Source organism: Miscanthus floridulus, chromosome 17 (assembly GCF_019320115.1).
Source record: "Miscanthus floridulus cultivar M001 chromosome 17, ASM1932011v1, whole genome shotgun sequence".
Taxonomy (NCBI): Eukaryota; Viridiplantae; Streptophyta; class Magnoliopsida; order Poales; family Poaceae; genus Miscanthus; species Miscanthus floridulus.
In genome coordinates, this window is record NC_089596.1 from 8,617,790 (window position 1) to 8,688,107 (window position 70,318).

General features: G+C 45.8%; 5 protein-coding genes and 2 pseudogenes across 8 annotated transcripts; 5 read left to right on the forward strand and 2 right to left on the reverse strand.

Annotated features, from left to right (window-relative positions):
* The first annotated feature begins 5,388 nt into the window (after positions 1–5,388).
* LOC136517474 (uncharacterized) lies at positions 5,389–20,662 on the forward strand (annotated as a pseudogene).
* A 3,421-nt stretch (positions 20,663–24,083) lies between these two features.
* Positions 24,084–26,046, forward strand: LOC136518131 (uncharacterized). Its single transcript, XM_066511797.1, has 4 exons — positions 24,084–24,392; positions 24,481–24,584; positions 25,495–25,624; positions 25,709–26,046. The coding sequence occupies exons 1-4, from the start codon at positions 24,252–24,254 to the stop codon at positions 25,745–25,747; spliced, it is 414 nt and encodes a 137-aa protein (XP_066367894.1). The 5' UTR covers positions 24,084–24,251; the 3' UTR covers positions 25,748–26,046.
* Positions 26,047–35,301: 9,255 nt separating this feature from the next.
* LOC136516506 (scarecrow-like protein 9) lies at positions 35,302–36,543 on the forward strand. Its single transcript, XM_066509909.1, has one exon. The coding sequence runs from the start codon at positions 35,302–35,304 to the stop codon at positions 36,541–36,543; it is 1,242 nt and encodes a 413-aa protein (XP_066366006.1).
* A 6,467-nt stretch (positions 36,544–43,010) lies between these two features.
* On the reverse strand, positions 43,011–54,506 carry LOC136514859 (uncharacterized protein At2g37660, chloroplastic-like). Of its 4 annotated transcripts, XR_010773867.1 has the most exons (5): positions 54,308–54,506; positions 53,882–54,153; positions 53,745–53,781; positions 43,285–43,536; positions 43,011–43,196 (listed from the first exon to the last, which is right to left on the reverse strand). XR_010773867.1 is itself a non-coding variant. In XM_066508566.1 (4 exons), the coding sequence occupies exons 1-4, from the start codon at positions 54,477–54,479 to the stop codon at positions 43,517–43,519; spliced, it is 501 nt and encodes a 166-aa protein (XP_066364663.1). In that variant the 5' UTR covers positions 54,480–54,506; the 3' UTR covers positions 43,011–43,516. The 4 variants fall into 4 exon arrangements, 3 of the variants coding, with proteins under 3 accessions (XP_066364663.1, XP_066364662.1, XP_066364661.1); XM_066508566.1 differs by having other exon boundaries at positions 43,011–43,536; XM_066508565.1 differs by lacking the exons at positions 43,011–43,196; positions 43,285–43,536 and adding an exon at positions 48,534–48,620.
* LOC136514857 (scarecrow-like protein 9) lies at positions 52,897–53,762 on the forward strand (annotated as a pseudogene).
* Positions 54,507–60,978: 6,472 nt separating the features above from the next.
* On the forward strand, positions 60,979–61,437 carry LOC136515171 (small polypeptide ROTUNDIFOLIA LIKE 3-like). The gene has a single exon (XM_066508841.1). The coding sequence runs from the start codon at positions 60,979–60,981 to the stop codon at positions 61,435–61,437; it is 459 nt and encodes a 152-aa protein (XP_066364938.1).
* A 7,585-nt stretch (positions 61,438–69,022) lies between these two features.
* Positions 69,023–70,046, reverse strand: LOC136518612 (uncharacterized). Its single transcript, XM_066512284.1, has 2 exons — positions 69,684–70,046; positions 69,023–69,544 (listed from the first exon to the last, which is right to left on the reverse strand). Exons 1-2 carry the CDS (start codon positions 69,941–69,943, stop codon positions 69,406–69,408), a joined length of 399 nt encoding a protein of 132 aa, XP_066368381.1. The 5' UTR covers positions 69,944–70,046; the 3' UTR covers positions 69,023–69,405.
* Between the last annotated feature and the right edge of the window lie 272 nt (positions 70,047–70,318).

A 70,318-nucleotide genomic window follows, 5' to 3' on the forward strand; every position in this document is an offset into this window, starting at 1 on the left:
TTGTGGATAAAGAAGCAAGAGTAGAGAAGGTTTGGATCTTTAACCTTTTCGCTATGGAAGCTCTCAGATCTCAGAGCTAAGGCTTTTATCTTAATCTCATGGTTCATTCTCTAGTTCTTGTATCTCTAAGTTTGATCCTTAACCTATAGCCACACTAAGTAAAACAAGCTTCAAACCAAGCTATCTTGAGCCTAGTAAACCACCTAAACTATCCTAGAGATATCTTGCACATGCATAGATCATAGCTGAGCACATCTAGGCTTGGAACCCAAGATAACCAAAGAACATAGGTTCTGTCGATAGTTTGACGAAGTGTCTGATATCTCCAAAAAATCAGTCACTAGAATCTTATATTCTGTCAACATGAACCAGTGAAGCATCTGCGGTATCCCGTGGAGTGTCCGTTGAATTATAAGGACTTATAGCCAGTGAACCCGAAAGCACCAAGCCTATACCAGAGCGTTAGTCACCCATGGCGGAGCATCCGATGATTTATAGAGGACAACAACCCAACAACCCGAGGCCTTTTAGTTCCTACCGGAGTGTCCATTACCTCTAACGGAGTGTCCATCAACCCAAGCAGAGTTCAACCAAAGCCAAGTCACCCCAAAACCCTAACCCTATGGAGCGTCCACCACCTAGGTCGAAGTGTTCGTCAAGTTAACAGTAAGGATAAAGTTGTGTAGCAAGCTTACCCAAGAGGTCAACAATACTAAGTTAAGCATAATTTTAGGAAGGGCAATAGTAGAGCCATTGGTAGAAGCCTATATCCTAAGTCCTAAGCCAAGTCTTGTTCCTAAGCCTTCCTCGGTTATCTTCAGCCTCGATCCTTGTTTTCTTTCAGGACCCGAGTAGCGTAAGGGATGTGTGTGAGTTGTTGTCTACAACTTCGAATTCGTTTGAGCGGCAAAACTAGGTAGGCACCCCACTACTATAAACCCTATTTTGGATACTTATGAAGTCCCATTATGAGTTATGCATTTCATGTAGGTTTCGATAGTAATCTTGTTCACTCTACACTTAGAGTCACTCATTAATCTATTAGAATCCTCTCATCTAAACAATGGGAATAGAAACGCTTAATCGCTTATTGCTTAGTTGCTTAACAATGGTAGAAGATGAGCATGAGAAGAGAACTCATTCTCGCACGTGTAGGATGCTACACTTGGATAATTAATTACTAAAAACAATGGGGGTACAACTTGACTTACTTTACTAATCTGGCTAAGGAATAATATCACTAAAGGTTATGAACTTTAACACCACCTTGATAACTTCGCTCATGCGAGGGGCAGATCACTATGAGTGTGGGATCTCAAGTGACATAGCTCGTGGAGCAGTTAAGGACCGTTTATTAGGATACATGAGTCTAAGTAACCACCCGTATAGACCACATGTCGTGGATGGGGTCGACAAGCCAAGTAACTAATTGTGACCAGTTTATCCGTGAAACTGGCAAGGGGGTGGCGCTGGTCGGGAATGTCCGAAACATTGACCGGGCACTAGTCGAACCTTTCATAGGATACCCGGGCCAATTTAGGGAAAGTTTGGAAGATGTGAGGCAATGCATATCTTGTGCACAAGGTATGGTGGTTAGTCTCGTTCTTTCGTGTGGGTACAGTTGTACACCTCTGTAGAGTTTGAAAGCCTAAACTCCTTCGAGATGGAACCATTCCGTTGTTGGTAGTGTAAAGAAGGAACATGGTGATGTTGCAACTTATATGTGCTAATCACTCTTTGGATATCATACCTGGTTAATGCTAATGCCTTAAAATGAATCATGAGCATGTCATCTAAGAAACGCCATGTACTCTTCGCAAATGTACAAGTACCTAATAATATTCTTTAGGGTTAATTGGATCCGTGCCATTATAATTGTCACGTTTTTGAAGCACGCCATTACTATTCATCTAATGATGTCAGTGCCATTATAATTCCTCAGTTGTTTGAGACACGCCACTATGTACGTCCAACACCGTCTTGGACCCACTATCAGGCGTACAGGAGGGAGCCATATTTCTGTATGGACCATTTTGCCCTCCCGTGAAAGGATAAGGGTACCGACGCCCACCTTGTCTGTCCATTCTCTGTCCCCATTCCCTGCTCCCTTTCCCAATCCCTAACCCTAGAACTGAGCGTCAGCAATCTTCTTCACCGGCGGTGGTGCACTTGATCTCGATGAAGTGGGCATCCTCGATCCATGAAGGTTGACGTTGTTGCGGCCCCGGTCCAGTAGGGTTGCAGCAGCCATGAAGAGCGGCGACATGCCACCTACGCCAGTGGCGGCGACGCTAGAAGACACCAACCCTAGATCTAGGTATGTTCTCGCGATGTGGAACACTAACTCATGGTTGACTGTGGTGTGGGCTAACTTGGGACGATTATGCGCTATAAGTAGATTTCAAAGTAGTCTTTTTTGCTGTTCACTGTAGCTTAGACTGTTATCGTTCTCATTTATGTTGTGCTAGGATTTCTATGTTTTCGTTAGAGATCAAAGTTGAAGCCTTTATGATGAAAGACAGTGATGGGAAAAATTGTACTGTAAGGGAAAGGTTGTTAAATGGGCTGTGGAGGTAGGCATGATTACATTTGATTTGCTACTTTCTAACCTATCTAGTGAGGTCAGTTGGAGCTCTAACCAGAAGGCCACAATTTGGTTTTTTGACAAGACTATGGGTGAGGATGTAATGATTGTGAATGACGTGTAGTTCCAAAACTTGTTTGAAATGTGTCGACACAGAATTTTCGTCCTGTGCCGAGGACACACGTAGCAAGCCAGAAGGGTCTGCTCGATGGAGCTGTAGATCCGCCTAGCTTCAACGTAGGGATGGTCGATCTTGCGCACTCCTCCTGAGATGTGCTAGTCAATTTGACCCTATAATTGACAAGGAGAGAAAGTTCATCAGTAATTAAGGCGGAACTTGCTGGTGTTGCCAGATAGTCCCGAATGTGCGGCTCTGAGAGCCGATATAAAAGGAGATCGACTAAATAGTCGATTCTAGCATATTCATGAGAATAAATCAGTTAAAGCTTATTAGGTTATATAAGAAGAATCAGTTATCATTTAGGGTAAATGTTGTTATTTGAACAAATATTAATCAATGACAATAAGATGTCAATAATGATTGGTTTATGCTAAGCCAATGATTATAAGTAACTGAACCCCTTTTTATATAAAGAAACAATTCAATATCACTTAACCGTTTAATAAAGATAAATCTAATGAACATGTTAGATCTCATCTATCGCTATGACCAGTGGGGCATAAGGTAGAATCATGTAGGCCATAGAAATAACAATAGACTTGACGACTCTAACTCATTACCAATATCAGTGGGGGCATGAGGCAGAATCATGCAGGCTGTAATACAATAATAAGATCATGGGGCTAACATATCTTTCAACCTATCTTTACTTCAATAGTCTCGGGATACGAACTATTCATGAAAGCATTCGATATCGGCTAAAATAACCGATTCAGGAATAGCGCATAGTTAAAATCATGCCTTATCAGGAATAAATCTATCAAATAACGATCCCCACTCCACGGTGCTAACAGTGGGGTGTGAGGCAGAATCACACAGGCCGTGATAACGGGCCATGAAACTATTTTCGCTAGCCAATAAATCTACTCAAGACGCAACATCCTTTAACCGCATGCTATACACGATCAAGATTGACGTAAAATAGCCGATAAAACATAACTCATCGTTTAAATAAATTAGATTAGTTTTAGATTAACAAATGATGGGCTAAACAAGATATAAGGCCGATCTAGATTAATCCCAATCAGACAGAGTGATATTGCTATAATTTAGATAAATAATGAAAGCAATAAGCAATATCAGTAACTTAATGAATCTACCAAAGACTGCCATTCTAAGGTAGAGCCGATAACTTGACCTTGATCTAGTTCATGCAGTGGGGGTCGACCGGATCGATGCAGCCATACTTGAACTAGGCAAGAATCGATAACTAACTTATACCAGAGTCACAGTGGAGGTCAACCGGATCGATGCAGCCATACAAACAGAGGTATAAGCCATGACGATACTTACAACAAGTAGTGGAGGTCAACCGAATCGATCCAGCCGTACTTGCGGAAGAACTCACCGAGATCTACTCTACTCCTACTCCTAAGGGGTGGCCAGAGCCGAAAAAAGTAAATAACTTGTATATTGGATTGATTGTTGTCCTCTACAATAGCTGGGGTTTGGTATTTATACCTAGAGTCTAAACATGAATCCTACTCGAACACAATTCATTACAATTTTTCGGCATGAAAGAAAACATTCCTAATTTAAGATAACTTGGACTCTAATCTTTCCCTTTTTGGAGAGTCCATCATGTTTCGTCTTGGCGCCGATCATAGCCTTTGTCATTGTCTGCCAGCGCTGCCTAAAGAAAGCCAACTCTGGTGCTACATTTGAATCAGCTAATTCCAATCTACATGCAATTGCTTCCTTGGTGACATGATCTTAGGAGGTTCTAAGTCTCTGTGAGACTCCTTCTAAATTTTGGTGTAAACAAAATGTATAAGTTAGAGATGCATTGCCTAGTCATCTTAGTTGTGGTGGAAAAAACTGTGTTGGAACAGCATGAGTTTGATGATTTAGAACCCTTGTGTGTTATTCCACCTAACTTAGATCCACACCTACCACATCCCACTGGTCTAGAACCATAGCCTGATCCACCAATGCAACCTGAACCACAACAACATAATCATCCAGAACCACAAGCTGATCCATCAATGCAGCCTGATCCATCAATGTAGCCCACTACTACAGAGCCTAAACATTCCAAAGGTGTTGCTGATGAAGTGCCTGACATCTTTCATAATGAAGAAGAGTATGTTGGTGTCAATGATGAGCATATGTATATTTCAATTGCACTTGCACAACCATCTATGAATGCTACTATTGATTCATTTGTGCCTACTAATGATGCCAATGAATATGTTGTTGCTGAAGGAGCTATACCTCCTAAGGCAGAGATTACTGATGTAGATCCTAATGAGATAAGGGTCCTCCATGATCTAGAGAACCCAATAATAGAGAAGGGTGCCTTATTTCCAGACATAACAACCTTCAGGAAAGTAGTGAGGCACTATGCAGTGAAGATAGGTTTTGAGTTTGCTCATGGCATCAAGACTAACCCTACCAGGTTTATTGCAAGGTGTAAACACCCTGGTTGTCCTTAGCGTATTCATGCTTCAAGGATTCATGATTAGAAAACTATTCAGGTACATACTAAGTCATTCAGTTTGCTCCTATACCCTTGTATTCATTCAGTTTGCTCTTGTACCCTTGTATTGATGGTTGCCTATTTCAGATTAAGGTTCTACCAACACAGCACAATTGTCCAACCACAAAGCTTGTTAAAGGTAAAATGGCTTCTCAAAGCTGGATGGCAGATAGACTGACAGACTAGTTGAAAAAGAATCCAAGCAAGGGGCCTAAGGCAACAAAGGAGAAGGTTGAGGGAGATTATGGAATAAAGCTCAAGTACAACAAGGCATATTCAGGCATGCAACTAGCACTATAGAAAATTCATGGTAAATATGAAGAGTCATTCAAAATTCTATTTAATTAGAAAGCTCAGATGGAGATAACTTGTCCTGGTAGCATTGTAGAGATAGATGTGCAGAAAGTAGGCAAGAAAAGAAGGTTTAAGAGGATATTTGTAGCTCTCAAACCATGTGTAGATGGGTTCTTAGCTGGTTGTAGGCCATTCATTGGTGTTGATGCCTCTAGTCTAACTGGTAAATACACTGGACAGTTGGCATCTGCTACAAGAGTTGATGGACATAATTGGTTGTATTACATTGCATATGCTATTTTTTACTATGAAAATGAGGACAACTGGAAGTGGTTTATGCAGCAGTTGAGAAGGGATGTTGGGAGCCCTCAAGGACTAGTGATTTGTACTAATGCATGTAAGGGCTTGGAGAAGGCAGTTGGTGTTGTGTTTCCTGAGGCTGAGTACAGGGAGTGCACGAGACATCTATATTCCAACTTCATGAAGCATTACATAGGAGATGTTTTCACAACTCATCTCTATCCAACTGCTAGGAGCTACACTAAAGGGCTATTTAGGTGGCACATGCAGAAGATATATGAGTTTACTCCTGATGCAATTCAGTACTTACAGGATCACCACAACCAAATCTGGTATAGGTGTGTGTCGATGTTTTACCACCGATAGCCTGCCACGGGGGTACCCGGGGCAGTATGTTCGGGCTTCGGCGTATGCTGAACTCGATGGTTAACGCAAGACACAGTCGATTTATCCTGGTTCAGGCCCTCGATCGTAGATCGAGTAATAACCTTACGTCCAGTCGGCCTTAGCCTTTGCGTTGGATTGATTGTCCAGTGTTGTACAATTGTCGTTGTCTTAGGAGCCCTGCCCTCCTTTATATAGTCAGGAGGCCAGAGTCCTAGTCGGTTTATAATGAGATATCCTAGTAGGATTGCTTAATAGTTATACTACTAAGATTACAGGGGAAGAATCCTAGTTGGACTAGATCTTCTCTGTCCTTTGCGGGGTATCCTATGGGTCCCGCATCGACAAGCCCCCGAGCACTTCATGGTTGAGCTCTGAAAGTCTCGCTCTGCTCCTTCAAGTCTTGTTGAGTAGGAACAAAATGTCATCCGAGTGCTTTCTGGAGTGAAACCTTGTAGCGCTTCTTGGGATCTTTGAATCGCGAGTGCTTTTTGAAGAAAAAATACATCCATCTAGTTGTAGCCCCCGAGCCTCTTGCTATTTGGAACAAGGAGCTGGAGGATCTTGTCTTGAAGTTGCTCTGATTGTTCGCTGAAGTTTTAAAAAGAACTCGAATATGGATCGTTCCGGGTTCTTTTTGTCGTAATGTCTTGAAGTGGTCTGTGTTGAGGAAATCTTTTGGTGACGTGCGCTTTTTCGAGGAAAAAGTGCACTCACTGAGTGTAGCCCCCGATCCTCTTGCTGTTTGGAACAAAAAGTTGGAGGGTCTTGATCTTTTATGTTGTTTGAAGAATTTGTGTTCCGAAGTAGTCCCCGAGACTTGGATTATTTCGTTATCCGAGTAGTTTCGTGGCATGTAGCCTCTGAGCTTATATCCGGGTTCTTTTTGTTTCAGGAAGAACTCGGATGTGAGGTCTTGGCGTATTCTTTGATAGTCTGCCGTTGCCAGATGTAGTTGTATTGTGGTGGTTGAGCGTAAGTGCCTTTTTTTTCACGGGTTGTACTGTGCTAGTATATTCTTCCGAATATGCCCGTCTTCGAGTACTATTTCTTCTCGTCTGAGTCATCCATTATTGAGTCCTGTCTCTTCACTATGTCCTTTGTTGGGCTTATTTCGTTGGTGCTCCTGGTCCATGTGCGCCGATCCTTTGGCCTATAAATACCGTCCCGGAGTGCTTGTTTTCATCCATTGGACATTCTGTTGAAACCTTCCTGGTTGTGAACATGGTAGTTTGTGAAGTTGAGCAGCCCCCGGGCGTATTTTGTAGTTCCTGTGTGTCTTGTCGTAGTTGGAGGAAGTCTTGTGATAGGGATTAGAGGTAGGCTAGTCCCGCGGCAGCATTGTGCCAGGATGTACGTGGTGGTAGTTGGAGGAAGTCTTGTGATGTGGGCTTCGTTCCTTCATCCGGCAGCTCTGGGTTGATCCTCATCGCCTGTCTTGAGACCGTCCGGTGCAGATCAACACCATATCCAGCATCACATCGATCTTGGGTAGACAGATGCCCGCCGGCCTTCTCTGCTCCATGTTGCCCTGCCGTGCTGCCGATTTCCGCCTTGGATGCACTGCGTTCGTCCTTTGAAGAAAACAGTGTAGCTGATGGCGGTCTGTCCTTCCGAGTAGTAATTTGGGACACGTAGTCGTTCCAGAGCCTAGTCGTGTCCGTGTTCCTCTTTGCTACTTTGCTTTTCGTGGTGCCGAGTTCGTTGGGTCTTGTAGGGTTTGTAATCTTCTATTTTTGAAGTTGCTTGTAATGTAATGAATCTTGTATTTTGAGTTGTCTTTGACTCTTCTGTTGTGATCCCTGTCGTTCATGAGACTACCGAGTTCTTTCTTACATAACCGGGTTCTTTTGTTACTCGTGAGGTAGCCCTTTCTTTCTTCTTGGTTCAACGAGTTGTTCCTGTGGTTATCTGATAACCCTGCTGTGTTGCTGCGCGGATAAGTCTGAAATCTGCCCGTTGATTCGTACCGTTGTGTGGATTCGTGCCCTCCGTCGTTTTAGCTGCGTCGGTAAATGGACCGTTGTTCTCCCATGATGTGCTTTAACGGGCCTTATGGGCCGTTTGTATCACTGAGAAATCTATTTAAAGACCCTTTATCTTCTTTCCCTTGTCACCCAGCTTTTTCCTTTAAACCCTAGTTCTCAGAAAACCGCCGCCGTCATTGTCGTTATCGCCCGAGCACCACCATTCTTGCTCCATCCTTCTTAGCGCCTTTGTTGCTTCCGCCAATTCATGGGAAAGAAGAAAACCGCAAGCAAATCTCAGGCGACCTTTGTGGACGAGGAGTCGTCGCTTTCTTTGATCGAAAACCAGGAGTTCGTGGCCATGAGGGCAGCTCAGAAGGTTTGGCCGGCTCCAACAACTAGCGAAGACCAGCTGCGCGAGCTCGTTAGTGATGGCTTGATCCAGGACAAAGTCATCGCTGAATGGAGAGTTCCGGGCGAGCATCGGGTTCCGGCCCTGGGTCCTGGTGAGATTGTCCTTTTTGTCTCTTTTGTCCGCGCTGGCCTCTGTCTCCCTGCTTCTGCCTTCCTTCATCAGTTTCTTGGGTATTTCGGGGTTAGTTTGAATCATCTAACCCCCAATGCCGTTCTCCATCTTTCTGTTTTTGTCCATCTTTGTGAAGCTTTCCTTGGGATTCCTCCTTCTCTATCTCTTTTTCGTTTTTTCTTTCGCCTAAAACCTCAACCCCGCTGCGAGGAAACCAGTGTCCTTGGCGGTTGCGGGATTCAGTTTCGCCAGGGTCTCAAAATCAAGTTTTTTGATTATGACCTGGTCGATTCTGTCAAGGATTGGCGCGCCGAGTGGTTCTATGCTGCCAATTTGATCCCTTCTCTTGTTGTCCACTCTGGATCCGGTCCTGTGGCGAACGACCGGTGGGACAAAAAGCTTGAGTCTCCTGCTGAAATTCAGGCGATCCAACCTCTCCTTGATAGGATTAGTACGCTGAAACAGCAAGGATTGACCGGCTTTGGTATTGTCTCAAGCTTTCTTCGTCGTCGGGTTCAACCCTTGAAAGAGCGGGGACATCTCGGCTTTGAGTATTCTGGGGCTGAGGATTCTTCGCGCATGGTCCCAGCTCTTGAGCTGACCGGTGAGGAGGTACTCGAGCGTCTCCAGAAAATGCTGAAAGGAGTGAGCGTCATTCCTCCTGCCGTCCTTGAGTACTCGGCCAACAACCCGCCACCAGCTGTGAGTTGTCTATCCTCCTTTTTTCTTTTTATTTGAGTTCTTTGTGTACTCTTTCTGCGTCCGTTCTTGCTTAGTTCTTCTTTGTCTTGGTGTTTTGCCTTTTCTTTGTAGGTGCTTGGTCGGAACTTTGTCGATCCGATCCGCCTTGATGTTCTCCCTGCTGTGGCGGAGGCTGGGGATCATCCAGCCGGTACTTCTGTAATTAGTAAGTCTCAAACTTTTACAGCCCTTCCTGGGGTATCTTTCGGGTCTGATGATTTATATGAAGAGTATGTTCCTCGTCTAGTCCCTCGCGGACCTCGCAGCGTCCCGAAGAGGGGGCGGATGGACGGGTCTTCATCTGGCTTGCCTGTCTCCAAGAAGCCTCGTAAACCAAGTACTCCTTCAGGTACTCCAGTTGTTGCTAGCATGCTCTTAGGTGAGCACATTTAGTACTTCTTTGTTCTTTTATTTTCATGTCTCTCTCTTGAACCGAGTACTTTTCATCTCTTTTTCAGCGGGTGTTCTGGTTTTGCTGGCTGAGGAAGAAGAGGATGATGAAGTTCCTCTTATCACGCGGCGGTGAGTTGTTTTTCATATTCTTGTCACATTGAATTTTTCCTCTTTGTTTTTAATCTTAGTCTTGAACTTTTTTGAAGTAATCGGAGGTCGGGTGTGAGTTTTTCCGATGCTCTCACGCCGACTTCTTCCGAAGCTCCGGGGTCGAGTTCTTTAGTTTCTTCCGCCCCGAGCCGTATTGCTCCTCTGGTGCGGAGTTCTTCCACGGCTCCGGCTCCGGCTTCTTCTGTGGCTCCGTTGTCGGCTGTCCCGCTCCCGTCGTTGGATGACGGGGACGTCTTTGCCGTCGTGGTTCCCCCTGCGAGGCCTTCTCTTGGCTTCGCAAGGAAAAAAGTAGTCGGGTGAGTAGATTCTTGCTTCGTCTTTTTGTCTTTTATCTTCCTTCCTCTGGTTCTTATTGGTGCTTCTTTTTATCACTTTTCAGCGCTTCGTCTTCTCTAACTTCTCCACCGACTTCTTCTCTGCTTCCTGCTGTGCCAACGAGTTCTGAGCCTCGAGACTCACATCATTCTGTTGATGAAGTCGTGGTGGGGGCTTCAGAGCTTCCTGGCGGAGTTGCGGGCTTGGTCGCTCTGGAGGTAACTGTGGCCGTCGCGCCGGGTTCTTCTGGGGATTTGGCTCCGGCTTCCCTGGAGGTTGCTCTGGTCGCTCCTGCTTCGCCCCAGCCGGCTTCTCTTTCCCCTTCTTTTGCCCCCGGCGGCCCTTCTCTGTCCGATGATGTGGTGCAACAATTCGATGCCACTCATCGGTTATCAGAGCTGACCGCAGCCTGGGGGAGCTTGTCGACCCTCGCGACTTCTTTTGGTGAAAAGCTCCAGGTAAATTTTTCTGCCACCTTTCTTTTGCATGCTTGTTTTTCTTCTATCCTTACGCCCCGTTTCTCTTTGCCTCTTTCTGCTCAGTCTTTTTCTCGTGATCATTCTGGCTTCTTTTTCTCATCTGAAAATGAGAGGAAGTTGTCTTCGGAGGTAGACGCTCTGAAAGCCGATCTTGATCTTCTCCGGGCTGAGTTGGAGACGGAGCGCCAGTTGCACCAAAAGGAGGAGAAAGCCCTTCGCGCCCGGGTTGTGGAGACGGAGAAACAGAGAGATGCTGCGGTGGAGTCTGCGAAGAATGAAAGCAAAGGTGCCTCGGGTTCTGTCTGTTTCTTCTTGTATTTTGACTTCTTTTTCTGCTGACTTGTTCTTTGGTGTTTTGTTCTAGCTCTCCGAGTTGAGAAACAAAAGCTCTCGGAGAGTATTGATGAAATGAAGGCCCTTGTCCGTTCTAGTCATAATAGAGCTGAGGAGGTAAATGCTCATGCTGAGGAAGAACTCGCCCTTGCTAGGCTGATTAGGCGTGGAGCTGACAGAGATCTTGTGCAGGCCCAAAAAACTATTGAAGGCCTATCTGGGAAGCTGGTGACGGCTACCGAGAATTGGAATGCCCTGTGGAAATCTTTTCGTTCGGTAGCCGACGCCCTCCGGACTTCGGTGGATGACGGGCAATCTTGGGCGCAGTTCATTCCTCGGATTCCGACTCGTTTCCAAGAGTTCGCGAAGAGGTGCGCCCAAGTATGTACCAAAAATGTGCTGGCCCAGGTTCGGGTCCTTGCTCCGGAGGCGCCTCTCTCCAAGATAGCGGAAGAAGCTGAAAGCCAAGAATATCTTGACGCCGTTGAAAAGATGGAGCCTGAGGTCGAAGATCTAGCCAGTAGGATTGTAGATGGTCTAAATATTGACCTTTCCCTCTCTGATGACAATGCCTGACTCGCTTGAGCATCCCCTTGTAATATTACACTCCTTTTTTAAATGAAGATTCTTTATTCTTGTTGATGTATTCTTTGTTTGGGTGCGGTTGAAGTTATTTGACTTGTTGAGTACCTTGTTCTGTTTCCGTCTCTGCTCCGCGAAACGGCTCTATGTGTTATTCTTACGGGGCCCCTTGATTTGTCGGGTACTTTTCTTTTATCGTTCCTCTGTGATTCGTTGAGTGCTTTGTCCGTGTGATGACTTTGTTAGATGTAGATCTTCGCGTTAGCAACCTTTCGCCCGCACTATGTAAAACGACTCGGTATAGAATGCAGCTTTGATAAACTTCGGCGTCCGAGTGCTTTCTTGAATGGTGCTTGTGCTCTTTTGAAGAAGAAGTACATCCATCTGGTTGTATCCCCCGAGCCTCTTGCTTTTCGGAACGAAGTGCTGGAGGGTCTTTTGAAGATAGATTTCGGTTGACTTGGTTGATTTGCTTTTTGTTTCAGGTGTTAGCTTTTTAGCTACCTTCATCGGCGAGCTCAAGCGTCTTTTCGGCTATTTTGCTTTCGGCCGGAATGCTCAGGCATGTTTTCAGCCATTTTGCTTTTTGTTTCGGGTGTTAGCTTTTAGCTACCCTCATCGGCGAGCTCAAGCGTCTTTTTAGCTATTTTGCTCTCGGCCGGAATGCTCAGGCATGTTTTCAGCCATTTTGCTTTTTGTTTCGGGTGTTAGCTTTTAGCTACCCTCATCGGCGGGCTCAAGCGTCTTTTCAGCTATTTTGCTCTCGGCCGGGATGCTCAGGCATGTTTTCAGCCATTTTGCTTTTTGTTTCGGGTGTTAGCTTTTAGCTACCCTCATCGGCGGGCTCAAGCATCTTTTCAGCTATTTTGCTCTCGGCCGGGATGCTCAGGCATGTTTTCAGCCATTTTGCTTTTTGTTTTGGGTGTTAGCTTTTGGCTACCCTCATCGGCGGGCTCAAGCATCTTTTCAGCTATTTTGCTCTCGGCCGGGATGCTCAGGCATGTTTTCAGCCATTTTGCTTTTTGTTTCGGGTGTTAGCTTTTGGCTACCCTCATCGGCGGGCTCAAGCGTCTTTTCAGCTATTTTGCTCTCGGCCGGGATGCTCAGGCATGTTTTCAGCCATTTTGCTTTTTGTTTCGGGAGAACAACTCGTTGGAAGTCATGACAAGACATGCTGTGGATGAATATCATCTTTATTGATCATGAGTATAAACTAATACATATGTTTTTGAATAGTATTGTCTTTCGTTGATTATGAACGTAGGTCCTTTGTGGCTTGCATGTCTGCTTTTCCCTGAGTTGTTTTTACGCATGGAATTTTCTTAGCTGGCTGATGTGCCATGTATTGCTGACTTCTTTTCCATCTTCGGTCATTAACTTGTATGTGCCGGGTCCGGTGATTTTTGTGACAATGAACGGGCCTTCCCAAGGACTGAGTAGCTTATGTCGTCCATCAGTCTTTTGTATCCTTCTTAGCACTAAGTCTCCAACTTGTAGTGATCGAGGTTGGGTACTCTTGTTGTAGTGCCGTCTTAAACCTTGTAGGTATCTAGCTGATTGGAGGGTAGCGTTTATTCTGATTTCTTCTGAACTGTCGAGTTCTAATCTCCTTGTGTGTTCTGCTTCTCCTTCATCATATTGTTCTATTTTTGGGGATGTCCAGATCAAATCGGCGGGTAGTACGACCTCTGACCCGTAAACTAGGAAAAAAGGTGAGTGGCCTGTTGCTCTGCTTATTTGAGTTCGTAGCCCCCATACTACTTTCGGTAGTTCTTCAATCCATTTGGACCCATAGTCCATTAGTTCTTCGTATAACCTTGGTTTTAATCCGGCTAGTATGAGTCCATTAGCTCTTTCTACTTGTCCGTTGGCTTCTGGATGTGCAACAGACGCATAGTCTATGCTGAAACCACAGTCTCGTGCCCAGCTTTTAAATTCTGTAGCTGTGAAGGGGGAGCCTAGATCTGTGATGATTCGATTTGGCATGCCGAAACGGTGCATAATGTCTTGGATGAACTCGACTGCTTTGGTTGCGCTGTATTTCGCGAGTGGTTTGTATTCAATCCACTTAGTAAACTTGTCAACTGCCACAAAGATGTACTCGAAACCGCCTTTTGCCTTTTTCAAGGGTCCTACTTGATCTAGCCCCCAGCAGGAAAAAGGCCAAGCGGGTGGTATGCAGATAAGATTGTGAGCTGGTACATGGGCTTGTCTTGCAAACATTTGGCAACCTTTGCATTTTCTGACAAGCTCTTCTGCGTCTTTTAAAGCGGTTGGCCAGTAGAATCCGGTGCGAAATGCTTTGCCAACCAGTGTCCTTGAAGCGGCATGATTTCCACAGCAACCTGAGTGTATTTCGTCTAGGATCTCTTTTCCTTCTTGAAACGAAACACATTTTAGGAGTACTCCTGATGATGCTGCTCTTCTGTAAAGTTTATCTCCTACTAGAACGTAGTTTTTGCTTCTACGAACAACTTGGGTGGCTTCTACCTTATCTGCTGGTAATTTGTTTTCTTTGATATAGTCGATGAAAACTTGAGTCCATGAAGTGTTGATTATCAATATCTGAATGCCTTTAGCCTGAATTTCATGTGTTGTTTCACCGGGTTGTTTGATAGAGGGAACTGATAGCTCTTCTATGAACACGCCGGGTGGAACCTTTGCCCTGTCTGATCCGAGTTTGGCAAGGACATCCGCTGCAATGTTGGAATCGCGTAAAACGTGTAAAATTTCTAATCCTTGGAAGTGTTTTTCAAGTTTTCGTATTTCAGCACAATAAGCACCCATGTTTTCTTTGGTGCAGTCCCAATCTTTGTTGACTTGGTTGATGACCACTGCTGAGTCGCCGTATACGAGTAATCTTTTTATTCCGAGGGTAATCGCGACTCGTAGCCCGTGGATGAGGGCTTCATATTCTGCTTCGTTATTTGTAGCTTGCCATAATATCTGAAGGACGTACTTGAGTTGTTTTCCTTCTGGAGAAATGAGGAGAACGCCTGCACCGGCCCCGCCTAGTTTGAGTGATTCATCAAAGTACATCTTCCAATGGTCGAGGATGGTATCTGATAAGGGCTGTTGAATCTCTGTCCATTCAGCCACGAAATCGGCGAGGGTTTGAGATTTGATTGCTTTCCGTGGGGTGAAATTGATGTCCAGAGCTCCAATTTCAACTGCCCATTTGGATATGCGCCCTGTGGCGTCTTTATTGTGTAGGATATCTCCGAGTGGAAAATCTGTCGCTACGGTAATCTTGTGGCTTTCGAAATAGTGGCGAAGCTTCCGAGAGGTAATGAGTAAAGCGTAGAGTAGTTTTTGTACATGTGGGTACCGGATTTTGGATTCTGACAGTACTTCGCTGATGTAGTATACTGGACGTTGCACTTTATACGCGCGCCCTTGTTCTTCTCTTTCTATGACTATTGCTGTGCTGATTACGGTGGGAGTTGCCGCGATATATAGCATCATATCTTCATCTTTCTTTGGAGGTGTCAGGATAGGTGATGAAGTGAGGTATTCTTTAAGTTTTTTGAAAGCTTCGTCGGCTTCTGTTGTCCACTCGAACTTGTCTGTCTTCTTTAGTAGTTTAAAGAAAGGTAACCCCTTTTCGCCGAGTCTTGATATGAAACGGTTGAGGGCCGCCATGCATCCTGTTAGTTTCTGCACATCTTTGACACTTCTAGGTGGGCCCATTTCTGTTATAGCTCGAATTTGCTTAGTGCTGGCTTCAATCCCGCGCTGACTGACCAAGAATCCGAGTAGTTGTCCTGAGGGAACTCCAAATACACATTTGTTTGGATTCAATTTCCATCTCCATTTCTTCAAGTTTTCGAAAGTTTGCTTTAGATCTTCAATTAGAGTGTCTGGGTTTTTTGTTTTCACTACCACATCGTCCACGTATGCCTCCACATTTTCACCGATTTGATTCCCAAGGCAAGTCTGGATAGCTCTTTGGTACGTGGCGCCAGCGTTTTTTAGTCCAAATGACATGGTCTTGTAGCAGTAGGCACCAAACGGGGTGATGAAAGATGTCTTGCTCTGGTCTTCTTCTTTTAGTGCGATCTGGTGATATCCTGAATAGCAATCGAGAAAAGATAATAACGCAGATCCTGCTGTCGAGTCAACTATCTGGTCAATGCGTGGTAGCCCGAACGGATCTTTTGGGCAATGTTTGTTGAGATCTGTGTAATCGACGCACATACGCCACTCGTCCGTGTTTTTCTTCTGTACAAGGACCGGGTTTGCTAACCAGTCTGGATGTAGGATCTCCTTGATGAACCCGGCTGCCATCAGTTTTGTTATTTCCTTTTTAATTGCCGCCTTCTTGTCGGGTGAGAATCGTCGTAGCCGCTGTTTTACAGGTTTGGAGCTTTTGTTGACATCAATTCTGTGCTCAGCCAACTCTCTTGGGACTCCTGGCATGTCGGCTGGCTTCCAAGCGAAGATATCTTTGTTGTCCCGAAGAAAGTTGGTGAGCACGAGTTCCTATTTTTCTGAGAGGTGAGCACTGATGGTTGCTGTCTTGGAGGTGTCGCCCGTGCCTAAGTCGATTTGCTTGACGTCGGCTTCTTTTGGTGGTGCGATGATACTGGGTCTTTTAGCTGGTATTTCTAATTCTTCTTGGTTTGTTTCTGCCGCGATTGTGGCTATTTCTTTTCTTCCATTGTCAGCTTGTGCTTTGGCTGCAATTTGGATTGCCTGAACGTCGCAGTCAAAAGCGCGCTTTAAATCGCTTCGAAGAGAAAGGATACCGTGGGGTCCTAGCATCTTAAGTAGTAAGTACGGATAATGTGGTATTGCCATGAATTTGGCCAGTGCCAGACGTCCTAGGATTGCATGATATGATGAATCGAAGTCGGCGACTTCGAATTTGATAAACTCTGTTCGGTAGTTTGAAGGAGTTCCGAAGGTAACAGGTAAAGTAATTTGTCCGAGTGGCATGGCTGCTTTGCCGGGTACTATTCCGTAAAAAGGTGTGCTTGTTGGTGTAATCATCCCGGCGAGTTGTAGTCCCATTTTTCTCAGTGTTTCTAAAAAGATGATGTTAAGCCTAGCTCCTCCATCGATTAGTACTTTGGTGACAGTCATACCAGCTATAGTTGGATCCAGAACCAATGGATAATGGCCTGCGTTTCCCACGCTAGTCCACTGGTCTTCCCTGGTGAATTGGATAGGATACTGTGACCAATTGAGGTATCTTGGTGTAGCCGGTTCTGCTGTCATAATGGTCCGTAGTGCTAGTTTTTCTTGATGTTTGCTTCTGCAATCCGGAGCCCCTGAGAAAATCACTGCTACCGTTCCCCTAGGTTTTTGGAATCCTTTGTCCTCGTGGTCGTCTCCTTCTCTTTTCTGATTGTCTTCTTTGGTGTCTTCCTTACTATTTTTTCTTGTGTATTGATCTTTGAAAGTATAGCAATTTCCAATGGTGTGTCTCCCATTAGGGTGCAATGGGCAACGTATGTTTTCAATGTCATCATATCTTCTGGGTTTGGTAAACTTCTTTGATTTGTCGGCCATTGCCACAGTATTGTCTGGTCTACGTTTTCTTTCTTGATGTCTGCTATTTCGATGATTTTGCCTGTCCGAGTTGTCCTGGTTGTTTCTGTCTGGGAATCTTTCTCGGGTTTTTTCTTCTGCGGTAATCATTTTTTCTACTGTTCGTCTGAATTCCTCATTGTTTCTCGGATTTTCTTTGCAGAAGTCTTGAAATTGCCACCTAGCCATGATTCCGTGAGAGAAAGCTTCAATTACTTCTCGTTCGGTTATGTCATGCACTTGGGCTCGTAGTTCGCCGAATCGTCGATAATAATTTCTGAGACTTTCACCTCCCTTTTGCTTGAGTCCTTTTAATTCCGCATGGGTGATTGGATGTGTAATGATTCCTGCAAAATTCTCACAAAAAGCTCTTTGCAAATCCTCCCAATTTCTGATAGATCCTGGGTTCAGTTTGTCGAACCATTGGAGAGGCATGGCTTCCAGTGCCATGGGAAAGAACAGGGTTTTGATATCGTCATCTCCTCCGGCTAGTTCGATTGATTGTGAATATATTCTGAGCCATTGCCTTGGTTCAGTTTTGCCATCATACTTGGAGTGGTTAGATGGTTTGAATTTGTGAGGTAATCGTGCCATTGCAAGCCTGTTTGCGAAGCAGGGGAATCTGTCGTGTGTCTTGGTTTCTCTGAATTCGGATTCGGCACCTTCTTCTGGCCAGCTGTCGTTTTGACGGGAATAATCTTGCGAGATTGTCTGGGTAGGTACCCTACTCCTAGTCTTCCTTGGTTGTTCAAATCGGTGGCTCTGATTATGTTCCTTCCTACTTCCTTCGTCACGGCTTCCACTCGGCCCAAGTCTTTCGAAAGCGGATTTCCTTTGATTTTGATCTTCTTGCCTGCGGGTTGTTGATCTTGCGGGTAGTCTTGATCGAGCTCTCTCTTCATGCGTTTTCGGGATCGTCGATCGGAGCAAGTCCTGGAGCTGTTCATACTTCTCACTGGGGTGTGAAGTTTTTCCGAGTTCTTCTAATGCTTCTCAAATCTTATCGTAAGGTGTATTCGCCGTGCGTCTCCCCTCTACTTCTCGTTGCGATTTTCTTTTGTCGTACTCAGCCAATTCTGACTCGTATCTGATCCAAGCTTCCTTGCGCTGCCTAGCACGGTGCTGACGCCCTTGCTTTAACTTGTTTTTTCTTTCTCTAGCATGTTTCTGACTATCTGTTTCTCCGTCGTAGCCTTGGGCAAAAGGCGATATGTTGGATTCTGATTCATCTGATGATCTGACATCGGGTGCTTCTGGGGGATTTAGTGGTGACCGCGGTCGTCGGACCATGAGCACTTCTCGCGCATGAGTCGCTCTGTTATTGGCGTTAGCTTTCATGCTGTCAGAGTTGCTAATGACTTTAGTGGATGCCTCGGTGTCGTAGATCGAGTCTCCTTCTTGGTAGGGTAGAATTGCTGTCGTCGTCGTGCCGACTAGTTGGGTACTGCTGTCCTCAGGAACAGAACCTGGCCAATGAATGATGCAGTCTTGGGATGTTATTGTTAGCACGAGGCCCTCCTGAGCTCCTGTCAGTGGTATCCCGCATCTTGGATTGAAAGATCTTTCGAACTGTCCTTGATAGGATTTTGCCATGTTGTCGAGCCCAAATGGAAAAGAACTCGTCTTTTTGGAAGAATTCTGAGGGCAATCCGAGTTGTTTTGGGATGTGCTCTGGAATCTTGCCAAAAAAGAACGCGGATTCTTGAAAGCACTCGGATAAAACTTCGCCTTGATGTTTGAATTCAAATCGGATACGAGTGGTCGCGAAATCTGATTTGAATCGGATACTGAGAGCTGTGCGAATCTTCTGGTGAGCTGATCCGTTGTATTTGGTGAAGTATGAAATTCTTTATGATGATCTGGATCTTTGAGGAGATGGCCCTGAAGCTTGCCGTTGTTGTCCGCCTCGCAGATCCATGAGCCGAAGATGAAAGTTGATTCCGTTGGGAAGATTATGTTGTCGAGGTCCATCGAATTCTTGGATGCAAAGTCACCGAACTCCCCTACCTGGCGCGCCAGCTGTCGATGTTTTACCACCGATAGCCTGCCACGGGGGTACCCGGGGCAGTATGTTCGGGCTTCGGCGTATGCTGAACTCGATGGTTAACGCAAGACACAGTCGATTTATCCTGGTTCAGGCCCTCGATCGTAGATCGAGTAATAACCTTACGTCCAGTCGGCCTTAGCCTTTGCGTTGGATTGATTGTCCAGTGTTGTACAATTGTCGTTGTCTTAGGAGCCCTGCCCTCCTTTATATAGTCAGGAGGCCAGAGTCCTAGTCGGTTTATAATGAGATATCCTAGTAGGATTGCTTAATAGTTATACTACTAAGATTACAGGGGAAGAATCCTAGTTGGACTAGATCTTCTCTGTCCTTTGCGGGGTATCCTATGGGTCCCGCATCGATAGTGTGGGTTCTCAAAGGATAGTAAATGTGACTACCTGACAAACAATGTATCAGAGAGCTTCAATAGTCAGGTGAAGGACATGAAAGGGCTGCTCATACATGAGTTAGTTGATGGGCTTAGGGAGATGGTGATAGAGAAGAGGTTTCTTAGGAGAAAGGTTGGTAGGGAAATGAGTGAAGGCATTTTGCGAAGTGTTATAAAGGAGCTGAACCTAATTAGCAAGCACTTGAAGATAGTTAAAGTTGCAGCAAGTGGTGATGATTTTGCTAAGGTAACCCTGATTGATGAATGGAACAACACCAAAAGGCACACTGTGGACCTTGTCAACCATAAATGTAGCTGTAGGGTATGGCAGATCATAGGAAAACCTTGTGGCATGCACTGGCTTGGATCTTGTCCAATAGAGGCTTGCAAATCAAGGATTTTGTGCATGAATACTACTCTATTGATAGGTTTAGAGCAGCATAGGCAGACAGAGTTCCACCCATGCCTGATAGGGCTGACTGGCCTAAGGTGGAACTAGGATACAAACTATACCCACCTCGGCAGAGGAGAGCAGCAGGCAGACCTAGAGTGGTCAGGATCAGAGGGACTATGGAACAAAGGGCAAATAGAAAGAAAGTGAAATGCAGAAGGTGCAAAGGCTTTGGGCACTTTGAGAAGTCCTACAAATTTGCTAAACCAACAGAAGATGATGATGGTATTGATCAGGCATCTATAGAGGCATCACTTAAAAGGTACATGTCTTAGTCCTGATTTGCTTGTGAATATACATAGGCAAGGAATGTTTAACTGATAGGCATCTGTTATAGGGTGAGAGAAGAAGATGAAGGGCCGAGCAAGACACCAAAAAAGAAGAAGCAGAAGACAAGTGCAAATAAGCAGGAGCCAAAGAAGAAGAAGACTCCTATAAAGAGGAAGCTAAAGAAGGCTACAAGTGCTCCTGAAGCAAGAGTGGTGAGAAGCCTCAAGAGCTAGCTTGGTGTTGAGTAGATGATGTGTTTTCTGTGCTTTTGCTAGTCTAAGACACCTGATGTGTGCTTTTGCTGCTCTTAAGTAGGATTGGCTGCTCATAGATGAGTTTGGGAACTATGCACCTAGAATTGTGTCCTCTGTATGGATGTTAAGTAGGATGTTTTGGAACTGTGCATCTGTAATGGTCGAATGTTGCCATGTTTACTTCTGGAAAGTTGCATCTGTAATGGTCGAATGTTGCCATGTTTACTTCTAGAATGTTGCATCTGTAATGGATGTTAAGATGAAAATGTTCCGTTCAGATAAATACATGTTCTGGGAACTAATATTTTTTCTCTGCTTGACATGTTGCCATGTTTCTGTTAGTTAAGTATTGTGCCTGTAATTAGATAGGACTACATGTTTTGCTTTCTGTTCTGCATGCACGAGCACTGAATTTGTGGTCACCGTGCACATAGGAGGTACAAGGCCATCATCTACTATAGCTTGTAGCGGTTCTCATAACTCAAAACTTGTAGCTCATTTCCCTCACTGAGTCACTTCTCAGTTGGTCTAAATTTTATTCACATGCTCACATGTACCATCAGAGCTCACAAACTTTAGATGCTTTGAAGCCCTTAGCAAAGTTAAAAGATTTCAAACTATCTGGGTACTAAAATTGATGGATTTGAGGCAGATTCATAAACAAACTAAACAAAAGCATGGCAAACACAAGTTCTTCAGTTCAGATAATAGCCAGCTACATTCAAGGTCAACTGGAGTACATTCAGTTCAACACACTGCCAACTAAATTGACAACTAACCTACACCTAACTAAGGTCATAAGTAAACAATGTTGGAGACTTTCCCTTAGCAATCTCTTCTTTAATTTCTTCCTTGGCTTCCATGAGCTTCAGCATCACTTCACTAAGCTCGCCCTTCATCTCAGACACCTGGAGCTTCAACTAACACATCTGGTGTTTCAGGTCGCCATTGACCTCTTCTGTAATGGTTTCTACAACTGATTTCTCTTCTTTTGTAGGACCCGGATTCAGCAGCTCAGGGTGATTGCAGCGCAAGCATTCCAGATAGGGTTCCTCATACCAGTAGTATGGACAACGGCTGTTATTCTGCTTGAACAAACAATATTTCTCAATCCGACTAGAAAAATAGATAACCCACAGATGAAGCTAAAGCCAACCAACCAACATACCGGGAAATGGTTAGGGCACTTGTAGTACACATCATTATTCTTGCTCCTGCATTTAATCACCTTCAGATGGCACTTGGGGAAGTCAATCCTAGGGAGGTCACCCTTCTGGGCCGAGCTGGAGGATGCGGCGCTCGTCATCTCCAGACGACAATGGGAAGGGGAGAAGAGGCAGCTGCCTACCGCAGAGGATTACTGTCGCTGTTCTAGGGTTAGGGATTGGGGAAAACAGTGGGGAACGGGGACGGCGATTGCAAACAGAAGGCGGGCGTCGGCATCCTTATCATCTCGCGGGAGGGCAAAACAGACCATATGAAAATATGGCTCCCTCATGTACGCCTGATAGTGGGTCCAAGACGGCGTCGGGCGTACATAGTGGCGTGTCTCAAACAATCATAGAATTATAATGGCACTGGCGTAGTTAGACGAATAGTAATGGTGCGCTTAAAAATGTGATAATTATAATGGCACAGATCCAATTAACCCTATTCTTTGCATCCACCAAATATCTATGTGTTGGAATTAAGTTCTGCAAGTACGAAATGTACTCACGGCGCTGCCGTTAAATTGTTTTGTAGGTATTGTTGCCCCGGTGGATGCGATGTAGCGCTCTATTCACCGTTGCATAGTAGATCTTGGATTGGGCGAATCCAAGATGAGCTGCAAGTTAACTCCGATAAGAATTCGAGCGAGAGATTGAAGAGTTGAGCCTAGAGGGAGAAACTAAAACTGTATAAACTTTGTGAATCATGTATTTTCCTATAAGCATAATAACCTGGATAGTTGGGCATGATGTTGGATGTTATGTGTGTTGGTTTGCCATATGGGGTACTCCGTGTCACTCTACTGTTACAAAGATCCTAAAGTTGTCGCGTGCGGATCGGCAGCGGCGCGCGCGACAGTTTGCGTCTAGTTTGGTCAACGGATAGTCGAGTATACTAATAAAATAATATAGATCCATATAAGATATTTGACTTTGAGTATTCAGAATTAGATATGATATCAGATATTAAATATTCAGTTTTGGATAGTACAAATCTGAAAAAGAAGTTGGATACGTAGGGATAAGAACGGGCCCAAACATTCATACCTCTAAATGATTAAAAAATAAAAACGAGATCTTGATGTAATTTAGACAATTTTGATTATCATTTATTTGTACTTATGAGTTACTTCTACCGGATGGAGCTTAGAAATTGAAAGTAATAGTTTCTTGGTTGATCGTATCCTTAACCATTTCTCTATCTTTTTTTACACGAGGAACTCACCACGAATCCACTAATTGCTGCCGCTTCCGTTGTTGCTGCTGGATTGGCCATAGGGCTTGCGAACTCACCACGAATCCACTAATTGCTGCCGCTTCCGTTGTTGCTGCTGGATTGGCCATAGGGCTTGCTTCTATTGGGCCCAGAGTTGGTCAAGGTACTATTGTAGAACAAGTTGCCTCGGCAGAAAATATCCATTTAATGTTTCACCCCTATATCAATAAAATGACATGGTGGAAAATCATTATAAATCTACATATTTTAGAGGCCATTTGGTAGGTGCTCTCAATTGGCTCTCCGCCACTTTAGCTCCACCAGCTCCCCACCCACAGAAAATACCATCGGTAGGGATTCTTCTCACACTAGTTCCATGTGCGACCGCAGCAGAGGTCCGACCATTGTTGCAGTCGAGGAGCCGCAAGCAGAGGGCGCTGGATAGGCGGGATGGTGGTTCACCTCTTCTTGCTGGACCTCGCCGCCTCCTACTGTCACAAAGAGAGAGGCCTCCACCACATGGATCTGAGAGAGAAGACAACAGGGCATGACAGTCGAGGAAGCGAAGAGCGATGACGGTAGGAGGTGGCGATAGGAGGAGTACGGGGAGGCATGGAAGGAGAAGATGAGGGAGACATGCGGGAGCGGAGAGTGAAAAATGCATGGGGCTGGTGTTTGAGCGCTAGCCCAAAATCTCGCGGAACAAAGTGTTGCCAAACGAAACTTTATTTTCTATACTTGTACCATGTCCTGACCATTATAACGACCATCCTTCGGAGTCCATCGTCACCGAGTGGACACTCACTGTCAGCAAAGTTTATAGAAAAAAAAAATCTGAATGCAGATTTGAAGTCAAACTGTCCGGTTTGTAGCGAATTCGTTTGTACCAAAAGTTGGTGTAATTTTAAACGAAAACGGTAAAATGCGGTCATCCGATTTGCATAAACGCAAATACCAAAAGCTGTGGGGGTGGCTTTTGAGTTTTGAGCCAACTGCTTTTGCGGTTTGCCTCGATTTCGATTTTTTCCCCCACGTGCGCCGCCGCCGCGACCGCCCGCGATCCCATCTCCCAACGCCCCCGCCTCGCCTCGGGGATCCCGCCGCCGCTCCATCCACTTCTACTCCCCCCACACGCAGCGAGCGGCAGCGAGGGCGAGGGATGGCCAAGGCCAGGTCGTCGGCGAAGCAGTCGCGCGCGCAGGCGCAGGCGCAGGCGCAGCAGTCAAACGGCGGCGGCGGCGGCCACGCGCTGTCCTCCAAGCTCGCGAGGTACCTCGACCCGGAGGCCTCCTGGGACAAGGTACGCCCCGCCCCTCGTTTCCCCGCACGCGCGCCGGTAGCTGCTGCCGTGCTGACGCTCTCGTCTCCGCTCGGCCGGGCTGTGGCAGGACCAACTGCTGGACGCGGTGCACTGGATCCGCCAGGCGGTGGGGCTCATCTGCGGCCTGCTCTGGGGAGCCGTCCCCCTCGTCGGCGCCGTCTGGATCGCACTGTCAGTCCCCCCCTCCTAACACCTCTCTCTCTCTCTCCCATCTTGTCAAACTCCAGCCTTGCCGTGTGTAGATCTGTAGCTTCACCTACGCGCACATAAGCGAAGCTAAGCCCTTTTGTACGTACATACACTTTGTAATTTGTTACAATTAGATTAGATAGATATCATATCGATTTTCTAGCTCTGGGACATTGCGATGGGCATGGCCACTGTTAAATTGATATTGTTTGTGTGATTGGAATTCAGGAGAGTGATTGGTTCCTCAATTTTGTTTGTCGGTTCAGGGACGTTTTCATCACTGCTACTAGTCACATGTGCGGTCAGATCTGCTGTCACCCCTTGCGTTTACTTGTGAGTTAGGGATCTGATTAGCCTGGCAGTAGCTAAATTTGAGAGTTTCTACCTCTGTATAACAGTGCGCTTGGGCTATTTTCGATGCCCAGAATTCTAGTTCCTGCCAAATGGTACTGCCGTGACACAGCTCTGGCGGTATGTAGCTGTCTACTTCAACGATTCAGTTCAGTCTTCTCTGTCTTCTTTGATGGAGTTTATTCGCACTCTAGACTATCTTCGGGCTGTAAGTAGGAGGACATGGTTTTCCATAATGCGTCTTGGTCAGGACTGAGTGTACAAATACTTTTAAGGTGGCCTTAGCAAACAGGAAAAGACTTGCAGAATAGAACCATGGTTGATTTCCTGCTAAGTGCTAAGTTTCAGATGAATGCTAAGCAAATGACATGCTGGTTGCTACGCAAAACAAATTTGTTTCCATGACCGAGATGTCATTATCCATTGCTAAAAAATTATGGCGACTTTTGGGTTTGATCTTTATAACTTTATTTGACCTCACCATGTGAACTTTTACTATGGTTGTATTCTAATATGACACATAATGCGGCCTCTTTTACAGATTTCTGACCATCTCGACTGGCATTATCTATTGGTACTACACATACCTGTTGAAGATTGACGAGGAGGAATATGGAGGCCATGGGGCGCTACTTCAGGAGGGTCTTTTCGCTTCGTTCACCCTTTTCCTGGTAACTATTCTATTCTACTTCAAAAGGAAAGGACCAATCTTGATTTAGTCATTGACATTTTATTTTCCTTTTTGTTGCTTGCAGCTTTCATGGACTCTAGTATACAGTTTGGCTCACTTTTGAGAGGCTCCTTGGGTGCACATACCATGTGACCTTTGTTCACCGTGTCAGCCAGAAGAGACTCACCAGGACAGTGTAGATTAAGGAGCATCTTAGAACGAGCATTGTATCAAAATGGTTCTGAGTTGTAATGTTATTTCCCAACCCCAGTGTAATTTTGGTACTATGGGATTAGTTCAGTGTGAAGTAGAACACTGCCTATGGATTCCTCAATCAGAGGGCAAAAATGTTGATCACTGAGTTTGCAGTAAAACAATATTCACTTGCATCAAGCTGTGAATTAATGTACAACTTTTAACACATGAATTGTTCTGGGTTCTGTTACAGGCGATTTTATGCAAAAGCAAGCTGTAAGGCAGCTTTATTTTATCAGATGAATCATATCGTCCTGTATGTATCATTGTGCTTTTTCCATTGGAGTTACTGATACGAGGGCATTTTGCCTTTGCATAGGTTCCGATCTGTTTGGTCAGAAGCATCATTCCATAAACCCAATGCCAGAGCTCTGTTCTAGAATATCCTGGTGCATGATTACTGTCAGAAATATGGTTAAGAGCTGCTAAAAATAATCTTCCATGGAAAAGTTTGCACCAGATGATATGGAGATGGAGGTATGCCTGGCTACCAGATCTGCCAGCACCAAATGAACATGCTTTTGCGATGGCTTTGCCAGGATATAGCACCAGGTTTGAACAGCCTTGCAGCATGAAGAATTACTGATTTGCAAATATAATTAGACATGCCATTTTCAATAGCATATATGTATACATCTGCATTTGTTTCCCGGTGCCATTTCCAGACTGTTTTTAGACTCCTTAACTTTACAAGAAAAGGAGTTTTTAGACTTCGTAACTTAAATGGACTCATTCTTCATTCTTTACGAGAAAAGGATGGGAAAAAAAATTATTGGTTCAACCGTACCAACCAGGATTCATTTGTTTCTATCACTCTCCATTTGACACCATTAGCTGTACCTGCATCTTGTACGTAGTGTCGTCGACTGTCTGCCAGTCCATTATTACTTTACCACTCTAGTTTTCATCATCAGAGAAGGAAAGGTTCATTTCTTTGTAGCTGGCCTGTTCGCTTGAACTTATCAGCCGACTTATCAGCTAGAATCTACAGTATTTTTCTCTCACAATAAAACAGTTTTAGCTGGCTTATCAGTCAGCTTTAATACCAGCCTGCTTTAATGCCTGCTGTTTACGCACTATGGTGAGACTGCATCTACTTTATCAAATATATATCTGCTGCTGACTGCCTTGTAGTTTGCTACAGATGGTAGCACCTGACTTGAGATCGATTCAGTGTATACACCGGTTGCCGATTTCATCTCAATCTGTGGCCAGCTGCTTGCATTTTTCTGTACTCGTTTTGTGTTTGCTTGGGACTTCAGTGTTTCTGTTCAACAGCAAGTTGTCCAGTAGCTGTTTTTCTCTCTCTCTGCAGATTGACAGCAGTAACAGTAGCATCACACGCCCAAACTGATCTCTGTTTTTATTCTGCAGCTTGTCACTTCCAAAAGTCTGCAGGTTAGCAGGCCGGCAGCAGGTGCAGCAACTAGCAACAGGTGTATATCGTCCTGTATGTATCATTCTGCCTTTTCCATTGGAGTCATCGATACGAGGGCATTTTGCCTTGTCATAGGTTCCAATCTGTTTGGTCAGAAGCATCATTCGTTAATACCACTGCCAGAACTGTGTATACCCTGGTGCTGTGGTGCATGATTGCTGTCAGAAATACGGTTAAAAGCTGCTAAAAAATCTTCCATGGAAAAGTTTGCACCAGATAATGGAGATGTAGGGTATGCCTGGCTGCCAGATCTGCCAGCACCAAATGAACATGCTTCTGCAATGACCCTGCCAGAATAGAACACCAGGTTTGAACAACCTTGCATCTCGAAGAATTATTGATTTGCAAATTTAATTAGACTGTCATTTTCAACAGCATATACTTCCTCCATTCCAAATTACAAGACATTTTGACTTTTCTAGATACATAATTTTTTATATGTACTTAGATATACAATATGTCTAATACATAGTAAAAATAATATATTTAGAAAAGCCAAAACGTCTTATAATTTTGGAATGGATGATGTATATAGGACTATGCACCTGCATTTGTTTCACAGGTGCCATTTCTAGACGTTTTTTTGACTCTCATTAACTTTAGTAAGTCGACTTATCTTCATTCTTTACAAGAAAAAGGATGAAAAAATATGATTTTTGACTGGTTCACCCATACCAACCTGGATTCATTTGTTTCTATCACTCTCCATCTTATACGAGTGTCGTCGACTGTCTGCCAGTCCATTATTAGTTTATTACTCTAGTTTTCATCATCAGTGAAGAAAAAAGGTTCATTTCTTGGTGGCTTGTGCCTGCTGTTACGTAATATGGTGTGACTGCATCTACTTTATCAAATATATATTTGCTGCTGACTACCTTGCAGTTTGCTACAGATGGGACACCTGTGGGCAAAATGCTGAAACTTGGAGACCCATAAAAAAAGTATATGCATCTCTGCTGTCCATGAAATATAATCAACTGCCAAAACAAAAAAAAACCCTACAACACACAGGAAACAAAATAAAAAACCCTACTACACCTCTTTTAATCCGTCTTTTTCAACTTGTTTTTTCAGCCGGAACAGTGTTTTTCTCTCACAACAAATTAGCCAGAACAGTGTTTCAGCTTATTTTTTCAGCGAAGCGAACGGGGCCATTCTGAAGTATTGCATTGGGCCATCATTATCTGATATTTCACTTGTAGTTCCACATACAAGTTTGCCATATGGGTGAACAAAACCTTCATGTGTATAGTATCATTCTCATTTTTTGGGTGAACAGTTATGACTTCATCTATATGGTCAACAAATTTTGTAAAGCATTAGTAGGCCTATTGTTAGGATATAAATCCATCATATTATTCACATTAACCTTCATGCTAGTTAGGTGGGCAGATGGATGATATTGTCAAACTCCTTCATGGGCACGGAAACCTAACCAGCTGATCTCATCAAGTGGTCTCTCTCTTTGGTCTTTGCTCCCAATTTTTGCCTGTTATCGATCTTCCAAGCTGCAGAGTTAAGTTTATAGAGAGGATGAGAATATAGTCTGGACCATTCTCTGTCTGCATCCTGGATGTCGACATCCCCATGGGCGGTGTTGCTTGAGAAGAAATTAGAGAAAAACAAAGGGCAATGGGAGGTGATAACTTTGCTTGGTTTACATTGATGCCAGTCTCACTGTTCAGTGTAACAACATCAAAGGGCACCTCAAGTCTTGCTTGCATTGCCTGGAGTGAAAGACATGCCCTCTTCTTCCTGCCACCTCCTGCTGAAGGCCTTGGACATAGGTGACATTGCTATTAATAAAGGTATGTGAAGTACAGCTTCAACGCTTGCTCTTCATGTCCAAGCTAGATTAGGCATTATGCATGCATCCTCCAGCTTAGACAAGAGATAAGAAAAATTAGGAGCGTCCATAATTGCTGCAAGAAATGTTGTAAATGAGTCTTTCATATGTGCCACTGATGCCAACAAGAAGATTCTTAATAGGCAAATAAAGCTAACAGTCGTTTTCTTTTCTAACATCATCAACCCATCACAGTGCATGTGTGCATGGGTTGATCATATCCGTTTGTTGACGTTTGTACCACTAATGTGACACCTAAGCACCACCACATCCCCGCCTAGGTAAAAACATGCTTTGCTAGTGACAGTAGAATCTAGCTGATGTAATGTTTTTAGATAATAGGTTTTTTTTCAAAAAAAATAACCTATTATCTAAAAACATTTATTAACAAAACTTTGAATATTAAGTGCATGAATTATAACGGATTAATCCAGCATACGAGTAAGATGGACCTAATTTTTGTTATCTTTGCAGAAAATTCATTGGAATACAAACTAGTTTTCCTCTCAGAGACAAGCTGAACACTTGTGTTCTATTGAAGGGATAATAATCCTTCCAGTGTGGTTAATATTCGATGGTGATGGAGCCTCCCATGGATGATCTGCACACCATTACAACTCCTGGACAACGACAACATGGCTTTTCTTCCTCTTCTTCTCAGCAACAACTCACACTGTATGACCAAAGACTATGTGATCCCTCGTTCTTCTCCCAATCAACCAATGAATCAAACATGCAATTCTCTGGTGTAGTCACCATCCCTGGAATGTACAATGTCAGTAGTGTTGGCCCACACAAGGAAAACAATAGTTTATTCTAACAATCTTCCCCTAAACCTACTGCTATCCCTTGTACCCCTCCATGCCGATCATCTCCTTCAGCTCCGTGAGTCAAAGACGTCCGAGCGGCTTGGTGAGGACGTCCGCGAGTTGCCGACCAGTTTCGACGAACTCGATGATGATCTGCCCTCCATCGACACAGTCCCTAAGGAAGTGGAATTTCACGTCGATGTGTTTGCTGCGGTCGTGCAGAACTGGATTCTTCGCGAGGGCGATGGCGGGTTGGTTGTCTACCATCAGTGTTGGTGGGTGAGCTTCCACGCTGGTCAGCTCGTCCAGCAGCCGGCGTAGCCACACAACTTGGCACGCCGCTGTGGCCGCCGCTACGTACTCTGCCTCGCACGTAGATAGCGCCACCACCTTCTGTTTCAGCGACAGCCATGAAATTGGGGCCGACCTGAGGAAGACGAGCACGCCAGAGGTGCTCCGTCGTCTGTCGATGTCCCCCGCCATGTCTGCATCGCTGAACACAGTGAGCTGCAGCCTACTCTCGCTAGTCTTTGGGAAGATGATCCTATGATCCACCGTTCCCTTGACATAGCGCAGTAGCCGCTTCACCGCAGCCCAGTGATCCTCTCTAGGATCCTCCATGAAGCGACTGACGTAGCCCACGACGAACGCAATGTCCAGCCTCGTGTGGACTAGGTAGCGCAGATCGCCGACGATGCTCCAGTAGAGTGTCGCATCCACCTTCGCCGCGGTGCTGGCCTTCGTCAGTTTCAGCTGCTCCTCCATTGGAGTCACGCATGACTTGCACTCAGCCATGCCGCTCCTCTCCAACAGCTTGGAGGCATACGCGCTCTGACCGAGCGTGAGTTCCTCCTTCCCTTGTCTCACCTCGATGTCGAGGTAGTAGGAGAGTGCGCCGAGATCGCTCATTCGAAAACGAGCTGCCATCTCGCGCTTGAAGCTGTTGATATCCTTCGTGCGCGCGCCGGTGACGATTAAGTCATCCACATACACACCAACGACGAGCTCCTCCTTCCCCCGTCGTCGTCTGTAGAGCGCGTGCTCGGTTGCGCACCTTTGAAACCCAAGCTCGCCCTGCGTGGCGTCAAGCTTGGCGTTCCATGCTCGGGGGGCCTGCCGCAGCCCGTAGAGCGCCTTACGCAGTCGGAGCACCCTATGCTCCTCTCCTTTGATGGCGAAACCTGGAGGTTGCTTGACAAAGACCATCTCCGCCAGTTCGCCGTTGAGGAAGGTCGATTTAACGTCCAAGTGATGGACGCGCCAGTCTTTTGCTGCTGCAAAGGCTAGTAGCAAACGGACCGACTCCATGCGCGCTACTAGCGTAAAGACCTCCTCGAAGTCTATGCCCTCGCGCTGAACAAAGCCTCAGGCGACGAGACGCGCTTTGTGCTTGACAATGGCACCGAGCTCGTCCCGCTTGACCTTGTACACCCACTTCAGGCTGATCGGACGACATCCTGGAGGTGGATCAACGAGCTGCCAAGTCTCGTTTTCCTCGATCGCCTTCATCTCCTCCAGCATCGCCCGTCGCCCGGCTAGCGCGAACATGAGTGGTTCCTCTGCATTGACGAGTAGTAGCTCTGTGTCGTTGAGCAGCCTGCCCGCCAGACCTGAGGGACCTGTGCCGCCGACGATGTCGTCCAGCTTGCGGAACCGCATCTCCTCACCTTCGTGGAAGGCATCCACAAACTCAGTGATGTTACTTAGAGGTGAGACAAACTCGATCGGCGTCAATGGAGTTCCCTGTTCCGCCGGAGTGCTTGGCACAGCACCTTGAGTGCTTGGCACTACTTCTGGACAGCTCGTCATAACTCCTGCAGTGTTTGGCCACACTGTAGGAGTGTCCAGCCTCAGTCTTGGAGTGGTCGACACTACTACAAGACGTCTTGGCTCCACCACAGGAGTGCTCGACACCCGTCCTGAAGTGGTCACCACCACTGTAGAACCTCCCGACACTATTCCTGGCGTGCTCGGTATCCCTCCAAGAGTGCTTGGCCCTCCTCCCGGAGTGCTCGGAATCCCTCCCGAAGTGCTCGACACTGCCCCAGGAGTGCTCGGTTCTATCGTCGGAGTGCTCGGCACCCCTTCCCCAGCATCTCCACCACCGTGGATGACCAAGTGCTCGACGACGAAGGTGCTGGTGAAGCCGCCCGCTTCCCCCGTGCTCGGACTACTCCAGTCCCAAGCCGCTTCCTCGTCAAACACAACGTCGCGCGAGACAAGCACCTTGTCTTCGCGTGGGTCGTAGAGCCGGTACGCCTTGATACCCTCCGCGTAGCCCAGGAACACCATAGGTGTGCTCCTGTCCTCCAGCTTGGTAAGGTTCGGCTTCGTCTTCCTAACGTGGCCGATGCAGCCAAATGTCCAGAGGAAGGACACGCTCGGCTTGCGTCCATACCAAGCTTCGAATGGCGTCTTGGCCATCAGGGCCTTGGTCGAAGCGCGGTTGAGGATGAACACCGCCGTGGTCATCGCCTCTCCTCAGAACCTTGCCGGCATGCCTTTGACCTTCATCATGGATCGGGCCATGCCGACCACCGTCTGGTTCCGCCTCTCCACACGCCATTCTGTTGTGGCGAGTACGGCGCGGTGTGGTGTTGCCCCACTCCCTGATCCGCGCAGTACATAGCGAACTCCACCGAAGTGAATTCGCCGCCGCGATCAGTCCTCAGCACGCGGAGCTTCTTGCCGCTCTCGGCCTCCGCGCGCGTCTTGAACTTCTTGATCGCCGCTGCCGATTCGTCCTTGCTCGTCAGGAGTTACAACCACATGTAGCTACTGCAATCATCCACGAGCAGGAGGAAGTACCACCGACCACCGTTTGTAGCAGGCGTGATCGGCCCGCAGAGGTCGCCATTAACAAGCTCGAGAGCATCCTTCGCGCGATACTTGGCCGCCTTTGGGAAAGGTAGCCTCCTCTACTTCCCGGCCAGGCAGCTGTCACACAGCTCGCCTCCATGCTTGATGTGGGGTAGCCCTCGAACAATCTTCCCTAGCCGACCAAGCGCGTCGAAGCTGAGATGTTCGAACCGGGCATGCCACATCCACGGTACCTCGGAGTACCTTGCCGCCAGGCACACCGGCTGCTCCACCTTCAGGTCGAGCAGGTACAACCGGTTCAGGAACCTCTTCACCTTGGCAAGAAGTCGCTGCTCCCGGTCCCTGATCCTAAGGACTCCGTCCTTGATCAGTACCTCGCTACCGCGCTCATCCAGCTGACCAATGCTGATGATGCTAGAACGCAGCTGCGGGATGTAGTATACATCCGTTAGTGCACGGTGCTCCCTATTCTGGCACCTGAAGATGATGGTGCCGCACCCTTGGATTGCCACCCTTGAGCCATTACCAAACTTCACCGTACCGGTAACATCGTCGTCGAGCTCGAAGAAGGATGCCTTGGAGCCCGTCATGTGGTTGCTGGCACCGGAGTCCAGATACCACCGCTGCTCCTGGTCGGCGCCCACACGTTCGAGGTGAACTTGGGCGCGTGGTTCGTCGAGGTTGACAATCTTCAGGGCCTTCCTAGGTCCTTCCACCGTCGTTGCCTCTTCCCTCTCCTCGGCCTCGACGTCGTGCAGTGCACAGAACGTCGCCATCAGGATTGTGGCCTCATCCTCATCATCGGCTTGCGCCAGGTGAGCCTGAGCCTTCTTCTCCTGCTTGCGATTTGGGCACTCCCGTGCCCAATGGCCCATCTTCCCGCAGCGCCGACAGACGTTGGGGTCGACCTGCTTCTTCTTCTCCGAAGAAGCCTTGCCGGGGCGCTTGCCATCGCCACCACGGCTGGAGGAGGCTGTCTTCCCAGAGTTCCTCCGAGTAGCCCACTCCTCTTCCGTCAGCAGCAGTTTGCCACTGTCCTTTGTTGTTGTCACCTGCTCTAGGCGCTCGTCCACTGCCCGCAGACGGCCTGTCACATCCTCAATGGTGAGGGTGGATAAGTCCAGCATCGTCTCTATGGAGAGAGCGATCTGGATGTACTTTGCCGGCACGGAGTGGAGGTACTTAGAGACCACCTCCTCTTCGTCGATGGTGACGCCATGGCTCTTCAGCTTGCTAATGAGCGTCTGCAGGCGGAGGGAGAAGTCCTCCACCGTTTCACCATCCTTGAACTTGAGGAGGGCGTACTCCTGCTTCAGAAGCTGGGACGTCGCCTTCTTTGTGTGGTCGGAACCGACGCGCATCGCCGCAATAGCCTCCCATGCCTCCTTAGCAGAGTCCTTCGTCCCCAACGGCTCCCTGTACTCCGCCGATACAGCAGTGAGGATAGCCTCCAACGCTGACATGTCATCTTCCTCATTGTCGGTGCCTTTGTCAACAGCATTTCAGGGCCGTCAGGCTCTGAGCTTGACCTTCATGGTCACCGACCACTCTCCATAGTTGGTGCGAGTCAGCGTCGGCCAACTAGTGCCGCTGACCTCCCACACCGTGCGAACAACGACCTCCGGTCGTGGCTGGGCAGCCACAGCAGTGCCACTGCTGTCGCCCAACTCCGAACCGCCCATCATCGCCAGCGGTTAGTCTGGCGACGACGCTTGTACGACTCTGATACCACTTGTTAGCCCACACAAGAAAAACAGTAGTTTATTCTAACAAGTAGCAACCTCGGACAGAACCACCTTCAGATTGCTGCAGGGGTTAGTCCAGACTACCAAACGGTCAGACCAAACAACGCTCTTCACCACATAAGCCAGATCCTGATAGAAGACATCGATGAGAGGGTCGAGAGGGTCGGCTCGCATGAAGGAGAGGCTGCTCTTCAGGCCGCTTTGAAGGCCTTCCACGGTATTCTTGAGCAGGTATACCCGCCTTCACTCAAGTGGTCACCGCTTCATCACAGCGGCGAAGCAGGAGATGGACCGGGTGAGGGTAGCAACAGTTATCACAAAAGGCCTCGCAAAAGCAGTTTCACTACTGACATTTCCAGTCACAGCATGTTGCAGTCCTTGCCAGCCCCATTGAGTCCATATCGGTATGGCAGGAGTCTTTTCCTGCCATATCAGCCTTTGGCAAGCACTGGGAGGGCCTCGAGATTTGGTTTCCCTGCCTTGCAAATTATAAGAGAAGCCAAGGATGCAAAGGGGTTCGATAAGATGGTGATCCATTTGGATGGCGACAAGCTTTCCATTTGCAGACTGACAACTGCTACATCGAAAAAAGTACCCGGCTAGAGCAAATATGCAATCTTTCCATATATCCAAGACTTGGATACCAGGGAAGGGTGGAGTAAAAATTATACCATCACTTGCGAAATAAACCACAATGATAAGCTCGACAGTGTTCTGCTATGCTATGGTCCGGACTATTTCAATGAAACAGCAAGGTTGAGAGACATGGCTGCAAAGGAAGCAAGTAAGAATTCACCAAAGGGTGAAAGCAAAGCAACTGCTCAACAGAAGTCTCGGGGTACTAGGCAGCTCAAGAAAGAGGTGGTCGATCTCAGGACCCTCCTCATCCACTGTGCACAGGCTGTGGCAGCTGATGACCGTCTGTTGGCCAGTGAGCTCATCAAGAAGATGAGACAACACTCCTCAAGAGATGAGTGTTGCCAGAGACTGGCATTTTACTTCGTGAATGGCCTTGAGGCACGCCTGGCTGGGACAGGGAGCCAGTTGTTCCACAAGATGCTGGCGAAGCGGATAAGCGAAGACGACGTGTCGAAGGTCTACAACTTTTATCTTGCAGTTTGCCCTTTCAACAGGGCATCATACACCTTCGCTAACCAAACTATTATGGAAACGTCAGCGGGCCACTCCAGGGTGCACATCGTCGATTTTGGTGTCTGCACTGGTTTTCAATGGCCATCACTGATTCAGCTTTTCGGTGAGCAAGGAGTGCCTCCAAGGCTTCGGATTACAGGTATAGAAGTGCCACGGCCAGGTTTCAGCCCCTTGGAGAATATTGAGCGGGCAGGGAAGCTGTTGGCTGACTATGCAAACATGTACAAGGTGCCCTTTCAGTATCAGGGCATTTACTCACGATATGAAGATATTCAGATCGAAGATCTCAACATTGAGGAGGATGAAGTGCTTATAATCAACTGCTTGTACCGAATGAAGAACCTCGGCGATGAGACAGTAGCCATGGACAGCGCAAGGGATAGGGTACTGAAGATCATGAGGAGGATGAACCCAAAGGTGTTTATTTTCGGCATTCTGAATGGATCATACAGTTCCCCCTTCTTCGTAACACGTTTCAAAGAGCTTCTGTTCCATTACTCCTCGCTGTTTGACACGCTTGACACGAATGTTTCACGGGATAATGAAGCGAGAAAGCTGTTAGAGGGTGGGATGCTTGGGCGGGAGATCTTAAACATCATAGCATGTGAGGGTGCTGACAGGATTGAGAGGCCAGAAACTTACCAGCAGTGGCAAGCAAGGTGCCTCAAGGCTGGGTTTGAGCAGCTTCCTGTCGATCCTGCCATCATGAAGTCAGCATTATTGATGAAGAAAAATATTTACCATGAGGACTTTGTTGCTGATGAAGACAACGGCTGGCTGCTACAAGGGTGGAAAGGGAGAGTGCTGTATGCACTGTCCAAATGGAAGATTAATGAATCATGTACTGATCAGTAACAGTAAGATTCAGACGGTGGTATGCACCATCTGCACCTTGTTATGCAACCCTGAACACGATGAGTCAGAACACTGTAGACTGTAAATTACTTTTGTCAGGTGATATAGGAGATTGTCATGGAAGGAGGGATTCTGGCTTGATACTCCATATATATATATATATATTTATTTATTTATTTATTTCCTTCAGTTTTTAACTGGCCTATGACGAAAAAAAATGGCTGCAATACTTTGTTTCTGTCATTCTTTATATGTTCTATATACGGAAGTGGGTTTGGGTTTGGCCACGGATCTATCCACATCAAGCGTGTCGAAAAGAAACACCTATGAGGCTGGGCCGAATGCTTCCAATGTCGAAGCACTAGGAGCGCTCTTCCCAGATGTCGGAATTTGGTCGCGCAGGCAGCAGCGGAGGTGCAAACCCACTTCATAGGTTGTGTCGCTGCCCTTATCTCGATTGTCTACCATTTTTTGTAATATCGAAAATTTGAACTTGTATGCTAGGATGGTCCAGCCCCTGTAACCCTACGGACCTTCTAGGGCGCTCGCCAGAAGCGCATTGTTTGTCATTCTTTATATGTTCTATAAATATATTGTTCTTTATATATATGTAAGTGCCTATTTTTCTCTTGTATAAACACATATGTCAGATCCATAGAGAAATAAGTCTAGAAACCACAGGAAAGAACCATTACTTTTTTTTTCAAAAAATGCGCAAGAGAGTTTGTATCTTTGTATCAAGAAGTAAAAAAATAGATTTCAGTTTACAAAGGGGTCAAAGGCACACGCACACGCATGCGTCATGCGCATAGAAAACCAAAGGTTTTTTTATAGCAAAGATTGAGCACGCGTTAGGCTAGACAACGAAAGTTTTTTGTTTATAACAAAGATTCAATCATCAGGGGGGGGGGGATATGAAACCAAGTGGATAAAAACATTGGTTTATTTGTGATGACTGTTTGACAATGGATGAAATGGCTTTGAGTGCTTTTTGGGATTGCATGAAGCTCTTGTCTCTCTTACTTGAATCTTCAGTTGTGTTAAGTCTTTGCCCTTTTTTGAGAACCGAGAGATTTTACTTAGAATTTTCATGATCCTTCCTCGTATCAAGTGGCCTTGTGTTTGCTTTTACTTGGCTTTTGGACACTTGAACAAGAGTTTTCTATTTTGCCCAAACCTTATTTGTTGGGCTTTAGTGTTGGTCAATGCATTCATAAATGGGGAGATTGTGAACACATGGTCGAGATGTGTACATGTGTGTGTGATGAATGATCGACACAAGTGTGGTACTTGGCCTCCATGCATTGTGGCACTTGGCGGAGGTCGGACATGCATCTACATTGGCAATGAAGATGGTGTTGGTCAAGTCAAGAAGAAAGACAAAGATGTTAAACTTGGCAGAGGTCGGGCATGCGTCGACATCAGTGAGTGCCTTGAGTGCCTGGTAAGGCATGTATGAGGGTTTACTGGTTTGGTCCTCAAAACTAGGGATGGACGGTATGATAGTTTGGGCCTTAAAACCAGACGTGGACGGTTTAGTGGTTTTGATCTCAAAACCATCGACGGTGGGTTTGACCGGTGGGCCTCAAAACTAGAAAGTAGCGAGTCAAAGGATGCGTGGCACCATTGCGAAGCTTGCATCGAGACAAAGCGAAGTCGTGAAGGCGCTAGGTCTGTTCAATGTAGCAATGAAAAGATGAACAAATTTACCCCTAAAGGGTATTTGAATTTTTTTAGATATAAAAAGGGTGTTTGGGTTGTGTGCTCAATGCAAGGGTGTTTTTGTCTTTTAATGAGCCTATATATACATGGAGTGACGGTTGGGTGCAATCGTGCAAATAGAGTAGGTCGCTCTGAAAAGCTCTAAATGGCTAGAAGGGGGTGAATAGCCTATAAAAATTCTCTATAAATTCACTAGAGCAAATGGTTAGTACACTAAGTGGCGTAATGCAATTTTGCTCTAGCTCTACAAAGGTTGCAAGCCACCTATACCAACAATTGTAATTGCTATGATCTCTAGGTGCACTCAAGAGCTATGTCACTAATGTACACTAGTTGAAATAGCTAACAACTACCAAGAGGCTAAGCAAGCTAGTCAACTAACTAGCAAGAGAGCTACTCTACTCAAACTACAACTACCACTACACAAATGAATGTGAATGTAATACAAAGTGGTAGAGAGTGTTACCAATGCTGGCAAGAGACAATCGATCACAATATGAATACCAAGAGATGACACCAAGATTTATCCCAAGGTTCACTTGCTTGCCGGCAAGCTACGTCCCTGTTGTGTCGACCAACAATTGGTGGTTCGACGACTAATAGGTATCACACACCTAGCCCACCACTTGGACGCCTCAAGAACCTACCCACAAGTGAGGTAACTCAATGACACAAGCAATCCACTAGAGTTACCTTTCGGCTCTCCGTCAAGGAAGATACAAGACCCCTCACAATCACCGGGAGATGGCCACAAACAATCACCAACTCGTACCAGTGCTCCTCCGCTACTCCAAGCCGTCTAGGTGTCGGCAAACACCAAAAGTAACAAGAAATTCATAGCCACAACGATCCACAAGTGCCACTAGATGCAATCACTGAAGCAAATGCACTAGAAATCACTCTCAATCTCACTTTGATGATGAATCAATGGAGGGGATGAGTTGAAGGTGTTTGCTTAGGCTCACAAGGATGCATCACTAATAAAAATATGCAAGAGAGTGAGCTAGAGCCGGCCCAAGTCTATTTATAGAGCCTCCTTGGCTCAAAGAGTCGTTGGCTGCTGCAGGCGCGACTGGACCCACTGACCGGACGCACCCCAGTGTCCGGTTGCCCGATGGCGTCCACATGGTGCCCCTTTGAACCTCGCCCGTTCATCTCCAACGGTCACTAGCCGATCGCTCGCGTAGTTAAGTTGTGACCGGACGCGCTTCAAGACTGACGGGACTCGTCACCACTCAGAGTCCGATCGAATACAGAAAGGCACTAGAGAGGATTCTCTCTGACCGGACGCGTTCGGTCAATGATGACATGATGCGCCCAGCGTCCAGTCCTCTTCTCCTCCGTAGTGCACGCGCCATGGCTCACTGACCGGACGTGGTAACAGTGTTCCCAAGGCGTCCGGTCCACCTTCGCCACTAGCATCCGGTCCAACAACCAGAGACACACCACCTAGGGTTAGGCACCGGATGCGTCCGGTCATGCCGAGACCAGCGCCTGGTCACATGTGAGTGACCCCTTCTCTTCCTTTTCACTTCACCCTTCTTCCATGTGCCAACACCAAAGTATCTCACCACTTGTGCACGTGTGTTAGTATATTTTTAAAGCATTTTTAAGGGTTAATTATTAGCATACTATGTCCCTAAATGCATATACTTGAATCACTTCACCTAGTGGCACTCGATAACCGCTTAGCCAAAGGTTTTTCCTCTTTATAGTACGACTATCGATCCTAATACTCACACCATCTATGGTGTCTTGAGTGCCAAAACAAAAACCTATTTGATAACTTTGCCTTGATCAACACTTGGTTTCTGTTTTTCTATTTCTTCTTTTCCAAGTTGAATGATCATCACTTTTGGTCACCACCATAATCATGACCATCATCTAGCTCCACCACTTGACTTTGGACCATCCTGTCTTGTCTACGTACTTAGATTAAGGATTAGTCCATAGGTTTTATCAATTATCCAAAATTAAACTAGACCTTTCACGCTCTTATCCGTGGTTGTGAGAGGCTAGGGTTAGAGGAAGACATGGAGAGAGAAGTGGCTTTTGATTGAGCTTTTCACCATCAAACTTTGAAATCTGTTAGGAATGGCCTGTAATCTTATCTGTCAAACTAATCCATGGATCAAATTCGGGTTTTACTTGTCTTCAAATTCGAAGTTTTTCTTTTTCTGTGATTTTCGGAGCTATTTTTGGGATTTTTTTTCGTTTGTCGGATTTGACAGCGATTTGGGGCAAATTTCTTGAGGGATTTTGATGCTAGGACATATGTGAGCAAGGCTAAGGTGATCCCTAACAAATCTCTCACCTGAGTGCCAGGAATTTGAAATTCGGCAAAATTCGTTGGTCGCCTAGTTTTTTTCTGGATTTTGCGAAATTGATGAGAAAGGATCGAACTTTTTGAATGTTTTCAGTTGGAATAGGTTTCACGTGATGATATGAGGTTGTGGTTCGAGTTCTATATCAATTGCTGTTGTTTTGGCTTGTATCGGTGAAATTTTGGAGAGAAACTGAGCTGTTGTTCTTCAGTTCATGAATCGTGAGCTCTTTCCATTTGTTTTCTTCTCCTCAGTCAGCAACTGCAGATGATAGGAGCTGCTTTCCTTCAGCTATAGTAGCACCTGGCTTGAGATCGATTTAGTGTATACACCGGTTGCCGATTTCATCTCAATCTGTGTCCAGCAGCTTGCATTTTTCTCTACTCGTTTTTGTTTTTTGCTTGGGACTTCAGTGTTTCTGTTCAACAGCAGGTTGTCCGGTCGCTGTTTTTTTCTCTCTGCAGATTCACAGCAGCATCTCACGCCCAAACTGATCTCTGTTTTTATTCTGCAGCTTGTCACTTCCAAAAGTAATAACCTTTTATCTTCAGGTTAGCAGGCCGGCAGCTGCTGCAGCAATTAGCAACTTAGGTGCTGTTTGGTTCAGATAAGTAAACGCAAACGTAAAGGGATCGGATAAACAGCGGTAACGTAAACATGGTAAGCACTTCCTTGATTTGTTTGGTTATATCTCCGGTAACGTAAACAAAAAAGCAGTGCATGCATCTTTCGTGCTTGCCTGTTGCATGCATTTGTCGTTTTGTGCTTCCTTTATTCACCTCACGACTGCGAGAGCAAACAGCAAGCGGGGCCGCAGTGTCCACGTTAGCCAACGAAAATCGCCTGTTCTTTTGAACTGGTTTGACTTATAAGCCATGGTTGAAAGTATTGTTGGTTGATTTAGTGTGAGAAAAATACTATTCGTTGGCTGATAAGTCATAGCTTATGAGCCAGATACAAATAAGCTAACGGGCTGAATTTCCTTTATTCACTTCACCTCAGATATTGGATAACATCGCGATGGCAACGGTATCGCTTTTGTGAAGGGCCGTATCAGATAACGGCGTGATCCGATTACACTGCGCCTAAAACAAACAGCATGCAACGGGATCAATTACCCTCCGCAAACGGATCACGTTACCAACGTCCGAACCAAACAGCACCTTAGTGTTACTTATTAGTGAGCCAATAGTATTCTTGCTCTTTGCATGTTTACAGGAGCTGCAACTCACTTGGTTTTCAGCTAGAACAGTAGGGAGCAGCCAGCTTTTCTTACTGTGTGTCATCGACCGTGCAACAGAGCAAGTGCTTGCATACTGTTTAGCCATTACTTTATTTCATTTAAAGTGCAATGTTTCTCCGGTTCATGCTTTGCGTATATTCAAGTTCTATTTAACGGCTTGCAAGTCTTGGACTTTTTCTTGCTTATCCACTGGCTAGTTATCTCGAGCTACTGGTCTTTGTTTTGATTATTGCAGGTCAGCACTTGAGTTCACTTTATTAGATCCTCTTGCATGAGCTGAGAGAACAGTTAGTTTATTCAAGCATGCTTATTTATTTTGAGCTCTTGTTTGTCAGTTAAATAGTAACTTAATTAATTCGCTTTTGCTATTTGCTTCCGTGATGCTTTGAGAAATACCTAATCGTTCCTAGGGTTAGCACATCGCAAGTTAAGGTGTGTAACCTTGGCAATTAGAAGATGGCATCTGGGTTGTAATTGGGATATAGGCCAATTCCTTTGAAGAATTTTGATTGACTCCCATACCTTAAAAAAGAGGGGGAAAATGATTTTTGATTGGTTCAGCCGTACCAGCCTGGATTCATTTGTTTCTATCACTCTACATTTGACACCATTAGCTGTGCCTTCATCTTGTACGTAGTGTCGTCGGCTGTCTGCCAGTCCGATCCATTATTAGTTTATTACTCTAGTTTTCATCATCAGAGAAGAAAAATGGTTCATTTCTTGGTGGCTTATGCCTGCAGTTAGGCAATATGGTGCGACTGCATCTACTTTATCAAATATATATCTGCTGCTGACTGCCCTTGTAATTTGCTACAGATGGGACACCTATGGGCAAAATATTGAAAGTTGGAGACGCATAAAAAAGTATATGCATCTCTGCCGTCCATGAAATACAATCAACTGCCAGAAAAAACTTCTTTAAAAAGTATGATGATATCATTCTGAAGAATTGCATTGGGCCATGCATTATCTGATATTTCTTGTAGTTCCACATACAAGGTGGGACCTAAGTTTGCCATATGGGTGGACAAAAACTTCGTGTGTATGGTATCATTCTTATTTGGGTGAACAATTATGACTTCATCTATATGGTCAAAAAGTTTTGTAAAACATTAGTACGCCTATTGTTGGGATATAGATCCATCATATTATTCACGTTAACTTTCATGCTAGTTTGCTGTGCTGGGCAGATAGATGATATTCTCAAACTCCTTCATGAGCACGGAATCCTAACCAGCTGATCAAGTGGCCTCTCGCTCTTTGCTCCCAATTTTGGCCTGTTATCGATCTTCCAAAATCCAGAGCTGAACGGCTAAATTATAGAGAGGATGAGAAGACAGTCTGGACCATTCTCTGTCTGCATCCTGGATGTCGACATCGTCCCCATGGGCGGTGTTGCTTGAGAAGAAATTAGAGAAAAACAAAAGGGCAAGTTGGGTTACGTTGGCTTACGTGGATGCCAGTCTCGCTGTTCAGTGTAACAACATCACAGTGCACCTCAAGTCTTGAATGGTCAATATTTTATTTTAATCTCTATATAAAGCTGCTTGGATTGCCTGGAGAGAAAGACATGCCCTCTTCTTCCTGCCACCTCCGGCTGAAGGACTTGGACATAGGTGACATTGCTATTAATAAAGGTATGTGAAGTACAGTTTCAATGCTTGCTCTTCATGTCCAAGCTAGATTAGGCATTATGCATGCATCCTGCAGCTCAGACAAGAAATAAGAAAAATTAGGAGCATCCATTTTGCTGCAACTGCAAGAAATGTTGTAAATCAGTCATTCATGTGTGCCACTGATGCCAACAAGAAGACTCTGAATAGGCTAAGCTAACAGTTGCTTTCTTTTCTAACATCATCAACCCATCACAGTGTGCATGGGTCGATCGTATCCATTTGTTGACGCTTACCACTAATGTGACACTAAGCACCCCCCACACCCCCACCTACCTAAAAACATGCTTTGCTAGTGACAGTAGAATCTAGCTGATGTAAATCACCTATTACATAAAAACATTTATTAACAAAGCCAGTTCATGGAGTCCAAGGCGTCCTTCCGGATCAAGGCGCATTGGCTGTGGGCGGGCTATCTCCTCCGGTTCATGCGATTGAATCAAAGTTCTGGGCTCAGGCGGATGACCCAAAAGAGTCTGAAGATGAAGAAGCGGAGCAGGTGCAGAGCGAGCCATCAACACCGGAATTTATCAAGGATGCTCTGGACGCGGGCTTCACGATGGAACAACTGGTAAGAGCAGAAGAAGCTTGGGCCTCAGGTAATAATCCTTCCTCTGGAGATCGCTGTCTACCTGTGTCAGTGGTCTCAAAGTTGGTCCAGCGAAAACTGGTTGGTACACCATGGCAAGGGCCTTTGCCCTCTCCTTGAGTTTCTCCATCGAGAACTCTGGGAGACTTTGTTGCCAAGGCGACTTACCAGAAAGGGAGATCGCGCAGCAGGCCGACTTCGACGTCTCGGCCGGCACAAACGCCGGCGAGGTCAAGTCCGGCGAGGGAGGATTCGATTTCAAAAAAAATTCGAAACTTTGAATACTCAGTGCCTGGATCCGGTTTTTCCTCCCTTGATTCCCGCTGTGTTACCGCCTTACCGGTCAGTACGACCAAGTGCATCACGCGAGAGATTGCGGAGATGACGGTTCAGGGTGTACGTGAGTTTCTAAAGAAGATTGTTATTGGGCCTGGGAAATTTTTTCGGCCCACGCCAGGCTTGTGTTCTTTGTTCGCGAGGACTGGCACCAGGAAAACCCTAGTTGTGCCGCCAAAGCCTACCCTCAAGACGTCACAAGCGAAAAAAACCTTTGCCGAGGTGGTTCGCGAGTGGTCGATTATGGCGGCTCAAGGAGCGGACAACAATGGATTGCCTCCTGCGAACTTCGCTGGTGTACGAGGCGGGGGAAGACCGGCGGGATTCAACCCTGGCTTTTACTCTGGTTTCAATCCAGGGTTCGGCGGAAGGGGTGGGGGCCGTGGCCGTGGTACCTTCCCACCGCGCGGCCGGGGACGTAGCTATGGAGGTCATGGTGGGTATGGGTACAACGGTGGCTACCAAGGCTTCCATGGCCGCGGTGGGTGGCACCAAGGCGGAGGGCGTGGTCGTGGTAATTGGCCGGATAACGCTGGTCGGATTCGTCAGCAGTAGACGTCGGCGCCGAGGAACCAGGTGGGGCACGGTGCAGCCCCATCTGGACCACCAAACCTAGCGGCGACCTCGGCTGGGGGCTGCATATGGCAGCCTCGACTGAAAGCCTGCAGGCGGAGGCTTCGGCAGGGGGGGCCTGGTACTGTAGCCATCCCGGCAACAGGCCTGGGGAGAGAGACCCAAGCGGCTGGTACTCCAACGTTCCAGACAACGGCAACAACGACGACTACGGTGTCAGCTACTTCCGAAGCTCAGTCATTGGCTACTGTCCCACAAAGCACAAATGTCTCAAATGTGCAAAGTGAAGTGCCAGAGTCATCCCTCCAGGGAGCTCACAAGAGCAAGGGTAAACCTTATTGCTATCGTTGCCATACTAAAGGTCACACTTTATCCGTTTGCACTGTCCCGCTTAGCTACGACATTTGTTATGGTGATCATGTTACAAAGATTTGCCCAAATTTGAAGAACATGCAAACTACTGCGATTCCGTGTGGCTACGCTGTAGAAGGATTGGGTTTTTATTTCATTCCAGTTGCTAAAAATCCAAAGTTAAATTCAGAGGAAAAAACAGCCATGGTGCTGTTTTGGAGGGTTCCCTTATTGCTGATCAATAGGCAGTGGAACTTGAAAAACTTCTGCCTGGCAAAAATAAGTGGGTAATTGAGGAGACGGGCACTGATGCCTTTATCACTAATTTCCCATCATCTGAACTTTTGCATCATATAGTGAACTGGGTCCGATGGATACAAAGATACAAAAACAGTGAAAGGGAAAATTCGTTTTGAAAAAAAAGTTGAAAACGAAGTTTACAAATACGAGATTGATAAGGTATGGTTTAGTATCGTGGCTTACCAAAAGAACTACGAGAATTTCCTATTATTTGGACAATTGGCTCAATTTTAGGTGTACCTCGTGCTGTTCACACAAAATTCACAAAGAAATTTGGACGGTCAAGAATGAAAGTAGTTGTGCTTAATCCTAATCTCATCCTGGACCTAGTGGAGGTAGTTATTGGGGATTTTGTTTATGAGCTACAATTTTGTGTTGAGAAAGATATACCCAGTGGTGAGCCAGAGGTAATTGATATGGACACCAATATGGATGAAGATAAACCTACAGATGATAAGGAGGCTGAAAACATGGATGAAGATGGCAAAAAGTTTGAGGATCCGTCGACTGATCAGGCACCTGGTCAGCTGCCAGCTGGTCCAGATGCGTCAGGTGGACAGCACGAGGCTGCTCGCGATGCTGTCCAGCAAGACATAGAGGGTGACGCCGGTTCTAATTCAGGAGTAGTGAAGTCCAGTAAGAAACTAGTGGCAGTACTTACTCCAAGTGGGGTGACATCAGATGGGTCCGCACAATGGAAGGCTGATCTGATGCCTACCCAGATTAACTCTGGCCTCCTCAGTAAGACTCAAGTTTATAATGGTGGGTCAGTTTCGCCAGTGAGAGCTAGTAAAAGGAATGCGACAACTTCGGAGCAAGACTCGTTGGAGAAGGCAACGAAGTTGAAAGCTCGCAGAAATTTAGATTCTTCTTCAGGCAAAGGTAAAGGATCTCAACCCCTCTCTTTTAATATTCTTGATGACTAATTTTTTAGCTAGAACTAATTCATTAGGGGTTATTCTTGGTAATAATGAGCAAGAAGTCTCGTATTCTTTAAATACTTTTAGAGATTTAGAATTTCATTGACTGAATGAGGTTGACCAGTTAATTGCTGGTAACACAAGTAACTTGGATGATGCTTCGACAGTTTGTTCTTTAGAAGATAACTTGGATTTAGAAGCTATGAATTTTATCTGTTCTAAAATCTCTGAAGGCCTAGGTGATGGGGGCTATGACCCGTTGTGTCTACAGACCCCTGTATCACTAAAAACAAAGGCACGCTCTAAGAATAGGAAAAAAGTTAAAAAGCAGTCTAGATGAAAGGAATTTTTTGGAATTGCAACGGTTTTGCTGATACTAAGAAGTATAGATTTTTATCTGACCTAACAAAAGAAAAGAACTTAGATTTTATTGCCTTATCGGAAATCGGTAGAGCCAATTTCCTGCAATCCACTTTGAATAATATTTGCGCTGGTAGAGATTTTCTTTGGCATTGCATGGCTCCACTGGGTTGGTCCGGTGGCATGCTTCTAGGAATAAACCTGGTAATTTTCGATATTGGTGAAATTGAGGAAGGGGACTTTTTTATTCGTTTCAAGATGCGACACAAGGAGGATGATTTTAAGTTTAACTTGATTTCAGTTTATGGGCCAGCTCAATTGGATCAGAAATCAAATTTCTTGTCTGAACTAGTGCGAATATGTTCAAAAGAAACCTTACCTATTGTTATAGGTGGCGATTTTAACATTATTCGTAGACCTAACGAGAAAAATAATGACATTTATAATGATAGATGGCCTTTTCTGTTTAATGCGGTAATTGATACACTGAACCTCAGAAAAATAGAAATTTTAGGTAGAAAGTTTACTTGGGCTAATCATCTACAAAATCAGACTTTTGAAAAATTAGATAGAATTCTGGTTTGTACAAATTTTGAGTCCAAATACCCGCATACCACTTTACATGCATTTTCTAGAGAGATATCTGATCACACTCCGCTGTTATGGAGCACAAATAATCCATCTTCGTCTTACCCGCCCCAATTTAAATTTGAATTGGGATGGTTGCTGAGGGACGGATTATGTGACATGGTACGAGATGTGTGGCACAGTGTGCTTGTTGAAGGCACTCCTTTAGAGAGGTGGCAAGCTAAGATCAGAAGGTTACGCCAATACCTCAGAGGTTGGGCTAAAAATGTAAATGGTGCTTATAAGGAAGAAAAATAGATATTACTAAATAAACTCGACGAGTTGGATAAAAAGGCAGAAATTTCTCTACTTGAGGAAACGGAAATAAATTTAAAACATGTTTTTAATGAAAGGCTAGCTGAATTACTTCGAGAGGAGGAACTTAAATGGTACCAAAGGGCTAAGGTGAAACATTTGCTGGAGGGAGATGCAAATACAAAATACTATCATCTGTTGGCAAATGGTAGACACCGAAAAACTCCCTTTTTCCAGTTGGAAGATGGGAACAATATAATCAGTGGTGATGCTCAGCTCAAAAAGCATATTACCAACTATTATAAGAATCTGTTTGGTCCATCGGAAAATTCTCCTATATTCCTTGATGAGTTACAAATTGAGGACATTCCTCAGGTCTCTGTACTGGAAAATGAGCACTTGATAGATGATTTTTCAGAATCTGAGGTGAGGGCTGCGTTCCAAATTGAACACAACAAGGCATCTGGCCCGGATGGCTTTCCAATGGAGTTTTATCAGGTTTTCTGGAATATAATAAAAGTTGATCTGATGGCTCTGTTCAAGGAATTTTATCAGGGAAATTTGCCTCTACAAAGCTTAAACTTTGGAACCATAATCTTATTACCAAAAAAGAAGGATGCAAAAGTGATTCAGCAATACAGACCAATCTGTTTGTTGAATGTCTCTTTCAAGATCTTCACAAAAGTTGCAACCAATAGACTAACTAATGTCGCCCAAAAGATCATTAGACCAACCCAAATAGCCTTTCTTCCAGGTAGAAATATTATGGAGGGCACTGTAATCCTCCACGAGACGATACATGAGCTACATTCAACAAAACATGATGGGATTATTTTTAAAATTGATTTTGAAAAGGCATATGATAAGGTTAAATGGAGCTTCCTACAACAAACTCTAAGGATGAAAGGGTTTTCATAAAAGTGGTGCACTTGGGTTGAGCAGTTTACGCAATGCAGAAATGTTAATATTAAGGTTAATGACCAACTAGGATCCTACTTCCAAACAAAAAAAAGGCTTACGGCAGGGTGACCCAATGTCGTCGATACTATTTAATTTAGTGGCGGACATGCTGGCCATACTAATTGCTAGAGCAAAGGAAGCAGGTCAGGTAGAAGGGGTTATTCCTCATCTTATTCAAGATGGTCTGTCTATTCTCCAGTACACGAATGACACGGTGATTTTTATGAGCCATGATGTTGAGAAGGCGGTAAATATGAAACTGGTACTTAGTACCTTCGAGCAACTATCGGGGCCTAAAATAAACTTTCACAAAAGTGAAATCTTTTGTTTTGGTAAAGCAAAAGAGCATTAGGTGTTTTATTCGCAGCTGTTTGGTTGTCATATTGGGAAATACCCCTTTCGTTATCTTGGCATACCTATGCACACTAGAAAACTAAGCAATAAAGACGGGCAAATAATTGAGAACAGAATTAAAAAGAGGCTCAGTGGGTGGAAAGGGAAAATGCTTTCGGCAGGAGGCCATTTAGTTTTAATAAACTCGGTACTCTCTAGTCTACCGATGTTTATGATGTCGTTTTTCGAACTCCCAAGAGGAGTGCTAAAAATGATTGTTTCAGATCGAGATTCTATCGGCAGAATGACCAACACAAACACAAATATAGATTAGTTAAATGGGAAATTTTGTGTCAACCAAAAATTCAAGGTGGCCTAGGAATACAAAATCTGGACATACAAAACAAATGTTTGTTGAGTAAATGATTTTTTAAATTGTTAAATGAAGATGGCATGTGGCAGGAACTTTTGAGGAATAAATATATCAAAGATAAGACTGTAGGGAGTTGCGTCAAAAAAACAACAGACTCCCATTTCTGGAAAAGCTTGATGAATGTTAAAGACACTTTTATGGGTTTCGGTTCTTTCAAGGTGAAAGACGGGACGCAAACCCGATTCTAGGTAGACACTTGGTTGGGTAACCAGCCACTAAAGGACAAATTCCCCGTGTTGTTCAATATTGTGAGAAGAAAACAAGATTCTGTGGCAAAAGTACTTAGCTCAACCCCACTGAACATTTCTTTTCGTCGGAATTTAGTGGGTTGAAACCTAAGGGATTGGCATAGAATCGTTGCCTCTTTACATGATGTGAACCTATAGGGGGATAGGGATGCTTTTGTTTGGGCTCTACATTCATCAGGAATTTTTTCGTCAAATCTATGTATGCTGCGTTGGTTAACAATGGGGTTAGAGTGTCACAGGACATATGGCAAATTAAAATTCCTACAAGAATAAAAATATTTTTGTGGTACCTAAAAAAAAGTGACGTTAACTAAAGACAACCTTGGTCGACAAAATTGGAATGGTGATACAAGGTGTAGCTTCTGTCACTCACCAGAAAGTATTCAACACCTTTTTTTGGATTGTTTCTATGCCAAATTCTTGTGGCGTGATGTACATTTAATGTTTAGATGACTTGTTTAACAGGTGGTCCAAGACGGGTGGTAACAAACATAATTCATTATTGTTGACTGCAGCAAAAGCTTTGTGTTGGGCAGTTTAGATAACGAGAAACGAGGTGGTTTTTGACAAATGTAGACCAAAATCTTTTTTGCAGGTTCTTTCCAGGGGAACCCACTGGCTCCGCCAATGGGCAAGACTACAACGGCACGATGATCAACGGGACTAGACGTCGGCCTTGCATTTTTTTTTGTTCCAAAGGGTGGTTGTCAAATAGGTCTATTGGTCTCGTTTAGTCAAAAACTTTACTTTGTTCATTTGTGTGGGTGGCTGTAAGATGAAGTTCTTTACGGATCGTGTGCTGGCCTACGAGCCGATCCTTGTAATAATTGGCCTGATTCTACCTGTTGGTAGATGAAGCCGGGTATGAACTATCCTTTATCTAAAAAAACAAAACTTTGAATTAGGTGCATGAATTATAATGGATTAATCCAGCATACTAGTAAGATAGACCTAATTTTTGTTATCTTTGCAGAAAATTCATTCTAATACAAACTAGTTTTCCTCTCAGAGACAAGCTGAACATTTTTGTTCTATTAAAGGGCTAATCCTCCCAGTGTGGTTAATATTCGATGGTGATTTGAGTCCAGTAGCGAATCTAGGATAAATTGTCGCCGGGGTCGACACATGCTCATGACCAAACTTACAATAATCTGAAGCGGGCATAATATAGACATAAATACTAATACCAATGATATATTCCAAAAACTAAGCATTCATAGAGATAAAACTAGCAATGACGTCATCTGAGAAAATAAACTCTTTACAGTAACAATAGTGATTACCTCTTATAACTTCACTCTATGGGTAGTCATCCATATTCTACGAACTATATATGATCATCATTTGGAATAGCATAAAAAATTCTTGTTCCACAGAGCTATTGACGTAATCATTCATAAATCCGTCCCCAATACGATTCCACCATGGACTACCAAGCTCAGAAATAGTATCCAACTGAGCAAATACTGCACCAGCTCACACATTGTCAATGTAAATATGAAGCTGAAGACTAAGATCTTTTAGCTCATTTGAATTAAAATTAGCAGGATAATGCATAAGCAGTCACACTTATATGATTAAAAAAAGCTAATTTCTTTGCCTGCCATCTTGCTGAAATGAGCCAATGGGGAGTAGATGGAAGACAGCGTAACTTTTGAGCGGTGACACTGAGTCCGTGAGTCGGCAGGATGCAGCGACGCCGATGCGCCAGGTTGTGAGGCGCGAGTACGAGTGCGACGCTGGATGCCGATGCGAGTGTGCGACGCTGGGTCGCTCGTCGCTGGCACGTACCAACCGCTAGAAGCCGAAAGGGCGTCGTGCCATCTTTGCGAGTATGCCAGAGATAAGGAGAGAAACCGATCAACAAGGCAACGGCAACGGAGAGTTTGTCTGTTGTCGTTTGAGCTTATGAAACTTCTGGGCTGTTGACGGTTGTTTGTGACTAGTGTCCTTGAGTCCAGATCCACGTAGTGGGCTGCTTGCGGGCTTCAAAACTCTATTGTGACTTCTGAGTTGGACTATGTGCTGCTCACCTACCGGGGTCAGTTCCTAATTTTGCCGGGGTCAAGCACGGCCAGGTAAGATACGTTTAGGGGGATTCTCACGAGGTTATCGGGGTCTGCCGACCCCGACGATATGAGGCAGATTCGCCCCTGTTTGAGTCTCCCTTTGATGATCTGTACACCATTACAACGCCTGGACAACAGCAAGATGGCTCTTCTTCCTCTTCTTCTCAGCAACAACTCACACTGTATGACCAAAGACTATGTGATCCCCAGTTCTTCTCCCAATCAACCAATGAATCAAACATGCAGTTCTCCGGTGTAGTCACCATCCCTGGAATGTACAATGTCAGTAGCAACCTCGGACAGAACCACCTTCAGATTGCTGCAGGGGTTAGTCCAGACTACCAAAGGATTAGATCAAACAATGCTCTTCACCACATAAGACAGATCCTGATGGAGGACGTTGATGAGAGGGTCGGCTCGCATGAAGGGGAGGCCGCCCTTCAGGCTGCTGAGAAGGCCTTCTACGATATTCTTGAGCAGGTATACCCGCCTTCACTCGACTGGTCATCGCTACATCACAGCGCCGAAGCAGGAGAAGGACCAGGTGAGGGTAGCAAAGTTATCACAAAAGGCCTCGCAGAAGCAGTTTCACTACCGACATTTCCAGTCACAGCATGTTGCAGTCCTTGCCAGCCCCATTGAGTCCATATAGCTATGGCAGGAGTCTTTTCCTGCCATATCAGCCTTTGGCAAGCACTGGGAGGGCCTCAAGATTTGGTTTCTCTGCCTTGCAAATTGGAAGAGAAGCCGAGGATGGAAAGGGGTTTGATAAGATGATGATCTGTTTGGAAAAAGACAAGCTTTCGATCTGCAGACTGGACACTACTAAGGCAAAAACAGTAGCCGGGAAGAGCAAATATGCAATCTTTCAGATCACCGACTACAGGAACAATCCATATATCCAAGACTCGGATACTAGGGAAGGGAAAAGTAAAAACTATACCATCACTTGCGAAATAAGCCGAAACGAAAAGTTCGACAGGGTCTTGCTATGCTATGGTCTGGACTGTTTCATTGAAACAGCAAGGCTGAGAGACATGGCTGCAAAGGAAGCAAGTGAAATTTCACCAAAGGGTCAAAGCAAAACACCCGCTCGACAGAAGTTGTGGGGTACTATGCAGCTCAAGAAAGAGGTGGTCGACCTCAGGACCCTCCTCATCCACTGTGCACAAGCTGTGGCAGCTGACGACCGTCTCTTGGCTGGTGAGCTCATCAAGAAGATAAGGCAGCACTCCTCGAGAGATGGAGAGTGTTGCCAGAGACTGGCATTTTACTTCGTGAATGGCCTTGAGGCACGCCTGGCTGGGACAGGGAGTCAGTTGTTCCCCAAGGTGCTGGCAACGCGAATAAGCGACGAAGATTTGTTGAAGGTCTACAACTTCTATCTTGCAGTTTGCCCTTTCCTCAGGGCATCATACACCTTCGCTAACCAAAGTATCTTGGAAGCTTCAGTGGGCCAATCCAAGGTGCACATCGTCGACATCGGTGTCTGCTTTGGGTTTCAATGGCCGTCGCTGATTCAGCTTTTTGGTGAGCAAGGAGTGCCTCCAAGGCTTCGGTTCACAGGTATAGAAGTGCCTCGGCCTGGTTTCAGCCCCTTGGGAGAACATTGAGCGGGCAGGGAAGCTGTTGGCGGACTATGCAAACATGTACAAGGTACCCTTTAAGTATCAGGGCATTTACTCACGATATGAAGATATTCAGAATGAAGATCTCAACATTGAGGAGGATGAAGTGCTTATAATCAACTGCATGTGCCAGATGAAGAACCTCGGCGATGAGTCATTTTGAAACGAACAGTAGTTTAACAGATTAGCATAAAAACACAGGTTGCGTATGAAGCTTTAATAAAAGACATATATGCAAGACAAGGGGTAACATTTACCGGCATCTATTTGATTCTTTTGGCCTATCCAATCCACCTTGAAACAGAGACAAACAACACAGAGCGTTAATTCCAAACAAATTCAGGAACTGACACAGCACTGCAATGTAAGCATTATATCAAACAATTTCAGCCACCTGCTCAGGATAACTCCCTTCTTCAAAGTAAAACTCAGGCCGGCCCCGTTTGCTGGGATCAAACCTCGGCTTCATCTTGGGGACCGCGCTGGTGAGGATGATGAGCGCGTCGATTCCCTCAATCGCAGGAGCAATGCTCTCGGGGTCTCTTATGTCGCCGATGAACACGTCATCACCGCCTCCGATTTTGCCCTTGCTCTCTCCCGTCCTGACTAGGCCTCGTCCCACAAACTGGCCTGCCCTCTCCTTCAACTTCTTGTACACAATTTGGCCTGGGTTACCACAGATGGGAAAAATTGGATTTTTGCAATCGGAGAGATGAATCAGCAACAATGTGAACCGCTCTAGGCTCTATCAACGGCCAAAAGCCGAGAGCTTTGCCTACGGATGAGAAGTGCCAAATGAGCGGAACTTCAGGAAACCTACCTGTTCGGCCGCCGGCGCCGGTGACGAGCACGGTGCGCGGCGACCCACCGCCGGCCGCGGCCAGCCCGGCCCTCCTGGGTCCCCGCCTCGCTGAGATAACCTGGCAGGGATGCCGTAGAGGTGCGCCCGTGAACGGAGAAGCCAACCGCACACACGCCGCCGCCGTGGCCATGGTTCTCCGCCGTGGCCATGGTCTCCTCATCGCTTTCGTGCCGCAGGTTACGACGGATGATGGCCGTTGAGGCTTATTGGGCCGCATGTGTGAGTGGGCCAAACCCACTTCGAATTGAGCCTGTTTTGTCAGGATCAGGGGAGTGTGCTTCGTTGCTGGAAATAGCCCAAGGATTGGTTTTGAGAGGATCTTGTCCTTTAAAAATATGTTCGGACGCTGCTTCGGTAACCTGCTCATTTGTTAAAAAATCAATCGGACCCTTCAACGGCTTTAAAAAAACTAGACGATGCGATATTTCTCTACTCCACCTCGCGGTGTTCTTCACCGCCACACCCACGCTGCTTGCTCACAGCGGCAGCCTCTACCGAGTCGGTGAGCCTCTCGCTGCCGTCGAGGTCTGGCCACTCGCGCGGTGCCGCTAGCTGCCCGAGCCAATCCAGAAGCAACCGCACAGACGCTCGGACACCGCGTGTCGCCAGGCGACAAGGAGAAGGGGTCGTCGCTGGCCAGGCCCGGGCCAGGCGCAGACGAAGCTGGCCGCTGCCAGGTCGTGCCACCATCCTCGGTCACCGGCTGGCCGGAACCGGCCGTTTCCCGTTCTGCTCTGCGTCGTGCGAAAGAAGGGTGAAAACACATGTTGCAAGCGTACGTTTTAAGTATTTCAAATGTTTCAAAATGCAAGTGTTTCAGTTGAATATTACAAAAGTAGGTCGGGATGTTGCATATGTTGCAATGATTGTACACGTATGTTATAAGTGTCTGTTCCCAATGTTTCATTTGTGTTTTCAGACATATGTTGGAAATGTGTTTATCTAGATGCACACATATGTTGCAAGTATTTTATCACTACTACACTCGCACCTTTCACAGCCGCGTCATAACCCACATCGCAGTCTAATTTTGGCCTCGGCAGTAAGCTGTCGGCAGTGATACTCATAGTCCTCACTGTCGGTATCTAGGACCGACTGGGGTGTACACTACACCGCTGTATTGGCTTATCATTCGTCTGTGATAAGGTCCTTACTTCTGTCGCATTGGAACACGACCCGCATGTGTGGGTATGCCCTAACACCGCCGTATGCTTATGATCCATCCGTGATCAGATCCTTATTCCATCGCATTGGAGCATGACCCACCTATGTCGAGGCGAACATCACCGTCGTTTTAGCGTATGAACCGTCTTGGTCATAGGGTATGGTTATCGTCGCGTTGTAGTACGATCCGCCCGTGATGATCCTTTAGTCGGTGTCAGGTTACTAAACAATTCGGCGGTGATGCACTATTGACCCCTGCTGCATCAGACAAATAGCGGTGGTGATGGCCGTCTGCTTCACCAAAGGCGAGTGATACGGCGGTGATGACAAAACAACCAACGGCCCCACAACGAAGAGTACTTGTTATAATCATTACACATCATTCATCATGTCAAAAATGAAGAGTACTTGTTATAATAACAATGCTCGACACTAACATAACAACTATGTCAATTGATAAATTAACACAAGTGGTACATAGATAGCATAATAAAGGTTCTGCTCTCTATAGACTTACGTAACTAAATCGAGGTAGATATGCTCCGTTCGTTTAGATTGGCACTCCTTGATCAGCATGGAACTCCTCTTCTTCCTCCCATAGCCATTGCAGAAAAATCGTTCAAAAACACAGAGACTCCAAAACCTGCACAATGCAAAGCAGTAGGATTAATAATATTCAACATACCATTGGTTTAGTTAGCAAGCCAAAATTAGACTATATATAGACTCAAAATAACTCCACACCTGAACAAAGATATATCCTAACAATAAAATAAAACATATGCACATTTACTACTCTGCTAATGACTCCATGAACAAGGAAACATAAGGCAGATACTGAGGTCCGTTCAAATAAATACTCCAAGTACTTTTAGGATAGCGGACAACCTGGGCAGGGAGACATAAACTTTTCTGTGGCTCATGTCATATGCCATCAGTGTTTTGTCCTCCCCAATAAGGAAAATCAAATTCCATTCTAGGTGAACTGCAATCACTCTGTTGTCCGCAATGGCAGCCTCGGAACCGAGTAAGTGTTTGAGAAGCATATTTCAAGTGTTTCATCTATTTTCAGACGTCTATTGCAAGTGTTGCATCTAGATGTTTCAAAAGTAGATCAGGTGTTGCACATGGGGTGCGCGTGGGAAACAGGAGGGGCTACGAGTAGTCTCCCCGCACAGTCTGGCAGTGCGGGCCCCGCATGGGCGCGCGAAACGTATGCGCGAGCGGAGACGTGCTAGCGCAAGCGCAGGCGTGGAGTGCAGGCGCACGTGCGGAAACAGAGTGCAGCGCGGAAGTCCAGACACGGGCGTTCGTCCGGACGTCCGCGCGCTTGCACTACCGTTAAAATATCACTTTTCATAGATTATTATTCAGGGCCTATCATCAATTAAACACATCCGATCCTAAAAAAAGGAAGATCAATGAAACACATCCGATCCCCAAAAGAAAAAAATCAATGAAACACATCCAAGTTTTTTTATAGAAGAGAATTAATGTAGAGCTTAGAGTTACACCTTAATAAATGTGTGTGTTGGTATGAAGATTTTTAAGTTTTGGAAAATGGTGGTTCGAAAATGAAGGTTTTAAAGAAACAGTGATCAAAGCCTAGAACAGTTCTTGTCAAGGTGAGAGTAGTATGGGTATTTGGCCAATATAAGGTAGGAATTCTAAGAAGATCAATTAGAAGTCTGGCGATCAATTTAGTTGTAGTGTTAAATAGATAGAAAGTCGGTTTTTGCCGAGGAATACTAGTCAAGATCTCATCTATGAATCTTGAGAGTTAACTACGGATGAAACGGCTAGAATGAAACAGATTGCTAAAGAACTTGGTAAGATTTGGGCATTGGAGGAGGAAATTAAAGGTAGACAAAGATCAAGGTATAAATGTTTTTGAGGGGGTAGAAACACGCCATGTTTTCAGTTTGTAACAAATCAAAGAAATAAAAAGAAAAAAGTTGAAGTTCTAGAGGGTCTCAAATTCTAGTGGAAGACCAAAGGTATAATAAATATAAGAGAATTTGGCGTTTCTACTTATTCCAAGCCTTAATGGTAATTTTACCCCTCTTTTTTAACTTTTTGTTTTTACCCTCGTTATTTTTACGTGAAGCCTCCGTCTACCCCTGCTTTGTAAACAGCGTTGGTAATGGTCGGATTAAATAGCAAAAAAATAGAAAAGAAAAGATAGGTGGCCGAAAAGACAGAAATGCCCCTGGGGCCTTTTCCTACTCGGCAAAGTCGCACGACACGGTCTTGGTTCGCAAGTCACGGTTGCTGGCTTAGGGTTCGAGCGGCGCGGCTCCTGGCGGTGGCCCGGCTCCTGGCGGTGCGCCTCCTTCTCCCCGTCGCCCTCCCTATCTCCCCGCCCTCCACATTCCTCGGCTCGCGGCGAAGACCGGCGGCGGCGCTAGGGGGGAGGTGGTGCAGGAGCCTCTGTGGGTGCTAGGGCGCTAGGGAGGCACGCGGCCACACCCCGGCGATGAGCAGGTGGCCGCGCGTCCAGCCCCCGACGGCGCGCGGGAGGCACGCGGCGAGCCCCTTGCGGCTCGCGAGAGGGCGTGGCCACCCCCGGCGACCAGCGGGAGGGCGCGCGGCCACCCCCGGCGGCACCCGGGTGGCATGTGGCGAGCCCCCTGCGGCGCACGGCTAGCCCCGGCACGGCGGTGCCGGCTTCTGTGGCTTTGTGCGATGGTCAGTCATTCCGGTCCTGTATCTGTTTGCCAAAATGTTGGTTTTGTATCTGTCTTTTCAGATGAAACTGAATATGCATTTTTATGATTTGTTTTCATCAATAAACAGATTTGAAGAGTTTATCGACCGGAGACGTTCACTTGTAATGCAAAAAAATGTTCGTGTAGGTTGACAAAACAGCCACTAGTTGTATTGCACTTCGTTGTAATCTTCAGTAGTCAGTTTATGCCTGGCATGTGTATCCAGCGGAGATTTCTAGAAACCTATACTGCTTAAATCTTCGGCTGGGCGCGCGGCGTCCCCGACCCGGTGTCCCCGCATAGCAATGTACTTGAGCTTCTGTAATATCTGGACTTGTTGGAGTTAATCAGAAACGGATCTCCAAGGAACAAGGAAAATGCTGCTGGTGTTGCCAGTTATGGTGCATCTATGCAATGGCAAGCAGCAGCAGCAGCATCTTGCTGAAGCACAGAGGAGGCCAGGCATCGTTGAGCGCATGCAGATATGCGAATCGTGTGATATAATAATTTGTGTTTGTATGAATTTTGGCATAAATGCTATCAAATTTTTGCACATATTTATAATAATAAAAGGAACACAAGAATTATGTGTGATTTTGTTACCAATATCTCTAGCAAATCTATCAAAACTTTGGTCATGAAATAGGGGTAAAATCACAAAAATCTCTAACAAAGAAGAGGTAAAATTGCATGGGCAAACTTGTCTTTTGTCTAAAAGTTAGCATTGTTAACATGACTTCACGGAATAGGGGCATACTCTTCCTTCGTTTTGAAAACACAATGGTAAAATTACAAAGTTAAAAAAATAAGGGTAAAATCACTATTTCGCTATAAAACAGGGGTAGAAATGCTTAAACCCCTAAATATAAAGGTGAACTTTTACAAAAACTTCTTTGCTTTCTAGGAACTAGGATAGAGGTAGTGCTAGGCTAGATACTAGTTTGTGGACTAAATCGAGAAGGTTACTAGAGAGGAAAAGAATGATGAATTGCTGTGCTAAAGGGGCTCCAGGTCTAGATGGACTATCTTTTCATTTTACTATCCTTATAAGAAACTATCAAAAGTGATCTAATCAACCCATTTAGTGATTTTAGTGAAGGGAAATCAGATCTTTTCATAATAATTTTTGTCATGTCAACCTTAATTTCCAACAAAGCTAAAGCTAGGAATATGTTAACTAATAGGCTCGGGAAGTTAGCTCAGCCTCAGAGGTTGCTTTCTTCTCAACAAAGTGCTTTCATCAAGGGCAGATTTGTCCCGGAAGTGCAACAACAGCACACGGGATTGTTTATAGTGTTCACAAATTGAAAATCTAAAAATTATTTTGAAATTAGATTACAGAAAAGCATATGACATAGTTAGTTGAGATTTTCTTGTTGACATCCTAGAATCTAAATCTAAATGGAGAAGAAAGTGAGTTCTTCAAATTTGGTAAAGGTCTCATACAGGGGACCATATCTCTCCTATTCTTTTCAACTTTGTTGGTGATGTCTTGACTAGAATGTCAATGAAGGTAGCTAGAGCTAAGTTAGTATAAGGTCTTATGTTTGATTTTAGACATGATGGTGTTATCTCCCCAAAACATGTAGATGATACCAATTTTTTTTGGTTGTTGATGATAAGGATCACTTGAAGAATCTAAAAAAGGTATCATGGTATGGGTTTAACAAATTTCTGACATAAAGGATCAACTTCCACAAAAGTGAGATTGTTCTTCCAAATGTACATATATATAGGGAGAGTAGATGTTTGTTCCCCGGCCCGTAGCTGGCTTGATAGAATGTGAAGAAAGAGATTGAGGGAGAGACCAAAAGATGGAGTTGCAAAGGTGCACACGTGGAGGGGAATGGACCTGCAATGAATAGTTTTAAAACTTCATGAACCTAGAAATCTACTTTTGGAGATGATGAATCTAACTGAAACCCTGTATAAGTAAATGGACCCCAGTGCATCTAACTCAATTATTTTTGGCCAATAGAAAGCATAATGCAATTGGGGGGAGGGGGTTAAGGAGGTGCCTCTCCCAACGACTTATGTCACCCAGTTGAATATCCTTCACGCGATGGTCCTGTTCGGCTGGCAGAATTTTGGCTGAAACTGGCTGTTCTGGCTGAATTGTTGTGAGAGAAAAACACTATTCTGGTTGAAAAAACAAGCTGAACAAGCCGAATATATGGGGTAAGCCGAACGGAGCCTATAGATTTCGTGACTATACCATATGCGTTACTACTAAAGCGGCGCAGGCTATATAGCCTATAGCTGTCAAAGGCGGTTGCTTATCGATATGGTGATGGATGCTGGAGGCGGCTAGAGATACACCATGTAACGTACGCATGCATCATGCCTATTACGCCTGCTCTAGTGCAATGGTAAGTCCATCCATACCAACTTACCTGTCATCATTGCGCAGGAACTACCATAGTGCCTGCACATTTGCGGCGGGGGACTCGAGCGGCGACGACCGAGATGACGAGAGAAGCATGAGGGACGATCCTTCTCACGCGCGCCACGGACCGACGACGACATCGGCGCCCTGGAATTCCTTGGTTTGGAATCTATGGCAGACATGGACCCCTACTTTCTCAACAGAATGCGCGCTAGGGTGCCCGGTGTTGCTGCGCTGTGGGTTTGTCTCCAGGCTCAGCTGTTGGGGGGTTCAGTTACTGGTGGCTACTATTAAAGGCCACGCCCTCGGGCACAAGTGACACTGCCCGGTGGGTCCCCCAGTCTCCTTCCTTCCTCTCCTCACTGAATTCGATGGAGGAAGGCCGCGAGGGGAGCGAGAAGCAGGTGGAGGCGGCGAAGAAGCTGGCGAGGAGCGGCAGCAAGAGCGCCGGGGCGAGGAGCTGGCAGACGCCCGTGCGCGGGCACGGGCACGGCAGGAGGTGGTCTTCGTCGACGGACCTGGACTACATCGAGACGGCGCCGGCGGTGACACCCACGCCCACGGCGGGCGGTGCCGCCGCCGGAGCCGCGGTGCTCGGCAGGAGCTACTCCACCGCCGCCGCGATCGCGGTCGCCGTCGACGGCGGCATGAAGCAGCAGGAGCGGCAGCAGGCAGCGCCGGAGGGCGAGGGGGAGGGGGAGCAGCGTCCGAGGAGGCGTTGTGGCGCCGGCGCTCGCCTGTCCCGGAAGATCAAGGAGCACCGGGCGCGGTTCTACATCATCCGCCGCTGCGTCGCCATGCTCGTCTGCTGGCGGGACGCCGACCACTAGCTAGCTTGCTTTGCTCCGCCGGACGTCGCATCGATATGAATATGATCCACCAGCAGCAGCAGCCGCCGCCGCCGGCATTCGAATGCATGTCGTCTTTGACCGTGACTGACTGTGAAAGTGAATCATTGTTCATGTACCTCCGTTGCTTGTCTCTTGTTATTCATCTAAGTTTGCGATAGACAAGGCTCAGTTCATTAATTATTCTCGCGAATTGATCCATCGATCCTGATGAATGTGGTGCCAATGAAACATGCAGCACATATATATGCATGGTTTGTCACTGTTTTCACTCATCAGAATTTAATCATAAACAACACTAAACTGGCTTAGATTCTTTTCAATAGAATTAAATAAACGATCAGAAAATTTGGAGTAAAGCGAGGAGAGGGGTCGTGTTGTTGAAGATCAATCCCTAACGGTAACAGATCCGGCGGAAAGAAATGGAAACTGCAATGCCTTTCTCCTGGGTTTCATACGTGGTTGTTTGCACTGGACTAGACAAAAATGTATGCATGCATTGAACTGTGCTGGAATGGAAATTAGCTGGCCGGCTGACTGGCAGCAACTGAACGACAGAACGAGAGTAACCGCATGCAGGTGAGTGAGTTGTGCACTCATGCGTTTCATTTTACTGTTTTACAGGTAAGCCGCGACATTTAATTTTTGCGTGACGTTGTGATCAAATGTGTCGTGTGAACTATGTAGCCATTTGGAGTTGTATATAAAAATTGAACTATGTGACGAAGAAAATAATATAGGATATTTTCCTATATTTTGTTTAGGAAAACAATCGAGCTTATGCATATAGGTAGCCATGGAGTCTAGAGCAAACATAAATAGTATCCTTGTTCCAAACTGCGATGTTGCGATTAATGAATGTACATGTTACACCGGCATACTACGGTGTAGGATTCGATTATTAATTCAGGGGAAAGATGAAAGGCGATACCAGCGTATGTACTTGGTGGAGAAGAGGCCGTCAACGGCGGCCAAGGCGAGCCCGGTATTGGGCTCTATCTCACGGAGCTCCACGCCGGCGTTGATCGACCCTCACTCTGGACGTTGCGGTGCAGGCGAACTCCACCCACAAGATACACACCTTGGCCATGGCCCCGAAGTTCCTCCTCTCGCCATCCCTTCTCATGCTGCTATCGCTAGAGCTGACCTGGCCTGCCCGTCTCGCCGCTAGTGATTGGGGTGCCTCACTTCCCCTTCTTCTTAAAACGGCTCCGCCACCAGCAACACGACATCGATGTCCGCCCCATCGCACATTAGTTTGGGCCCACCACTATCATGGACTAGAGACGGGCATGGAAAGAGGCACGGAATAGCCTTGGGATAGCATGAGTAGGCACGAAAGAGGCTAGGTTAAGCGAGAGGCGTCGGCAACTAGGAGGGGCGCGCCTATGCAAGAGATCCCCAAGAGCGTGTGAAAATGAAACATATTGGTCTTAGTGGGGATTTCTTCGTGTTTTATTGAGTTGGTAACGGTGACAAACACGTTTCATTCTGACGAAACTCGGTTGCTCTCTTTCCTCGTATATATCTAGTCAGCAAATTTGCTGATGTGTCATAGCTTTAAATGAGAATGAAACTATAATGAATCTCCACTCAGACTGGTCAAACTACATGGTGTATGCATGCTGGCTATCACCAGTGGGCCAGGGGACACGGACCAAGAGATTCAAGGGGGTGATTTCCATGTGTGCTTTCTCTCCACCTTGTCTCGTTCTATTTTGTTCTTGTTTCCTCCCTCTCGACCCTCACCTTCTCCATCGGTAATTAAGTAGGTTGTATCAGTGCTTGAGCCCTCTATTGCCCTAGTTGATCCAACCCTGGCTATCATCCAAAGGCGACACAACCATGCGAAGCGGTGCTAGCAAGATGAGACGCTAGACGATGCAACAAGGTGAGCGGCATTGAAGACAAGGGGCGATTTTGTGGTAGAACTGTCTAATCTAATGCTATTCCAAGGGTACTCGTCTTCCATTAAAGACTAAGTATCCAAGAGAGAGCACTAAACTATGCAGTTCTATCGAGCACACCACAAGAGAGAACTCAAAAATCCACATTTTTCCATCTGGATCATAAATGAGATGATAAAGCTTATAACATTTTGTTATTTCTTACATCACTTAATACAACAGCAGAATATTACCTCAATTGATTATAACAGCGGAATTTAACAAAGTTATCAGAGTTTTCAGCGGAAAACAAAATTTATGTAATGACAATTTCAAACACTAACATGAGGAGCATCTATATACATGGAATGATAACAGATTGTAAGTCTTTTCTTTGTAAAACATTTCTGGTGAAAGTTATAAATAACTCTGCATTATAAGGAAATCCTCGCTGAGCCCACCAGGAGGTTTCCACACACAAGTGTCAGCCCTAGCATTCACCTATCACCTACAACAGGGGGAATAAAACCCTGAGTACTCGATTATACTCAGCAAGACTTACTCGGCAGGAGGAAAATAAAGAGACTCCAAGGGTATGCAAGGCTATTTGGCTTGTCGGTTATTGTATTATAGGAAGCATTACTAAACGTGCATCCTTATATTCAAACTTTTATTAGCAGTGATCGTTAGTTCTTAACTAACCATTCTATGTAAGCACCTATGCTACTTTCAAGCATGTGGTAAGCAATTAGAAGCTAGTATTTTATCATCTTTCATGTTCTAGTTCTTACTACGGTGCTAGATCATAGCTAAGTCGTACCATCATGTAGAAACGGCGATTCGCGAAATCAATGTCGCCCAGCTGGGTACCCAAAACACACGCCTCGCTTGTACCCCGGCACAAACAAAACCAATCCGTTCCACTCCTGTCAAGGGGTCTAGGTCCTCGTCCAAACTTGGACTCCAAACCCCCACACCTAAGTCCTAGACTCAGTGTGGTGCTTAGACCTCCACCTTCCCCGCCTCCAATCAGTCGGTCCGGAAAGAGCAGGAACCCACGACAAGAGAGCAACGAGTCTTCCTGCTCCCATAAGCAAGTATGTGCTCATGATAATAAGTCTGTGACCTAACTACCATCCACAGCAACGGACGGTCCTCAATCGACACAGGCGGGACAACTGCAATAGAGCCTCGCTCGGTTGTCTAACCAAGTCCAAATCCAAAGTATGGTCCCGCCCGGTCTTCAATTATTATCCATATATATTTCATATAATAGTAACATGATAATAGTAACAGCAATATATTTTCTATCTCTCGCGAGTGACAGGCAATCACTCGACTTTCGCCGGAGTTCTATAGCATAGCATTCTACACGATCCTGTCATACTAGTAAGACTCATAGGATAATCATATATATATGCAAGTGGATTTCACTCAACTCCTTTAAACTTAATGCACAAGCATAAAATAAAGTGTAGAATAATAGGAGTTATGCACCGGAGCTTGTCTGGGTAAAATATAATCACAAATTAGCATTCCCTCATAACGACACGATCTCCAAGACACCATCTTCTCAGCTACTCCGATCAACTCCGCGATCCGTCGTAGTTCCTATCATGATATTCGCGGATACAACGCAGAGACGTAAATAATCAACGGCAACCGCAACTCTAAAATACGATTACACCTCGGAAGCTAACGAGCTAACTCTACGACTAACGTACTAGGCTACGTATCTACATTATCGATTAAAACGTTCTTTCCCAACAAAACCAAGGTTTTGCTTTATTCCTTTTATTGATTTAATATATATTCGAACAAGGGCTGTTTAACTATCCTAGCGAAACAAATAATTTGAGGCTCCAAAAATTACAGGGAGCACCTAATGATACTACAAATTTACGGTAAAAATTTCAGGGTCAAAACTATCCCCAATTTACCACAATAATTCCTACAAGTTTGTGTTTTAACAATATTAAGTGTTTCAAATTAATTAGATTACTCTTGAAAATTCTATAAAGCTAGGTGAACAAAATATACTTACAGATAGATTTTGATTTTAGAAACTTAACAAAATTATATTCACAATTTTTAGACATCTACACAAATCTATATTGAATTTACAAATTTACCATAGAAACTAAATTAGAAAACGCTTTAGAAAAAGAAAAGAGCCGGTGGCCAACGATTCGGCCCAGCAGCCTAAGCGGCTGGCGCGGGAGCGGCCGCGCACGTAGCAGGCCGGCCCAACAAGCGGCCCGCGGCGGGAAGCCCGCGCGCACACCCACACTTTTGCAGAAAAACCCTCAGCCCCATAGATTATCACGCAGCACTATTACGCCAGAGACGAGCTTTGCACTAAGGATCCTGGATGTTTCCGCCTTCACCACGGGAAGGTCCCTGCTCTTCCCCACATTCACCGACATGGTGACCGGTGACATGGGCGGCTGCACTGAGCACTCAAAGCTCGCTACGACGGGGGTAAAGAGCCGACCTCTGCCTACATCTAAGCGCACACTCCTAGGTGGCGGTTGGGAGCTTAACGGCGCACTACCAAGAGCTAGCCCTTGCGACGGGTGGAGTTGTGCCACGACGTGATCGTTCCGGTAGCCTAATGGACTATCGAGGCGGTGGAGGTAACGGATGAGCACCGGTAGTTCACCAAAGTTTGCGCTGCGGCGGCTGTTGAGATGGAGGAGCAACGAGGCGACCTGGCCACGTGCGCTTGCACCTCACGGCGACATGCCGAGCGTGGCACCAGCGCGTCACCGCACCGATGGTGGACTTCCTAGACAAAACAACACGAGCACCAAATAGAGGGGGTCAAGGCGAGTTTATGGTCTCAAGCAATCAAACTATTATTGCTCCAATCCTACCTCTCTCCCTAGTTCCAGGTCACGGCGGCGACCATGGCCCGTGATGAGCAAAATGCACAATTAATCATCGATAGCTCTTGGCCGGGGATGGGAAAGATGGAGCGCTTAGTGGGCTTCCAGAGCCACCTACTGGCACAAAGAATCCGGTTGCGGAGGACCAGAGCTAAGCGGATTGGAGGGCGGCTAGGCGACCTCTGGCCGTGCCATGCCGTGGAGAAGCACACGCGCGTGGGTGGACGGCTTAAGACGGGCCAACTCTGGTCACCTGCTGCGACATGGGCATGTGCACGCCATTGGCAAACAGGAGGCTTGGCCCGATACGCTGAACTCGGAGTGAGCGGACCCGAGCCGGGCTCTCCATGGCGGCTAGCGGGGCAAGGCAGGGCAGGGAAGCGTCCCATCTCTTCTACAGTCGAGCCACCGATTCGACACGGCGGTAGGGATCCAATACATGGACTGGCGTGATAGCTAGAACAAGGGGTGGGGCGAGCACCATGTTGCCCATGTGCTACAACTGCACCCACGGCGCGGACCGACGGCCAGCAGCGCGCACGCACCACCCTCAGCAGCGACCGCGCCTAGGTGGTCGGCCATCGCAAGACCTAAGCCGAGCAGCCCTGACCGAGCACATGCTGACCCGCGGTCGTAGCCGGCCACGGCGTGCTCGATGCCCGCAGCGCACGCGTGCGTGGTGACCGCGCCCACGGGAGCCAAACAACCGAAATGTAGCGTGCACGGTTTTTAAAGCAGAGCAAAAATTGCTAACGATCCCAATCGAAGTTCGACCAACTCCCCTATCCTTAAGCCCGCAGTACCAACCTCCCAACGATGTGATCAACAAGTCGAGAAGGCAACCCGAGAGTGAGATAGAAGCATACCAACATGAGCTCGTCCCGCTGAACGCCAGTTCGCGAACAGAGCACCGAAAAGTGGTTCACTGCGTGTTCTAATGGGTTTTGGGAATTTTTTAAGGGTTCAAGTTGACATCCAACTCAACTACGACCTACACCTCACCCAAGTGCTAAGCTAGAAGCAACCAATGATACAAGAACATGATTTTAGTGCTTAACCATTTTTGTCGGAATTCAAATGCCAAAATAGCATTGTCTACTATCGTTTCCAGACTTAGAAAAGGGCAAGGTCCGGTTAGAACTAACAACTATTAGCGCTTTCGTCACAATTTTTAACATGTCTAAACCTTATTAATTTCAATCAATAAGCATTTCACACAATAGTCCATACTTTATACTAACCCACGGAAACAAAATATTAAGGTACTATTTTAATAGTTTACCCAATATAATTCGTCAAAAATGGTACTTTTAAACATAGGTTCCAGGGTTTACAGACTCAACGAAAAGAGTTTATCTTAATTTCCAATTCGACTTTTGAGCTCCAAAAACACTAGCTAACAATATTCATTCTCAAAAATTAAGGTTGCATGTTCATCTATAACTTGCTCACCAAACTTCACTTAAGCACTATACCCAAATCATATTTTATTTTTGTTTATAAAAATTATTTTTCATGCCAAACAATTAAAGCTACGTATTATATTTTTCTTATTAGGATTTTCACTAACAGTTTTACGCACTAAATAAATTAACTTAGGTTTTTATTTGATTCCTCTCAACCAGAATAGTAAGTCACATAAGAGTTGTTCATCATTCCATGTGAGTTTTTAAATCTTAAAAATCGAGAAACTCGTTTCGGTAATTTTTCTTAGGCCTAAATCTCGGTGCTAAACAATCTCGTAACACCAGGGGTGTTACAGATTTAAGGGTTGGGAGTTGGGACAATAGTTTGAGTTGCTTTCGTGGTCTTGTCTAGCAGAGGGGGAGAGATTATTATTGCCTCCTGCATGCACAATTTTCTGCAATGCATTGTGTTGCTAATAAACCCATTGCACCTATAGTTAACTTGCATATACCTGCCTAAAGGGGAAATAAAAAAGAACAATTTTGTAAACATAGGTATGCGTTTTGATTACATTTAGGGTAAGTTAGAGATCTCCATATTGGAAACTTAAAATATGAGATAAATAAATGGATGAACGATTTTCGCCTTCCGGTGTGTGACCAAAAGAGTAAAATACATGAGCTCAATGCGGCAAAAGGAAGAGGAGGCAGCTCATAATTGCCTACATCATCATGGCTTCATGTATTGGGTCAGAGTTTCCCGTTTGATCTATGGCCACCCTTATCTGGGTTGGCGCTAGTCGACGCTAGGTCACAAGATCTGTGAGATTATAGTAAATACCATCATCACATTTATTGTTCGCATTGTCTGAGATGTTGTTGCAAACTCCTCTTGTTATTGTCATGAGAGGAGAGGGTTGATGGCGAATGATGACATCAACTCTCAAAATAAAGAGGTGACATTGGACAACACAATAAACATCGATGTATGATTGGTCACTGACAAACACACAACACCTCCCCCACCCACACCCCCACCCTCAACCTCATCCCCTGTCTGTCCCTCCTCTTTTGGATCTTCATTGTTTCGTATCTGGATCATTGGTGTACTTGACGGGAAATGAGCACTCCTATTGCTTCCGTCATCGTTTGCACCACTATAGAATACTTCCTATGGCCTTAAGTACATGACACTTTGGACAACAACATAATACTAAATGTCTAGGTTGAAATAGCTAGTTTTTCCTATTTTCATATAAATTTATGAAATGTTGTACAAACAATTAGTTCGTGATCAACAAATGACCATTGAATTATATTGTTGTGTGTCGTAGCACTTGTTATATTTAGGCTGCGACTTGTGTATATGGAGTACAAAGAGTTCTTATTCACCACCACTAAGTGATCATAAGAATTGATCACATTACTAGCACACACATACAACACCGATAACAATGTTATCACACAGCAAGGTTTCTGACAAAGCAACACGTTATATTACAGACCAAATTAACACTCATTCAGCATATACGTTCAGAACCTGTCAGAAAGCAGATTTAATTTAGAGCATGTACATACCTTTGATTCTCCACATGCTCACTCAAATGAGCATGCAGAAAAGAGCAGTTTGGTCCATGCATGCACATATACATACATATATACTCCAGTCTCTCTATATGCATATGCATATATGATGCAGACAATGTGGATCCAGTGAGCTTAGCATGCATGGCTGATGGGTGTGGAACTGTGGATGGGATTATAAGATGGCTACTTGTCGATCTGTCCGAGCTTGCCGAGGCCGTTGCAGTTGGGGCAGACGATCTGGGCCTGGTCCTTCCTCGCCGCATTCGCCCGCAGCGTCGCGCCCGCCTTCCGGATGAACCCGGCGCCGTCGCACTCCGGGCACCTGCCCGGCCGGCCGCCGGTGAACGCATGTATATCATCATTACTTGCTCATGGCCACGGATTATACATACATACTGGATTGATGCATGCGTGTGCATGGAATTGAAGCTCGTAGTCGTAGATCGATGGCGGTTGCTTACGTGTCCTTGCGCGAGAAGAGTATGGGGAAGGCCGTGCCCACGAGCGCGACGGCCACCGCGCCGGCGATGAGGTACGTGTTGCCCTCGGCCGCGACGTCGCCCACCGCCGAGACCGCGACAAGCCGGCCGGCAGGCGCCCCCGTCGTCCTCTTCCTCATCATCGACGGCGGAAACGACGACGCAGCACCCCGTGGTGGCAGCAGCTGCGGCCCGGCGGCCGAGCAACGAGCAGTTGCTGGCGCGTTGACGATGGCAGCCATTGTTCGTTTACTGTTGGTTGGCTACCTAGCTAGTGCTGACTGGAACAAGAGAGATGGACGGATTTAAGGAATGGAGGTGCGTGCTGGCCGGCTAGCTGGTGAAGGATTAAGGTTGGAGGTGGTGGCGACGAGGATGAAGTGCGACCTCACAAAAGTGGATCGCGGATAAGCGAGGGAGGGGAAGGCACGTAGCACGTCGCTGCCGGCCGCCTGCCAGGTGGGCCCATGCTGCACTGATGCATGGGACCGTGAGGGACAATCTCCGATACGTCAATATCATTCATCGTGGATAACGTGGGCCACTGGGTCGGCCAGTCCTCGTCAGCATGAGCTTGCTTTGTATCCGACTGTCCATGATCTCGTCTCTCTTCCAGG

Excerpts from the sequence above, each read along its gene's own strand:
- LOC136518131 (XM_066511797.1), top strand. The coding sequence starts at position 24,252 with ATGGCCAAGGCCAGGTCGTCGGCGAAGCAGTCGCGCGCGCAGGCGCAG. Across the intron at positions 24,585-25,494 it reads GGCGCCGTCTGGATCGCACT|ATTTCTGACCATCTCGACTG; the intron begins GTCAGTCCCCCC and ends CCTCTTTTACAG. Across the intron at positions 25,625-25,708 it reads CTTCGTTCACCCTTTTCCTG|CTTTCATGGACTCTAGTATA; the intron begins GTAACTATTCTA and ends TGTTGCTTGCAG.
- LOC136516506 (XM_066509909.1), top strand. The coding sequence starts at position 35,302 with ATGGCTGCAAAGGAAGCAAGTAAGAATTCACCAAAGGGTGAAAGCAAA.
- LOC136514859 (XM_066508564.1), bottom strand. The coding sequence starts at position 54,479 with ATGGCCACGGCGGCGGCGTGTGTGCGGTTGGCTTCTCCGTTCACGGGC. Across the intron at positions 54,154-54,307 it reads CGGCGCCGGCGGCCGAACAG|GCCAAATTGTGTACAAGAAG; the intron begins GTAGGTTTCCTG and ends GTGGTAACCCAG. Across the intron at positions 53,782-53,881 it reads AAGGGAGTTATCCTGAGCAG|GTGGATTGGATAGGCCAAAA; the intron begins GTGGCTGAAATT and ends CTCTGTTTCAAG.
- LOC136515171 (XM_066508841.1), top strand. The coding sequence starts at position 60,979 with ATGGAGGAAGGCCGCGAGGGGAGCGAGAAGCAGGTGGAGGCGGCGAAG.
- LOC136518612 (XM_066512284.1), bottom strand. The coding sequence starts at position 69,943 with ATGGCTGCCATCGTCAACGCGCCAGCAACTGCTCGTTGCTCGGCCGCC. Across the intron at positions 69,545-69,683 it reads CTCTTCTCGCGCAAGGACAC|GTGCCCGGAGTGCGACGGCG; the intron begins GTAAGCAACCGC and ends CCGGCCGGGCAG.